The sequence below is a fragment of the Cygnus atratus genome, chromosome Z, assembly GCF_013377495.2.
Source record: "Cygnus atratus isolate AKBS03 ecotype Queensland, Australia chromosome Z, CAtr_DNAZoo_HiC_assembly, whole genome shotgun sequence".
Classification (NCBI taxonomy): domain Eukaryota; kingdom Metazoa; phylum Chordata; class Aves; order Anseriformes; family Anatidae; genus Cygnus; species Cygnus atratus.
Window position 1 is genome coordinate 19,288,872 of NC_066396.1, and position 71,819 is coordinate 19,360,690.

Below are 71,819 nucleotides of genomic sequence, written 5' to 3' on the forward strand. Positions count from 1 at the left end.
GACAGCTGAAATGCAAATACGGGGAGGCCTGGTGGATTGATGGTATCACACCCCCACGAACCCACCAGGGCACGTGCCATGTGCTACAATGGTGGAACCAACCACTGGGTGGCTGGAAACATATCCCATGCCCCATGCCACTGCACAGAATGTTATTCTGGGCTACGAAAATCAAGTCTTAACCCAGAAAGAATTGATTCAGAGAATGAGACTCACTTCCAAAACAACCTCATAGACACCTGGGCCAAAGAGCATGGCATTGAGCGGGTGAATCACATCCACTATCATGTACCAACTTCTGGGAAAATCGAACAATGCAATGGGCTGTTGAAGACTACACCAAGAGCAATAGGTGCTGGGACATTCAAACATTGGGATACACTTTTAGCAAACGCCATGTGGTTAGTCAACATGAGGGATTCTGCCAACTGATCTGTCCCTGCCCAATAAAAAAATTTATGTATGGTAGAGGGGGATAAATTCCCTGGAAGTGCACATAAAAACATGTTTGGGAAGACAGTCTGTGTTATTCCTCCCTCAGGCAAAGGCAAACCCATCTATGGGGTTGCTTTTGCTCATGGACTTGGGTGCATTTGGTGGGTAATGCAGAAGAATAATGAAGTCAGATGTGCACCTCAAGGGGTTTGATGCTGGGTGAGAACAGCCCATGATTTAAATTGTATGACACTAATTGCTGCACAATACTGTATGTTATCACTGTGTTTGCTATATATCACATCCACGGTATTGCAATATGAATCACGCAGATTAATGATGAATGAACTTTGATGGAACCAAGCAAAGTGCAGCAGTGATAGAACCAGACAAGTGCAGCAGTGATGGAACCAGAACTGGTTCAGCATGCAACAATCCAACATCACACACCACCTCTCCAGCCCTGAAGGACTGTTATGACAGATTAGGCCTGAAGGTGCGGACCAAAAGAACTCAATGGAAATTTTAGAGGGATGGCCCACAGACCAAGGAAATTATATCTCTGTGTGTGTGTATATTAAAAGACAGAAGAGGTGGTGTTGATTAATTGGGTTGTATGAGAGAGCGTGACACCCAAGCATGACATAGATGGTATGATTCTATGGTATGAAATAGCGGGTGGACATTGTCCTGGATTTGGCTGGGATAGAGTTAATTTTCCTCCTCGTAGCTGGTATGGGGCTGTGTTTTGGTTTCAGGATGAGAATAACTATGATAGCATCCTGATGTTTTAGTTGTTGCAGAGCAGTGCTCACACAGAGCCCAGGACATTTCATCTCCTCGTGCTGCCCTGCCAGCGAGGAGGCTGGGGGTGCACCGGGAGCTGGGAGAGGACACAGCGAGGACAGCTGGCCCAGGCTGGCCAAAGGGGTGTCCCACACCGTGTGGTGCTGTGCTGAACAATAAACTGGGGGATTTGACTGGGGGGGGAAAGGAGGAAGTTGGCAGGCCACTGCTCAGGGGCTGGTTAGACATCTGTCAGCGCGTGGTGAGCAGCTGCACTGTACATCGCTTGCTTTGTATATTCCTTTATCATAACTATTATCATTATTTCTCCTTCCTTTTCTGTCCTATTAAACTGTCTTTATCTCAAGGCACACATTTTACATTTTTTTCCCTCCTGATTCTCTCTCCCATCCCACTGGGGGGAGGTGGGGGGGGGGGGGGGAGGAGGAGGGAGAGATGAGGGAAGAGAGCAAATGGCTGTGTGGCGTTGAGCTGCCTGCTGGGTTAAACCACAACACATGGTTTTGAGGATAATATTTGCAATAAAGAATAGATATACAAAGGAATTTTTAAATCCCTTAGATGTGTCTGTCTCCCTGTGCTTTACTTTTCATAAGCTGAAGTAATACAATGTTTTACAGTACCAAATAGACTTGCATATAATGTAAGGAAGTTAGACTTTTTCCATCAGAATTGCTGACTTACTCCCATGCCAAATTTTCAAAGAAAATAGTTTCCCTTACCTCCTCCTCAAGCCAGTAAGTGTTCTACCATTTTTATGAAAAAGAAAGTTTAATTTCTCCCTAAAGAACATGGAGAAAAACGTTTAACTGGTTTGTTATTCATGGTAATAATAATATTTTAGTTTAATTTTAGTAATAGGCAAAGCAGCTTTTTTTTTTTTTTTTCTTTTTTTCTGGTAAGGTTCCCCACCAGGCAGCAGATTTACAGCAAGGATATATTTTACCCAGACTGACAGACAGATACAGCCCATGTACACACGGAGATGGTGTATGTAAGAGATGGTGTAATGTGTGCATAATTAATATTTTAATTTAGGGAATATTTTATGGTTTCTTTAGTGAATTGAAATGATTTCATTTGTATATAATCACAAAAGGGTAGTGGTCGTAGCAGGAACTTGTGCAGCCTGGCTCTCCTGGTCAATTCACTCTCTCATCTCTCTTCTACCAGAAGCAGCAGTTTTTCAGTGAGCTCTTTATTCACAATTATTCTCTGTTGGAAAAGTTTGTTCTATTTTTTTTATTTATTTATTATCATTCACTTTCAAGCGCCATGGGGTTTGTAGCTAGCCAATACCTTGTTCAGTTTGCCCTTCACATGTTACTTACAGAGCTCCTATATTGTATTTCTCCCTTTTTTTAGACTCTGAAGTCTTCTCCATCTTTTTCCATGCGTCTGTGACATGGCTCCTCACTTCCTGAGTGGTAAGTCCTTAGCAGGGGATGAGCAAAGGGGAAGAGCCCCATGCACGCTCGATGGTCCAGCTTTCCCCAGGAAAGGCAACTTGCTTAGACAAAACTGCTTTCTGATTTTTTGGTCAGCACAACATGTCTGTGTGCTGGGATGTAACTTCTCTTGCAATCTAACTGAAAACAACTGTTAGCCAACTGCATGTAGAAAAACACGACTGCTTCCTCTGTATGCCTTGCTGTTGGGCAAGGAAGAGTGTAGGAGTTTTTTAATGAAAGGGTAGGTGTGTGATTAAACTGTAAACAATTAAGCGCATGACAAAAATCATCTTCTGGTAAGAACAGTATTGCAACTTGCCAATTTATTTTCCATAGCATCAGCAGATGTGTCAATTTACAGGAAGGAAAAAAACATCGTGTTTTCCAGTGTCTCCCAGAATATTTTAAACATGGACATAATAGCCATCATAATTCGAACAATATTTGCAGAAAACTTGCTTTTGTTAGTAAAGTAATGCTACTAGCCATTCTGGCAAAGTTAGTATAGTGCAATATGATATTGTTGTTTTGGAAGGAATGAGAAGGAATGTTTCCTAAACAGGAAGCCCAGTACTTGTGTGTTGAGGGTGTTTTACCCATTTCCTCTAAGCCAAGTAATAAGAATTAGCAAGATTATAAAAAGTATCATCACTAACTTTTAAAAAGTTCACAAACATACATAAGCAGTTGTATTATACAGACGTGGAAATTAAAGCACAGAAAAGTTGAAAAACTCAGCCAAAGCCTAATGCAGGATCTCTGGCAGAAGTGAAAATCAAAACAAGACAACGCTGATTTCAAGCAATTGCATCATCTTTGTAGACTGAAGCTAGCATTTTGGTGATTTCACATTTTGACTAATTTTCCACTTATTTACAAATAGAAAGAGTATCTACTAGCAACATGCAAAAATGACACTGTATAAGAGTATGAGTATCGCTTATGTTGGGTGGGTGTCCAGTTAGAAGGAACTGTATCTCTTACCTATCAATTCTGAAGGAATAAAAGAGGGCCTCTCTGAAATTTGTTCAGTGGAATCTGGAAAAGAGCATTAGATATCTCCAGGAAGAGAAGTCTTAGAAAATATTTCAGTTGTGCTTGACTGTTCTCAGCCTTTTGCTCCATCAACTCCTTGTATTTTTTTTTTTAACATTTAAGGTGAGAGAACCATGCAAGAGATAGGAGAAACTTCTGCTGCCTGTTTTTGCCCATGAAAGGAAAAACAGAAAAAGAAGAGCAGCTGAGAAAAAGGTAGATTTCACTCTTTTTAATCTTTTGCATTTAGCATTAGAGTATTTGAGCATCCTGTGGCAATTTGGTCTGGTTTAAGCAAGGAAGCAATTTTCCACTAGTCAGAAAAATGTTTTTGGTCTCTCTTGAAAATACTTGTAGGTGAGTCTTAGGTGGGTCATATGTGATACATTTTATTTTCCTTCTTTCTAAGGCTGTTTGGTAGTAAAGTTAAGGAATTGCAAAAGCTGAACCTACTGTACCGGCCTTGACAGTCATTTGTTTTGGGGATCACATTAAAAAACACTGAAGATCTTTGAAGTGTGAGTTATCTCCCACAATGTTTGGTATATAAGAAAATATCTAGGTTTCAAGCAAATAGATCTAAAAACAGTACAGCTGTGTCTTTTTTTTGGGGGGGGGAGGGGAGTGTAGGAGATTTAATATTAGTTATGAAATTATAACCAATGAATATTAGTTATAGAATAATATAAACAAATAATAAAATAATAAAATAACTAATTAATTAGTTATAAAATTATAACTAATATTAAATTAATCTTTATTAAATTAATCTCAGTTCGTGTAGCTGAGAAGACAGTGACAGACTTTTGTACATGCGATTTCTTCATCAGATTTGTCTATGTATGGAAGTAATAGGTGTGTTGGGCCAGTCTCCTAAAGGAACCATTGGTAGTAAATACACATACTTTTAAAAAACGTGAAAATTTGTATGTTAATTGTGGGCAAAACTTGCAAAAAATCCTTCCAAACCTGTTTTGTTCACTTTACTCAGATGTGAAAATTTCCTAAATGAATTTAGTCAGGAAGGAAATAAAATGTTAAGTTGTTGTCAATATAGATTTTAGAAGAAAAAAAAATGGATAAAGCAAATAGATTTTGCAGTGAAATGAACCTGCATTAAAATATGAGATCTGATTTAGTTCAGATATGTGCAAGATCTTGTCACCATACTGGTCATCTGGTCTTTCAGAAATCAACACGCTGTAAGTTCCTAAGTTCAGGTGTGTTTTAGGAAAAACACAGGAATTTAATTTCATAGAGAGAAGGATAGGGAAAAGATAAATAGCTTATGAAAAATTAGTGATTTACTATTGTATGTGGTTTATAATTCCTTCTCTTTTCATCTAAATTGCCCCTTGCAAATAATAGTTACTATTTTGTGTTCTTTGTGAGATTTAGAACAGTGTGTATTAATTTGCTGTTGTTTCAGCTTCCTGGGAGAAACAGCACATAATTTGAGTATGTTTATGATTTGCTTCCTTATTATCTTAGAGAAGGTTTATAGCATGACTTTATCCTTAGAAAAAAATATCATGTAGTAACATTCTTTCAGAACGTATTTAAAGAACTAGTCGTACTCTTTTAACTTCAATTCATTAGCAGGATAACGTACAAGTAAGCATTGCTGCTTAATGTAGAAAACCAATAAAAACAGTTTCATGTTACCCTTGGTATAGTATTTCCTAGTGTTTTTGCAACAATCTTAGAGATGAATGCTTTTACTGGTAAAAGGGAAAAAGTTAACGGTTCAGCTGCTTTTGATTACAATGTGGGTGAAAAACTCAAATGGAGAAACTATTCTTCTAAAAGCTTGATTCTTAATAAAGATTTTACCTTCCAATTAGTAAAAAAAAAAGTATGACTTCTTATCCTGCCTTTTTACTAGTGTCATAAAAATATTGATTCTTCCAAGTAGAAACAGTCATTACCTTTAGAGATATGAAATGATTGACTGATTTCAATAATATAGAACAAAATTTTTACTTACATGTCATTGGCGATACCTCAGTATTACCTCAAAGTATGGATTCAGTCACCTACAGCTTTATTGAAGTCTGCACAGACTGAATGTTGTTCTTATCAAAATCAATCTATTTTTTATATTAAAATCATTGAGAAAAGAACAATTTGGCAAGCCCTTATGTTCTAATTTTCAGACACTTTTAGCATTTGCAAGGTGTACTGAAGTGCACTGGACACTGAGATACTCAGAAAAATGAAATAATTAACATATACATGTTATGATGCAAATAATAATGTTAATTTAATATAATCAAATTCCATTCTCTTATTTTTGTAAGTAGACCCCCTGAAATCCTGAAGCAATTAGAAAAGTCATCTTTCCTTTCCTGGAAGGGATAATAAATATAAATAAACAAGCATAAATTCTTTATACTAGTGTTCATTGTGTTACTGCAAATGATAATGTCTGGATGTTGCTATGTACGTTTGTATAATACTTACATTTTTTTGGGTTATGTTCCTTAAAATGTTTTATATTGCGATCATGCAGCTGAAAGATATTTAAAACTTGGAAACAAGGACTGTTTATTATCTGTGTCTGTCATGATAAATTCTTGCTGTGTTTGGAATCTAATTGTACAAATACTCCTCTATTGAGAAAAACACACGTTAGAACTTGTTTTTTACTATTAAATTTAGTAGGCCATTTTCTCTCTGTTTTTTACATCTTGGGCTTACTGTGTCAGAATCTTTCTGGACCAAATCTGTATTAATAAGGTTCTAAAGCTTCTACACAAATATTTTGATTTTGTCCTTCTGCTTGATTCTTTGGTTCAGATTGATTGTGTGTTTGGCACACTGGGTTTTTAGTACAAGGTTAAGTATTTTGTGCATCTTGGAGTGACAATTAAATGTGTAACAGAAAGAAGTTAAAATTCTTCTTTTTTCTTTAATATTTACAGTATTAACTTTTTGAGTATATAATATAATTTTATATGTATCTTGTATTCTACTCTAGAACAAATTAAAGTCAAAGATATTTCCAGTGCCTGCCAAAAAACATTTTAAACTTTAGGCTTAGTAATTCATTTCACCATCAAATTTTATGAGCAAAAGATTTAATTTTAAATTACTTATATATTTTTTTTCATGTTAAAATGAGCTCTAAGGTTTGTATTTAAGTAGGGATGGCTAGTATTTCATGGGAGTTAAAATGTTTCTATTTCTTATACCTCAGCATTTCCAGTAGATTTTTGTTTCATTGTATTTGTCGAATGCTCTCATATACTGATATAGACAATCCCTGAATATGGCTTCACCTATACTACATCTCTCTTCACTTATCTCGGAGTATGTAGTCTGATCTACACCAAACTGAACCTTAAATTACATATAGTATCCTGAACAATAAGTTTGGATTAAAGTTCTAAATGCTTTTTTTTTTTTTTTTTTCCCCTCTCTTCATCAAATTACAGGAAGTACCTCAGTCATTCCAAACCAGTAATTCTTAGCTTTGTTCTTAACTGTCAGTTGTCCAAATTCCACGAGTTACTCATTGCTTTTATCATGGCTCAGCGGAAGGCCTTTTAAAAACATGGGGGAGCATCTGTGGCAAAAATCTAGGCCTACTTTTCCAAGTTTGCCTAACAAAAGGGAAACATTCATATGAAAATACCACATATTCAGTTCTCCATGACAAAATTGTTCTGCTCAGCTTACCTAGTTTCATAAGCTGCTTCTGTTAAAATTAGGCCACTTTAATGCTTTAACTCTTAGTGTCTGATATTAAATGTTTATTGCTTGAGGCAAGCTGTTTGTTAGCATGGCGTACTATTATGTTTGTTACTGATGGCATTACATTTATTTTATCTCCCAGTATGTTCAAGTCTTATTAAGCAAATTCTTATGTTTTATATGAGTCCCTGAGACCTATGTCAGTTTTACCTCAGTAAATGCAATTAAAATTGAACAGTTTTAACTTTCGACTAAATATTTCTCATGTATAAGTGGTTAGACATTGGAAATCAAGACCTCACAGGTATTCTGAGCAACCAAGTAGGCAGTACAGTCAGAAATGCTACTAGAGTGATGAAATAGGATCTGGAATCCTGATTTATATTTTTATATGAAAATAGAAAAAAATGTTTGAAAAGCCAAAATATAAATGACTTTATTTGCATTATTTTATATATTTTCTTTGCTGTAAGTGACCATCAGTTTAGGTGGTAGCTTTTAAAATGTCATCTGTCACGGGTGGGAGTTGCTAAAATATCCAAAATGAGAATAGGGAACAGCATGATGGCGTGGCCCATTGTCTGCAAAAGAGGCAAAAACACTGCAAAGAGTAGCCAGCACATTATGAAATTATACATTTCGCTCCTGGCATAGCTGGTTTCAGGAATCTGGAAAACACGTGCGGATAATGGGGAGCCAAGAGCTTGCAGTGCGATGGCTTCTTCCAGACAAGGTCTGTAAGACTGGGAAGGATTTCTTCCTAAATTTGAGGACTTGGTCATCGCCCGCTCCTCTGTGCTTTCTGGTCCCTGGCCATGCAAGGCAGAACTAGGAGCAAACGCTGTGGTCGCACTGCCATTGATTCTTTAAATTTAAAGTGTTCCTAGGTGTTAAAGCATCATCGGCCCGAGGACTTTCCTAGGCTGTCACCCCCTTCTGTGACAGTATAATCCCAGGTCCAGGCACAATCTTCCTTCAGAAATAAGACGTTTTACGACAAAAAAATCACTAAAAACACCACTTGACAGATTTACCAGCCTGCCAGTCTCCCGTCTTTCCCCCTGCTCTTTGTGACCGATGTCTGTATTTACGCCAGGGTTTCCTTACCAGCGAACAAACAGAATACACCCGGCTTTTATCGCCACAGCTTAATTACTCCCGCAGACGCAGGACCCGCAGCGCCGGCAGCAGCACCGCGGCGCTGCAGCGAAGCCCGGTGCTGGAAGGGGGGGGCGTGGTTTATGTGAGGGGGCGTGGCTTTAACGGAGGGGGCGTGGTTTAGAGGAGGGGCGTGACAGGAGGGGGCGTGGCTGGAAGGAGGGGGCGAGGCGCGATGGAGGGGGCGTGGCATGACGGAGGGGCGTGTCTCTCCGCGTCGCGCGCCGGGGATTCCCCCCGCCGCCCCGCGCGCGGAACCTTCGGGATCGTTCCCGTGACGTCACGGCAGGGGGGGGCTCTCTCCCGGCGGCGGGGCGGGGCGGGGCGGGGCGGGGCCTTCGCTCCCCCCCCCTCACCGGCGGGACAACCCGCCCCTCCCCTCTCCTCTCCCCCCCCTCCCCTCCTGAGCGCCGCGGGCTCTCGCGAGATTTGCCCGCGCGGCGCTGTCGCGGCTCGGAGCGGCGCCATTTTGGGAGCGAGGCGAGCGGTGTGTGTGTGTGTGTGTGCGTGTGCGCGTGAGTGTGTGTGTGAGTGAGTGAGTGAGGGTGCGCGCGTGTGTGTGAGTGTGCGCGTGCACGTGTGTGTGTGTGTGCGCCTGTGGTGGCGGCCGGGCCCCCGCGGCCCAGGGGCGGAGGGCAGGGGGGATCCGGAGGAGGAGGAGGATGAGGAGGAGGAGGCGGCGCGGCGGGGCCGGGGCGGCGCCGCTGTGAGGGGGGCGCCCCGCGGGGGGCAGGCCCCGGCCGCGCGGGGGGCAGCGGGAGCCGCCCCCGGGCCCCGCCGCCGCCGCCTCACGGCCTCCGAAGGCGCCGCGGGGGGAGTCGCGGAGTGGGTTTGTTTCGGCTCCTTCACCCCCAGTAAAAGCCAGCGGTGCCGGTTTCTGTCCGGGTGTTTTTCGCTCCTGGCAGAGCGGAGGGAACGCGTGCTGCCCGTGGAAGGGCAGGAGAGCGCTGGCACCGCGGCGCTGCCCCCGCTGAACGAGCCCGCTGCTTGCCCGGGGATGCGAGCGCAGGTCTCGCCAGCCCTCAGTGTCAGGGTTCCCTTGGCTGGCTGCGTGCGTGCTCGTTTCCTAACGCTCAGCTTCAACGCTCTGTCTAACGCCGGTTCGCGTCTCAGAAGCGCTGATGGCTCTGGTTCTTTTTCCCCTAGGCAATCTGGATCACAGAGGGAGCCCGGGTTATTTGGAGCCTTTTGCTGGTAGCGAGGAAGAACGGTGGAAGTCGACCTGCCGCAGTTGCTTCCTTTGAGAGCGGAGAAATACCGGACGCTGCTCGGGGATTATTTGTCTAAGTGCTTTCTCCTGCAAAGGTTTCTGAAGCAATCAGTAGGCATCTGGGAAAGTGAATTGGAAATTTGAAGTCGTGAGCTTTCTAGAAGTGCACAGCACCTCACCCTCGGATGCTTTTGTCCGCATGGCATGGATACGCAGCTGAATTTGTCAAGTTTGGAATGCTTCGGCTGTCAAATAAAGTGCTTTTAGGTTTTTAGTTACCTTTTTTCTTCCAAGCAACGTTCTGTCTGAGTCACAGGCGTAACTGGTTTCGTGGACTGGCTCCAGGTTAAATGTAGCCTGAGTCACTGTGTAGACATTACTGAAAAGTTTCATGGCATATATTTTTACCCTTATTTTATTTTTTAGGTTTTCTGACATAGTCTTTTGTCATTTTACATTGAGACATATTTTCTAAATGAAGAGTCTAACAGAAATTTGTTTATCATTTTTTCTTTTATATTTTATTTAATATTTTTGTTGGAAAATGTTGTTGCCAATAAGCAATATGGCGGTATCCAGATAGCTGTTGTTTACAAATGCCTCTGCTACCTGAAGCTAGGAAATGTTCCTCAGCTCAGATGTGAAATTCGGATTTTCAGCTTTACAGTTGGTGGCATAAACAGTGTATTTATTTCACCTGGAGCTGATGATTTCTATAGTGATATGTACATGGAATAGACAAGAGAAGAATCTTTCAGAGAAAAAACGAGCCTTTTAAGTCAGAGACTTGGAAAATTTTGGAAATAGCCTTGCAGAATCTGTAAGCAAGAAGGATGGGTAGCTGATTCGCGTGAGGTCAAATCTATGTCAAACAGCTACGAATGTAGTATCAACAAGAACTTGGGATATTATCTCAAGGAAGACAAACTGGAAAAATACAAATCACGCAGTGCTAACACCTTGTGCGGTCCTCTTGGATTAGGTAAGTATTGTAGTGTTCATAAGTCAATTTACACCAGAACATTTTGTCAGTAGAATGTTTAAATCAGTAGCATCTATTGCCTGGAGGATGTAGTTGTTTTTTTTTAACGTTGAAATGAGCTTGCAGAACCTAACTTTTTTGTTAGATTAAAAACAACAATTTGTTGTTTTTAATAATAAATGGAATATCTGCAAGGATTTGAAGAATGCATGCAATTCTACAAAGAGCAATTTCTAAGCAGGAGTGTGGTTTTTCTGGGAGACTTAAAAAAAAAAAAAAAACCCTTCCTCCTTCCCCTCCCCCCCAAAAAACAAACAAACAAACAAACAAACCAACATATTTGTAGACTGAATCCATACGTAACTTACCCCTTGTGTTAATGTTGTAAACTCAACAATGAGCTGTTATGCTTCTTGAACAAGACTGCTGGATGGCTTGTCTTTCCATTTTTGTTAGGCACGTTTGCAGCATGAGGGTACTGAGAGTGTAGCTTTGCTCTTTTTTTTTTCTTTCCACTGTTCTTTGTCATGTATGGAAGTCAGTTATTTATTACCAAAAGTTAATTTACTGTCTGTGCAAACTGGTTTTAATGCATCAATATTTTAAAGTTGTGTTCAGAGTAATTACCTGTTCTATAGTGGGAATGAGACTGGTTTGAAACTATACTGTAATAATAAATGTGCTAGGGAAGGGTTCAAAACCAAAATATATTGGCTAGCTAACCAATTTTACATGTCATTTTTGGATGTACTGCTGCCCTCTTCCCTTGTAGTAGGTAAATGTTTCTCCATATAGATAAAGTTTAAATCTGGAAATTAATATATGTTTACAATATTTTCTTTGCAGGTGTGCTTTCAGCTGAATTGCTACTGCCTCAAAGGAAATTAAGATGGACAGAACAACTTAATTCAAAAGTCAGTGGTAATTTTACTAAATACAATCCTCTCCCGTCCCTTGGGTTACTCATAAAGCTTTAAATAATTAAAGCATTATTGGGTAGACTATAAACAGAGTGTCTGGTAAGGGGGATACATTTACCATAGCCACCACCTTTTCAAAATTTTTTCAAAGCTTTTGCAATACCGAAATGTTAGTAACACGGAGCTGATAAGGAAAATTGGCCTATATAACAGCATTACCAAGATATTTGGGAAGAAGCCTGGTAAAAAGTAATTTTAAGCATGGGAAACTGTATCTCAGAATTGCTACAGTGGATTTTTCCCCTGTAACTTTCTATTGAAAGTTACAAGTTAAAGACTGTCATCTAAATGGATATTTTTACATGACTTCTCAGGATCATTGAAATAGTTCTACTCTGTGAGTTGTCAGTTATCTGAATGTTGATCTAGCTTCAGTATTTTGCTGTCTGTGAATGGCCTTGCTGTTTTGTTATTTTAACTTCTATTTCAGTTTTGCTGTTACAAAAACATGGGAACTGTAGATGATGAATAGGAGTCTTTCTGTAATCTCCTATGGCTGTGGCTTGGGGCTTTTCTGCTTAGTGTGGCTGAGGATTGAGTGAATGAACTGAACCACATCTAAAGGAACCAGAGCAACACAGAAGAGTTATCTTCATTCTTTTAGTTGGAGTAGTCTGTGTTTTGCTTGAAAACCATTTGGTGAATGGAAAGAATTCGTGCATAAGTGGCCATTTCATTAGATTTTGTCTATTACGTGCCCACAAATGTAATAATACAAGTACTTTTTCATAAATAATAGAAAAAGTGATGCCTATGTTATTTTTCAAGCTGTTTACTTTCAGTGATATGAGAAACTTACCTCTTGATGGGGAGCTCTCACTGAAATTGAGGAGCTGCATCCCACCACCTACTCTTGGAATCACATTTTTATCTCTACTCCCTCTTCTGGATGTTTTAAAAAGTTTTCCTTTCAGCTTTATTAAATTATCTCTTTCTTTACATCTTTCTGGCTGCTGGTAGGATTTTTTTTTTTTCCTTTTCAAAATGTTTGCACTTGGTAAGTGCAGTTGTCTGTCTGATTTGCATGCATATGTATTTGATGTAGATTTGTATGTGTGCTTTATGGCTATGCCCTTGTATCCTGAGCAGAATTGATAGCTGGGTGAGGCGCACTGAGAATAAAATGCCTAGCGTGTTGGTTCACATGTATACCTTCTTTGGGCTTTTATTTGTATAGTGCTGACAGTCTGGTAAGTGGTTTGCAGACAAGTATGAAGATAAGGTCCTTGCCCCAGAGAGCTTATACGTTAAGCCTAGATGTAAACATAGCTTTTGTACTGGAATAACTGTCAGCAGCATGGCTCTTCCATGGTTACATTTCTTCTGGTGGAATCCTAAAATGGGTAGTTTGTGTTGAGAAATTGTTGTGAATGGAGTAGGTTGCTCTATGTGGGGGGAAAAAAAAAACAACAAAAAAAAACTCTAGTGGAAGCTTTTAAGTGTAAGCAGAGTTGAAACTTGCAGCAACACTGAAGTGGAATTAAATATGTAAAATAGTATAGGGAAATTGTGCAGATAGTTAGCTTTCTTAGTACTTCACAAGGTAATGTACTTTAGGTTCCTTTTTTCCTCCCTTCTAGTGAGTTTCTTCTGTTTAAAATGCATGGATGACGCGGTTTGACAGTGATACTTCATCGAGGACTTCTGGGGAAGTTGCTCAAATTTCTTTTAGTACTAGGAGTAAAATTTATCCTACAAGGAGAACTATATGCAGAACTGATTAAAGACGAACTTGAATGAGACTTGGCACACTTTCTGTTTTGGTTTTGTAACTGTGTTTTCGAGCAGTAGCATTACATACACACTGACTGAAGACAATGCTGTATGTCGTGCTACCAACTCTTCCCTGATCATTTCTTTTTTTTTTTTTTTTTTCTTGAGGTAAGCATACTCTGTGAAAGAGCTGAAATATATAGATTTTTTTTTTCTGCTTTATATGCTAGGGTTATTTCAAAACTGCCATCTTTTATAACTGCTTTTTCTTCAGATTGGTCATGAAGACTCCAAAGTGCGAAAACGTTCCCAGTGATTTTGTTATAATGTATTCTGAACTGAAGGGCAGTGTTACTGCACTGACACTTCAGCTTTTGGACTCTGAACCTTGCAGAGGGCAAGAAGGTCAACGTCTATCTAGAGTTCCACTAAATGGTACTGCAAGTGTAGGATTTTGAGCAGAAAGAACTGTGTAGTTTACCTTCAAATAAGCAGGTATTCTATGCTACAAAATAATTATTATTTTTTTTGTTTTTAGATTTAGGTTTTGGTACAGTCTGAGAAGGAAAAGCCTTTTTTTTTTTTTTTCATTAAAAGTAGGGATCGAAACATTCTAACCTTTATTATGAACTTTGTCTCTTTCTAAAATATCTCCTAAAAGAAGTTTTGAATCCTGGGACACTAATACTTTATTCACGGGAGTGGCCTAAGCCCTGTTACTCGTAAATCTATGTATCTATGTAGAGAAAGAAGACAATACAGAGCAGTAGTTGGGATTTTTAGAACTTCTATTAGTTGTTGTCTACTAACATTCTAGGTCCTTGTGCTAAACAAGAGCAGTAAGCACTCTTCACTTGAGTCATTCTCACATAAGGAACTTGGGCCCTAAGTTGACACGAAGATGTGTTTTTCTTGTTTTGTTTGTTTTTGCTAAGTCACTGTAATGTTAAGTCTTAGGGGACTGTATTTTTTCTAGAGAATGTGTTAGCTTAGATGATGAAAAAAATTGACTGATACGGTTTGACACCATACAATTTTAATACCTTGGTGTGTCTTCAGACTTAAACACCTCCAGAAGTCTTACAGAGGATTTCATCCTATTCCCAGCACAGGAAACCTTGCTTACTCTGTTTTCTCTGTGTCTGTACATCTGTGTGGAGAGAAAATAAGGGAAAATAAATAATCTTTTGTTCAAATAGTTGTGCTTTTGCAGCAATTTGTGATCAGTAGAAATATTTCAATTTTCAAAAACTGTAGAGCTTTATTATATTTTGAATATTCTTTTATTAATGTACAGATTTTGGATAGCAAAATAAGTTGAAATTAGCTTGTTTCTCATTGTTCATACTAAATAAATGACAGTGTAAGAAACTTCTCTGATAAGCTGCCTCTGAAAGGGGAATAAAAATTGAGATGTATAGGGTTTAAGCAAAAGTACTGTTTAAAGCTTCCACATGTCTTCAAATTAACACTATTTTGACAGGGGATAACAGGGAAGGATATGTTATCGCCGGAAACTTTCTGTTTAAAAGAAAATGTGGTTTTGTAGCAGAAGGAAGAAGTTTTGACTTACTTTGTCTGCTTAATTAAGAAAAATCCTGAATAATTCAGTTTACGAAGAATAGAGGCTGTGTAAGTCAGGTGGTTAGGACTGTGTAGTTATGTGGTTAGGATATGTAGTATCCTTGCCTGATTGAGAGAACAATTGTGTAGTTGTTCTATGGCTAATGTATCAGGCACATGAAATGTTTGAAGCTGGCCCGAGATGGGAGAACTGTAGGGTCAATTTATTCTGTAGTTTGGTTATTTCAGAGTTGCTCTGCCTTGTCTTCTGCTTCTCCAGAAAGCTCTTTGACCTTGGCTTTCTCTTTTTGTTGTCATGAAATGCAGTAAGTTGATGCTTGACATCTCTGATAGTAGGAACGTTGTTTTAATTCTATCATAGAAAATAGTGTGCTTCCCTCTTCCTTCTTTCTGTCGATGATCAGTCTCTTCTAAGATGTCATGCAGACTTTCTTATTGGTCCCCTATGAAACTCATATACACTTGGTTTTGCCTTCTTGACTTAGTAAGAAGGATTTGATATACTTGCTGTAGGTTATTACCAAGGAAGCAAAGCAGCGGCAGTAGCGACAAACTTGAGGCAGTGAATAATATATAACTATTTTTTTACATTGTCATAATAATACTATAGTACACTTTAATGCTGGTGGCTTACAACCTTCTTTTACCCCATTTATAAATATATTAAAATTACTGTGACAAGATGAGGGTGGATTATCAAAGAAGTTTATAGCAGAGGGGTGGAGTTAATGTTCCCACACATGGTTTGTGGTGTGCTGTACTTAAGGTAATAATAATCTGTGAGGCAGTAGGTAAAAGATCGCAGGGTATGTGCTACTTAGATACGTGTACATGTTAATTCTAAATTTTTCTGAGAACTATATATGTATATATACATACACATACTTTTAACATTTATTCTGTTTGTGGATTTCTCTATGCAAATCAGCAGACTGAAATTCTAAACTGGTCTTCAGGGAGCATCAAGAAACTTGAACTTGTTTCTTCCTTTATAATCTGACTTTGAGAATTCATAGCTGAATTTTTTGTTGTTGTTGTTACTGACTTTATTATTCTGCTCATAAGCTTCAAGCATTTTTACCTATTTGAGTTTATAATTTCATTTTGTTATAATCTTCTAGCAATCTCTGCAATATGCTGTGTCACAGAAACTGTTTTATGTAAAGTAATTTAGGCTATCCTTGGAGCATGAGAAGTAGAGAAGCTGAGAATGCCTAACTTTTCTCCTTGTATCTAGTTCCTGGTGAGATGGTTTCATCTGTCAGTTTTTTTCCTAATTTTTATCATTAATGTAAAAATTTGTTTTCCTATAAAATTTTAGATGACTCTATTTAAGTAGGCTGTATTTAATACGATAAATCCTTGATGGTTAACAGCATACAATCTTTCAGTAAATCAAATTTTTAGGTTCTGGGGTTTGAGCTATTTTGCTATCGTTCTGAACAGCTTTTTTTCTTACTGTGGTGATGCCACTGGTTTTATCTGTCTTTTCCTGCTAGGACATGATGAAAAAGCAAAGCTGTTTTTATTCATTCTGGTAGTTGAGACAACTAGTGTTGCTGTGGGCTCAAATGTTTCGTATACTGACTGGAGAGACCTCCCTCAAGCTGGACCTCTTCAGCACCAGTGGGACTGTCTTTCCTCTGCCTGCTAAGTACTGGTTAGACAAGTTAAACAACATGCTCTTATGGGGCATGGGTGGGGACAGTCTCTGATCTCACGTCATTGTCATCTTTAAGTTCTGCAGTGCTTTTTTCTCCGCCCTCAGTGGAGGAGGATTGGGTTAGGAGACACTTTAACAAGATTCACTGAAGTGCTTGGGGCCTGACCAGGTGCACCCACAAGTGCTGAGGGAGCAAGGCCCTTCAGTGATCATCTTTGAAAAGTCATGGTGATCATGAGAGGTTCTAGAAGAGATTGAATGTTAATTTCCCTCATCAGAAAGAGGATCCAGGGAGCCAGTACTATTTAACATCATTAATGACATGGGTGATGAGGCAGAGTTTATCCTCAGCAAATTTGCAGATGATATAAAACTGGGAGGAGTGGCTGTTACACTAGCTGTTTGGACAAGCTGGAGAATTGGAGAGAGAGAGGATCCTTGTGAAGTTCAGCAAAGGGAAAATGCAAAGTGCTGCATGTGGGGAGGAGTAACCATGCATGCTGGTACATGCTGGAGATTTGATAAGCAGTTTTGTAGAGAAGGATGTGGGGACACTGGTGGGCAGCAAGCTGACCATTAGCCATCAGTGGGTCCTCGCAACAGCAAAGGCCAACAGCGTGCAGGGCTGTTTTAGGAGGAGCGCTGGCAGCAAGTCAAGGGAGGTGATCATTTCCCTCGACACTGTGCTCGCTGGTGAGGCCACACATGGAGCACTGTGTCCAGTTTTCAGCTCCCTGGTACAAGAAAGACATGCACTTACTGGAGGGAATCTAGCAAAGTGCCACAAGGATGATGAAGGAACTGCAGCGTCTTTCGTATGGGGAGATGCTGACAGAGCTGGGACAGTTCAGCCTGGAGGAGAGACGCTCAGGGGGATCTTATCCATGTGCGTAACAACTGATGGGAGTGAATGAAGAAAGGGGAGCCAGGTTCATCTCAGCTGTGCCATGACAGGAAGAGAGGCAAAAAGGACAAGTAAAACACGTGAAATTCAGTCTGAACAGAAGAAAAAACTTTGAGGATGGTCAGACACTGGAACAGGTTGTACAGAGAGGTGGTGTAGACCCAGTCTATGGATATATTGAAAACCTAACTGGACGTGGTTCTGTTTTTGATGACGTGTGTAAACTGAAGTTGCAGGATAAAACATTTTGATATTCTAAGGAAGTACAACTCGATCATTCTTTCAGAACTCTGAATGATGTTTTATCTTTTCCAGAAGATACTTCCCAGATTCACAACTAGTAAGCCATCAAACGCTCGTTCTTCCATGCAAAAATTTGTGAGGATGCCAACAAGGAGGAGGACTTATCTTTGTTAATGCTATTGAAAAGACTGGAGGCTGCTGAGACAGGCATTAAAACAGCATACCGTCAAAACGTTGTTACATGATAGCAATGTTTCATTACAGGACGATGTTTGAAATTCGTAACTGTGTCTGATAAACCAAAGAGTTGCTTTTCATTGCTAGAACACCTCTAGTGCGTAAGGTTTGCGGACCTTGGAAAACAAAAGGTAGCGTTACATGTTTTAAAGCTTTCTTCCAGTGAGTCACAAAACTGTTACAGTTTAATGCATTTAAAATGAGATACTATGTAGTTTGTCTTGTTCTCTTATGAGCTACTTAAACCATTGAGAAAAATGAAAATAGCTTCAAAACCTAGTAGCAGTGAAGTGAGTAGATACTATGTTATTTTCTGCTGTCTTTTCAGGATTTTGTAGTTTAAAAATCATGCTTATTTTTTCTGTTTTGGCCTGTTCAACAGAAGATAGAAGCATGGTATCTTTGTAAATTGAAGCAATCGAAGAATGCTTCGATTACAGCTGCTTCCCCTGCTATTTGTGCCTGCAGTGTCCCAGAGGATCATTTCTCCCTGACTCCTCACCCCTCACTGTTTGCAGCCTCCCACGTCCACATACGCAGCCAGTACTGATTGCCTGAGAGGAGTTTTCATGGGAGTCGCTTTTCCAATGCCTGAGCTGTATTACACACTTCAGAGATGCCATTTGGCTGTTTGGGATGTGTTGTAAGTAGACAAACAGGGAGGAAATATTTCTGTTGCTACAAAGAGCTGATGAATGGAAGTGAAGCTTGAAGAAATTCTGGATAAAAGATCACCTTCAGAGTGGGAGTGATCACTTTAATTTTTATCTAACTATAACCATTAATTTTCTCCAGACTTCAGTTTCCTTTGTTTTCCTGATATTTTTAAGGCCAAACTGGAGGTGATTGTAAAGAAAATAACTCTCTCTCAACTGTATTAACAGGTGCAGTGCTATATGTTTTTGTATGGGTTTCTAATACATGGAGGAAGTCAGACTAGATTGTAAATTGTGGAATCAAATACTAGAGTATTTGTTCTGGAGACTTGTATTTTTACTTTAAAGTTTTGTTACTTTTAATTGTTTTTAGCCTTTACTAGGTCTGATTGCATGCCTTACCCTTTTGTTCCATGGCTTTTGTTAGCAAAACTGCTTCCTGGTTTATCTCTGCAGCTAAGTCATCTGTAAATTCACCTGATTATGCCTGTAGTGACTCTACAGTTACTTTGTAATGAGTCAGCTATGTGTCTGCACTGTATTCCCATTTTTGACCTGCAGTGCAGAGATGGGAGCTGGACTAACAGATGCTTGCCAGGGCTGAGCACCATGCTTAGCCTATAGCATTCTTATGCTTCACAGTTAGAAGCAACTGCCACATATTGCCAGTCTGCCTGCCCATTTAGTGAAATCCTTCAGGAGTGAAGGAGGGCAAAATCTCTAACCAACGTAGTTCTCGTGGCAGGAGTCTCTAATTTAGGACAAATGGTTTGAGAATGAGTGAGCATCCTATGTTTTTTTTTCCACTTCCTGGTAAGCCCAGGGGGGCGGGGGGGAGATATGTATTTTTTTTTTTAAACTGCAAGAAACTATGCAAATTTTATTAGAAATGAGAGTCGATATTAAACCTGAGATATATTCCATAGCACTGTTTTGGGTAGTTTGTTCATCCGGATCTCCTTGGTCTGTGTATTTTCATCTAATCACAGAATATCCTGAGTTGGAAAGGGCCCACAAGGATCACGAGTCCAGCTCATGGCCCGCACAGGACCACCCAAAAATCAGACCAGATGTCTGAGAGCATTGTTCAAACACTTCTTGAACTCCAGCAGCTCAGGAGTGTGACCGCTGCCCTGGGGAGCCTGTCCCACTGCCCAACCACCCTCTGGGTGCAGAACCTTTCCCTAACACCCAGCCTGACCCTCCCCTGTCCCAGCTCCTTGCCGTTCCCTTGGGTCCTGTAACTGTCCCCAGGGAGACCTTTTGTGTCCCTGTTTTATGTGCTGACTGCCTGGAGGTTTTTAGCTAACAAGCATTGCAGACAAAAGTTAAAAGTTAGATGTTTTGGCTATTGCATAGTTTTTGCCATTAACCATAAATTAAAGGTTGTATATAATGTGAAAATTGTAATATAGAATGAAACTTGAAGAACTTTGTATATTAATCTGAAAGTTCACGAATACAGGCTGTCTTTTCCTTTTGTACCATGATGAATTATGTTTTATTGCAGGAAAAAAAAGCAGATTCTTTTCATACATTGGTCCCACTGTGGTTTTCACATTTAGAAAGTTTGTTTTCTAGACACTGTTGATTCAAAGTAGAATTTTCAGAGGCGAAAGACGAAAAATCTTTCTGGGGGATCTATAGTCTCATGTGGTTACCACCTGAGGAGGAAAAATCTGGCTTAATTATTACAGTGTTATATTTGTGTACACACATTGTGTAATTAAACAGTTTAACATACACCAGTTTCTGACTTCTAAGCATAATGGGAACTGGCAGGTTCAAATATTTGTCTGAAGTCTTAAAGATGTTCCAGAATCTTGTTCTTCTGACCTTCAGAACTCTTTTTCCACCCTAAATCTATCATGAACTGGTATCTTCTTGTATTCTCATGGTGTTTGGGATTAAAACGCCTTTTTTTTTTTTTTTCTCAGTGGAATTTACTCTTCAGATGTTTATGACCAGGGTTATGAGCAGATTTAGGTCCTCATTTTGTGAGGCAAAGCAAGTCAAGAAGTCTTCTTAGAGACTTGTCCATGAATACTGAAGTCATTTGTACTCAGTAAAGTTTTGAATTTCTGTGATGGTATTCCAAATGTGGTCTTACTTGCATTTTGTTCTGTGATGACTTAAAAAAGAAAAAAATGATAGTGCAGAGAAGGCTGACTGTACTGTTTAAGACTTGATTCTTCCATGTAATGCAGTAAGCAGAAACTAATCTAATGATATCTCTTTTAGTTCCATCTTTTGATTTTTTTTTTTTTTTCTAGTACAGAATTTTGGGAATTGACTTGATGATTTTCTTAGACTTTTCACAGAAGTCTTGACTTCTGGTTCGTGCAGCTGCTTTAAGCTTTCCTTTTCTCAATCTGCAACTTCTTTTTCTAAAATAGAGGCAATATACGAAGCTTTCCCGGATACTCTTGAGATAAGACAAATCAGTTTGTATGAAAAATGAGTTTTTCCAGCTCCTGTAAAAATGTGGTAAAATAGGTTGTCACAAAGGACCCTATCAACTCAACTGTAAAAAAACAAACCAAACCAAAAACAAACAGCAACAACAACAAACCCACTACAACTTTTTTTGAGTATTTGTTGATGGTACTTGATGCAGTCTTCTCATTTCATCTGCTAACGTGGCTCAAAGTGGGTGACTGTGTTAGCTTTACGACAAATCTCTTCACTGTATTCACTGTACCTTCTTTGGAACTAGCTGCTCATTATTGCTTTGAATTCACTGCCTTATCTTTGGTGATCAGACTTCAGAAAAAAAAACCACAATAGAATTAAATTTGATGTAATTAAATACTGGAATAATTGTTGCATGTTACCTAAAACAGACTTTTCCCAGATGGATCCACAAGAGGCAAAATAGAAGAACTTTTTTTTTCTGCAATCTGTTCTGCTGTCCACATACACAGCAAAACAAATCTTGCAAAGACTTGCATCTAAATTTATGGGCTGACAAAGGAAGGCTTTTTTTCTGAAGTCACTATGCACTACTTGAATCAGACATCAAAAGTGTTGCTGACACAAGTCTGAATGTTGTGAGCAGTCTGATTAAAGAAACTTAAATGCATTTGAATAGTAAGAGTATGAGGACAGCAGTACGTCAGTGTCTTTTTCTAGCCTTTTTAGAACTGCGCAGCTCTGTATCAATGATAGACAACACAAGCAAAGTTAGCATTTATGATACTTCTATTAATGGCAGGTATGTTTTGAGTTTGTGCTATGACAGAACGATGAATTCATCATTGTGATAAATTTTGGGCCTAATCATCTGTTACCAAGAGAGCTTCTGAAGGCAGTGGAATCGCTGCGTTTAGATCCATGGAGCTTACCTCAATACACTTACTTCTGATAGCTGTCTTAATGTTGAGTACAAAGCTGTTTTATCAGTGTTAATGAACAGGGGTTGATCTGTTGTGTCATGTGTACGTGATAAGAGAAGGCTTGCTAGCAGACAAATGAGTTCTTCATGGTCTGTTGGTGTAATTAAAGCAGGTTCTTGTTAATGCTTGTATGAGTGCCTACTGTTTATTTTCATTCTTTTCAGTTTCTTAATGTGAATTTTCAGTTGAAACTGGGACAGTCATGTATTTCTGAAAGGCAGAAGTATTATTCTAAAATGAGTTGATTATATGTGCTACCTATTTGCCTTAGAGGCTGTTCAGCCTCTGCAGAGGCAGATCTTGTTGGATGTTAAGCTGGATGGATATATCAAGTGACTTTCTAAATAGATGTCTTCAGTATTTTTATTAATATTTGCAATAATGAAATAAAGCATATGGCTATTAAATTTGAAGGTAGTACAAACTGAATAGAGGCTCCAATTGGCTCTGAACACTGGATAGCTTAAGAAGTAATGGGCTTGAATAGAAGGGGAAAAAAAACACCTTAGGACAAATCTTACAGAAACTCTGACCTTTCAAAAATAATCCAAGAGCAGCTCAATACTGGGACGTGTTGCAGAAGAAAGTAGTAGTCTTGGTTGTTGGTGCAACTTGGTTTGAAAGTGGTCAAAAATCAAACTCAGGTTCAGCAATCAAACGGAGCATAAATGGTTTAAGAGTACCAGTCCTGCCTGCCAACAGAGTAGTCTTCTGTTCTCCCTTTGTGATCTGTTTTCAGTTTAACAAAAGTGTATTCCTGAGAATGAAGAGTATTGTAGAACTGTTGTGTATTTGCCAGATCATCAAAACAGAGCTCATGCTTGTAATGATTTTTTTTTTGGTATTAAAATACATTCTAGGACAAGTTTGGCAACATTAGAAAGGTAGCAACTGTTAGAATTTGATGAAGTGTGGTTAAACATGGGGATTGACAACTTGAAGCTGGGTAGGCTGTGCACCCTACAATGTGGCTTAAAAGAAAATATATTAATATCTATCCTTTCCTGATCTGCTGTTTGTTTGCCAATTTAGTTATGGATAGGGTATTTGTGCCTACTGGAAAATTGTGACTAAACTTGTTTCTCTATCATTTTGCTGTACTCTGGGAGAAAGGGATTGGCTCATCTGACTTAGTGGCACTAACAAAAACCTATTTAGAGCTTTAACTGAGAACATTGGTAAGATTTGAATCTGCTTCCAGAACAATTTTTGTGGGAAGAAACAGCTTTGCCCACAGTTTTCCAATACTACCCTTGTGGTTTAAAAATATTTTCTAGTCTTGGGGTAGTTGGTGAACACCAAGTCTCAACTCAGCCTGTGTGATTGATGAGCAAAAGATAAAAGCTGGGAATGCTAGTGAATTAAAGCACAAACTCTCTTCATGGCAGTTGGGTAAATAGTAATGTTTATCTTATCCTCGACTAGTTTTCTAAAAACAGTAAAAATAATTTATTAAGAAATCACATTGTTAGTGCCTTTGTCCCATTCCTAATGTCTGGTTCACCAATAACTTGGTAGTACTTCATGGATCCTTTCATATGTTCTTATGTGGTTTGTACTGAATCTGTCTGGTTTTTAGACTGTAAGTGCTTTGGTCTGAAGATTATTTCATTGTTGTGTTGATCTTGCAGTACTGACACCTCTTTGCTCCTTTCTAAAGATTTCATGATTCTCCATCCTGGAGTGGGGAACTGTATCTGAGAGAAGGAGGGGAATCTTTTTTTTTTTTTTTTTTTTCCTTCTTAGTCAGTTCACATTTAACTTGCTGTTACTTAATTTAGCATCTCTTGCTGGCTGATATGGTAAAACTTATAGCCTTTTCTGTTTCTCTATCAATACTGAACATGATTAATCAGCAAAAGTTCCTAACAGGAACTTGCTTCCTGTTTTATTAAAAAAAAAAAAAAAAAAAAAAAAAGAGAGAAGCTATTTTTGTTATGGTTCTGTGACTCTAGAACTTCCTTTGTTATATTCCAGGCTGTCATAATTGGATTCTTTAGATTTTTTTTTTTCTGAAATTTCTGTTGAGGTTAATTTAGAAAAGCATGTTAGATGATGTCAGCACACTAACTTACAACAAGTTATTTGGGTGACACGTACTTCTAAACTTGTCTTTATGGAATTCCAGCTGATTAGGTGCATCTTACCTCATAATTTAACTCTGGTATCATAGGTACCTACAAAACCTTTTGTGTGAACTCCTAGCATAAAAAAGAAGCAGCAACTCAATTAAGTGGTGCAGATTAACACTTAGAAATCTGCTAAGCTTCTTTTTAGTTGTTGGAACGTTCTCTTCTTTCACTGAAAGTTTGTGATAGCCCAATTCAGGCCAGAATGCGACAATAATTATTAGTTATGAAGTTCAGATTCCACAGCTCTTACTAAAACTTACTCAAATTACAGCATTTTTAGATTAAAGAAACCCACATCTATGCACGCTGACTAACAAATCTTCACTCTCTTGTTCAGAGACATGGAATACTTGTTTTTGCTTCCCTATGACATGCACTTGGATGTTTATTTTTTTGGCCAGCTGAATTTCTAATAATGCATATTATCATGCTTAAAATATATTTGAATCACTGACAGTTTTGCAGTATCTAGCTGCAGAGCATGATTCACATAACCTTATAGTCCATGCAGTGTTTCATCCATTTCTTTCCTTTTAGTGCTATAGTTCAACTTTAAGTAATATAGCTTGTATTATCTTGCATTCTCTTGCTTCCTGAGAGATGTTTGCCTCCCTGTGAGGAGAACAAGGGGGCAGAAAAAGTACTCTTGGGCTTTTCCCTAAGCCATTACCTTCTCTTGCCCATTTTCAAACTAGAAAATTTTACTGGATTTTGGCAGTATTCTGGATACTTAGGCTCTGTTTACATTCAATCTGGAGAAAATTAAGGATTCTTGCTGGCTCTAACTATCTAGTCTTTTCATGAGGAACCCTAATATGGCCTCTGAGGTTAACTTTGAGGGGCTAATTTGAAAAATCAGCTTCTAGGAAGCTAATGCAATGGTTCCTGCAGTCAATTCTGGACAGTAACAGAAAATATTTCAATGCAATAATTTTGACGTTTCTGATCAGACCTTACACAAGATGCTTCATCCCATCTGTAAAAGGAAACGGCGGAATGAATGTTACAGTTTTATTTTCATGATCCTTGGGAAATACTTGATTAGTGTGACACTTCTGTAATAAAAGAACAAATGTGATGCCGTAATGAGATAAGGCTAGTTAGATTTCAAACCATATCTGTTTGAGAAGACAGTACCAGAAAACAGAAGGGAAGTAATGATGAAAGCACCACAAGTGTAATACTTTTGTAAGTTAAACATCTGAAAAGTACTCATTTCTCATTTTTCCAATTGCAGGGACTTGCCATGAGGTGCTGAAGCCTTGTTTCATTGATTCGGAGAGACTGGACCTAAATGGCGCAGCATGACTTTGCTCCAGCCTGGCTTAATTTTCCTACTCCGCCATCGTCAACAAAGGTACGTTCTTTGCTGTTCTTCTGATCAGTCAGTTTCATTATTAGAGAAGTCTAAATGTCATAACCTCAATCACAGTAAAAATACACATATGTTTTTGAATGTGGGAAGGGTGATAATAAGATACCTACCAAGTCTTGGTCATGATGTAAATAGTTGAACCTTGATTCTCAAGCTCCTATCTTCAGCAGGGGTTTCTGCTTTAACAACTGAGTTGAAGGAAGGAAGCACCTGGACACGCTGTCAGAGCTGTTGTTGGATTAAAACTTCCTTCATAGGTAGTTTAAAATAAGAAACTGAGACTGAGGTGTGTGCTTGAGGGTGTTCTTGCTTCTGATTTTGTTTTGTGTCTTATACGTTTTAGAGAATGCTTTTTCTTACTGCATCATCCAAGTGATTAAAAAAAAGTGCTTTTGAAATAGACTTTCTGAAATGTCTCCTTGGTTGGTGGTGGTAATGTGTGGTGCTTTCAAATAGTTGTGCATCCTCACTGTGGTTGTTCAACCGAGACTGCGATTACTCAGTTTATGAAACGGAATAGTTTGCTTAAGAACAAGAAATAGCACAGAATCATAGAATCATTAGGGTTGGAAAAGACCTTCAAGATCATCTGGTCCAACCATCCCCCTACTGCCAATGTCACCCACTAAACCATGGCCCTAAGCACCGCGTCCAAACTTCCCGTAAACACGCCCAGGGACAGTTATTCTACCGCCTCCCTGGGCAACCCGTTCCAATGCCTGACTGCTCTTGCTGAGAAGAAATGTCTCCTAATTTCCAACCTAAAACTTTCCCCTGGTGCAACTTGAGGCCATTCCCTCTTGTCCTGTCACTAGTTATCTGCAAGAAGAGGCAGAACCCCAGCTCCCCACGCCTTCCTTTCAGGGAGTTGTAGAGAGCAATAAGGTCTCCCCTGAGCCTCCTCTTCTCCAGACTAAACAACCCCGGTTCCCTCAGCCGCTCCTCACAGGACTTGTGTTCCAGGCCCTTCACCAGCTTCGTAGCCCTGCTCTGGAAACACTCCAGTGCTTCGATGCCCTTCTTGTAGTGAGGGGCCCAAAGCTGAACACAGCACTCAAGGTGCGGCCTCACCAGAGCAGAGTACAGGGGGACGATCACCTTCGTGGTCCTGCTGGCTACACTATTCCTGATACAAGCCAGGATGCCGTTGTCCTTCTTGGCCACCTGGGCACACTGCCGGCTCATGTTCAGGCGAGCACCAATCAGCACCCCCAGATCCTTTTCCTCTGCACAGCTTTCGAGCCACTCTGCCCCAAGCCTGTAGCGCTGCACGGGGTTGTTGTGATCAAAGTGCAGGACCCAGCACTTAGCCATGTTGAACCTCATCCCACTGGCCTCTGCCCATAGACCCAACCTGTCCAGGTCCCTCTGCAGGGCCTCCGTACCCTCCGGCAGGTCGACACTTCCCCTCAACTTGGTGTCATCTGCAGACTTAATGAGGGTGCACTCAATTCCCTCATCCGTATCATCAATAAAGATATTAAAGAGGATGAGCCCCAGCACTGACCCCTGGGGAATACTACTGGTGACAGTTGAACCCATTGTGATTTCTAGGGTTTCTTGAATATGGCTATCTTATAAATGTTTCTTTTTCTGTCATATCCTCTTATTCTTTCTTAATGTATGTGAATGTAGAAGTAGAGGCAGCACTGGATATATCAAATTCATATCATCTGTTTAATTTCCCAATTTATCTGTTTACCTTCTTTGTTCTAATATTTTTGAATGCAATGTCCTTATCTACAACTATGAGAGTGACGTTGCTTTCATGTACTTAAACTTCTTGCTGTCTTTCATGTCCATGGAAAATATTTAGCCTTTATAAAATTTGGAAGGAGGCTTGTACGATTATTCAATGCACAGTCAGCATGAGTAGTCTACATTGTTTTACTTTTGTATCTACACACAGATGCACGCATGCATTTTTTTTATTGAGGTCATTCAACGTCCTGATTCATCTTATGACCTTTTTATCTTTCTTTTATGCTGAACTAGCTAGCTTCTTTGTTTAGGATAGTCTATCAGCAACTGTCAGTTGCTGTTAAGAGACAGCCTTATCTGATTCCAGACAGTTCCTGAGATCTGTTTGATTTTATTATGCTTGATTTCTGAAATACTCAATTTTTTGTGACCTGCTCTTTCCAATTTAATGTTTTCAACAGGAATAGTAATTGGAGTTTAGTTTAATATAGTGTCACAATTACAAAACAGTTTTGCTCCACATATTCCAAGAATCTGCTGGAAGAGATTTACCTGCATACTTAAAATGTCAATACAGCAGGATAAAAGTAAGTTCCAGCAGTATTCAAATGTATTTGAGGTGTGGGTTGTTTTTTGTCACCTCCTTCCTGAATAGTAGGAAGTTTCATTGCAAGCATCTGTTGTGGATTCTGTTCTCTTCCATGAGTTTTTGCCTGAAGGAGTTTAGATAAGCTTTCTTTTATCTCTTTCCAAAAACTTTTTAGCTATTACAGTCCTTGTGCCTCATTGTCTGTATTGCAGCTTATTTGCTTCCATTACCTCTTCCTTCAGTTATGAGCGCTTTGTGATACACGGCCCATTTGGATATTAAACACTTGAACAGTCTTTTTGGCCCTACTGACATATGATAGTTCTTAACTTACATCATAAGGCTTGTTCTGTCATTCCTCTACAAGAAAGATCACAAATATTGTGGCCCCCTGCCTAGCCTTCCCTCCTCCCACAGCAGTTTCTAGAATAAGTGTTTGTTTCTGCTTCACGTTACCTGAATGAGGCAGTTGAAGAGAAGAACAGATAAAAGGGATGGAGATGAAGAGGAAGGATAGGATGAAGAAGGGAAGGAGTCTCATGCAGAATGAAGCTGGGATAAGGCTGTGTTATGAACAGCATTTAGAACTGAAAAGGAGAAACTGAACTTGTTTCACTGAGAAGGCACTTTGAGGAACTGTATCTTCAGGATTTTGATTTCCTGTCCATGCTGGATAGCTGAGGCTTTCCCTGACACAGGTAAAGGATAGCATTAGAAAAACGTGATGGAACAGGAATGAGCTTGCTTAATGTGACTGACTAGATGATATCTTGATTGAAATCCACCTCATCTGTTGCTGCTGATTTCCATTTAAGAATAAGCTTTTATATCATCTCCCTGTCATTTACATAGCAAAGTCCACTTAGCTGGGTAGCCACTGCTGAGCAGCCTTATTTCAGGTCTGGAATTAATATATTTGCATCAGTGCAGTACTGTAATTGGGCAAATGTGAAGCCATCATGGGTTATGGACAAACGGTTTCTGAAAGGATTTCTGTAAAATGTATATGGAGCAATTGCAGACAGACTGGTAAAGTCAATAGTTTTTGCAAGGTTACTGTCACTTCATGTTAAGCAATAAGGGTTCTTATACTTCAGAAATCTGTTTTGGTTTGTTTCTTGGCTGGCTGAATAATGTTAGATAACTTCTCAACTTCTAGAAATTGCCAGTAGATTTCCTGTTGATTACAAAGCTTACTGTCATCTTTGCCGTGAGAGGCTTGATAGACTGATACCTCCATCATGTGGGGAAAAGACAAACTGCATGATCTTTGGAAACGACTTAGTAACTTTAGATATATCAAGCACAACTTACATTTTGTGAAAGTGTGATTGTTCTTCAAAGTTACTCAAAAAATGAATCTCCAAAGGCAATATTAGAAGGTTGTCATATGTGTATGAACACACAAAGCTGTCTTCTAAAATTACACCTATAATCAGCAAATCTGAAGCTTTCTTAAATATTTGGTGGCTTAATCAAAGCTTGTTTGTAAGGAATTGATATTGAGGTTCCTTATAATAATATCTCAAATATTTAAATCTCAAATCTTTTGGCAGTTTCTTATAGCTTTCTGTTTTTTTCCGTCCTCTCCAAGTTCTCAAGGAAATATATCTCTTCCCAGGTCTCAAATTGAGAGGGAAATCCCTTTTCGTTTGACTTCTGTACAATTTGATAGTATGTGCTTTTTATTTTAAACATCTCTTGCTTACTCAAATTACACAAAAGCAGTGGATTTTGAACAGCACCTTGAGCACTGCTGAAGGCATTATCATGATTGTTATTAAGATTGTCATAAGAACCTAGGGATTGTTTTTTGTGTGCTTGTCTATTGATAGGGTTGGTAGTGGAAGACTGATTGTCTTCAACGTATTTTCCAAAGTAGTTAAGTCTCTTACTGTGACTTACCTTTTCTTTTTGTACTCACTCTGATTAGAATCAAATATTAATATAGCTTGTTAAGATGTTAATGGATAATAACCATTGAAATTAAACTTGTGGCTTTCATTTTCAGGCATGCATCATTTGTGCTTACATTAGAATGATGTTTTCAAGGTTTGAAAAATTAATAATTAAAGTTGCATACCATCTCTAGATGGTGCATTAACTTGGGAAAATTTGTGGGTTAATAGCAACAAACACAACAAATAAATACATGTGAAGTATCTATCTGAATACATATCAAAGCCAAAAAGCATTCTGACTGATAAACTGGCCGGAATCAAACCCCAAATTGAAGAGCTGTAGTTGCTATTAATCTAAATTTTGCAGTGTCAGTGTTAATGGTACTTGGTTCTGGGCTGTGCAGATTTCAAACCTTGCAATAGATTATCCTCTGAGCCTCACCTTTGAGATGGTCAGGTCTCTAAAACTAAGTTTCACGTGGCATTTAGCATATGACAAATTTAGGGTATTTTTGGTTAAAGATAAAATCTATGGAGTTTGGGAAATTGCTTATCATGGTGAGAACCTCTTGCCTTTTTTATAGCCTTGCAGATTATGCTTAGCCTTGTTTTTTATTTTGCCTCTCCTCCTCATGTCCTTTTATCTCTTCAGCTCCAGCCTTCCATACAATCTCTTCTAAGGTGATACTCAATCTAGCCTTAGTTCCTTAGGCTCCAGGTTAAAAGTTGTGGTGTTTGCCTTCCAGCCTTCTAAACTATGATTTATTGTCCTTTCTTACCATTTTTATATTTTTCCTGTGCTGCAACACATACCACATGTCTTCATCTTGCTGCCAAAACAAATAAAAACTTGGCTTTTTTTGCCCTGTTTCACAAGCATGGTCCTCAGCATTGTTTCAGTGTCCTTGGAGTGGAATATAGAGCTTCCAGTTCTACTGGCATGAAGGTGGTAGACATATGACCTGAACATATGCATACTTGACAATTGCTGTATTGTCTGCCATACTATGTGCGTTACAGCCCTGATAAATCAGTTTTGTTATTAATCAGGTATCTCAGGTCTACTACTTGTGTTCCTTTACAGTCATCACTGAACTTTGAGAAACATTCTGAAAATTTTTCATGGGCAGAGAATCGTTATGAAGCAAATCGCAGAAGACACAACTCTTCAGATGGATTTGATCCTAACATTGGACGGCCTAATGGAGGTATAACTTAGCTTTCATGAACTGTTTTAAATACATCTATATCATCGCTCTGTAGCCCTCTGACTAGGAAAAGAATCTTATCATAATAGCTGTCATTTGCTAAATGTTGTATTCTGTTGTAAAATATATGTAATGGAAAGTCAGATCTTCTGGGAGAGGGTGTGGTGAGTAAGGGCTGGTAAGAGTAGTGTGATTCCAGGTGTATTTCTCTCTTAAGAAGGGTAAGAATATTGAGTTAATTCTCTAGCCAATGACATACAAGCAATCAGGAAAGGGGGCTGATTTTCACAGTTTTGTGGGATTCTTCCCTGCTGCTTATGTGAATGAAAACTTATGTTCACTGTACTATTACATACCAGAGAATAGAGCTGCTTGCTTAACTCCTCTAATAATTTTGCAAAACTAGAATGTTCCTTCAATACTGCTTGTAATTTACATTTATTTAATATTTAAAAATATAAGGGCATTTTGGGAGAAAAGAGAAGAATGGGTGGCGTTCACAAGGCAGAAGTGGTACAGAAAATATAAACCATCGTGGGGGATACCATGGCGGAGGTTCCCGTGCTCGTACCGGCACTTTCCACTGTGGAAAAAGCCAAGGACTGCATGAAAACAATGTACCTGTTAATGAAACTGGGAAAAAGGAAGACAAAGAAGTACCTAAACAGTTTGAGGCTGAGGATTTTGTAAGTTAATTGTAATTATAATAAACAGGGTTTCATTGTTTCCGCAAGTGCCATTTTGTCCATTACAAGCTACTTCATGAGATTTCACCAATTACAGATCATCATATAAGGGATCACCCTTCCTGTAGGTAAGGGGGTGTTAGTCATTTCTCCACTAACCTGTTTCTCTTTTAATCTCCAGTTTTTATCATTGTATTTTTATTACTGTCACTTAAATGATTCGGTGCAACTACAGTTAGGCTTATAGTATTTTACCACAGTTTGCTGTGGCATGTATATGTATTAAATTCTACACAGTTCTCTTACTGGAAATCTGAAGTACTAACAAAGTGGTTTTTCTGCTACCAGCCATTGGAGGTCCCAGGTTTCATTCAACCTAGAATTTTAGGATGTAAGAGGAAGGGTGAGCTTACTGTTCAAAGAACCATACATTACTGTGTGTTTTTTTCCCTTTCTGTGGACAGTTCATATAATGGTATTGACTGGTGCTTGAGATCTTTTGTTGGAGAAGAGAAACAAGTGAGCATTGATATACTTGGGTTGCAGGGGGAGGTTTCTAGTCTGTCTTCATTTAAAAATCTTGGACAGCAGAGGTTATACTTCTGATATTGTTATGATTCTTTATTTCATTAGTTCTATAATTCAAGACTTCTAAAATTTCTTTTTAATGATAAAATTTCCTTTCAGCCATCTTTGAATCCTGAATATGAGAGGGAACCAAACCAGAATAAATCATTAGCTGCAGGTGTGTGGGGTGAGTATTTCTGATGTTTTTAAGTACAAAAAATACAGCACAGATCTTAAGTTGTTTTATTAGGAACATAGACATCTCTTTTAGTATATAAGGTTACAGATAGAGATTGAGGAAAATTGTGGAAATTTCAGTGTCATTACAACGTATCTTTTTGTAAGAGAGGTAATGCTTCTGTTTGGATGTCAATCTGTTGGTCTTTAGATGTAGCCACAACTAGGGTTCTTGTTCCCCAACAAGTATGCATCTTTTTGGAAAGATGTCAAGAATTTATCTCCCAAGAGGAAATGTACTGCAGGTGGGTCACCTAAACTAGTGATGTGATTGCTAGCTGAAGACTTGGTGAAAGAATGCTTCTGACTGATTACAGGTGTTAAAGAGCTTGGAGAGAAACCATGCCATGGAGATAAAATGGTCATTGCCATGGTCTGGAATAGTAGTCATCTCTTCTCTCGTGTTTATAAAGACCTCAGTGTGGAACATTTGGCTATAAATTGAGTGGTTAAAGTGCAAGTAATAATCCTTTAGTAACCTTGAAGGGAAATATGAAAGGCATACTGTCTTTTGAAGATGCAGCCAAGATGGTAAATCACATTTTGGGGTGCACTGAATACAATACAGACAGCCGGTCAAAAGAGGTGATTCTCCTGTTAGTTCAATGTTCAGTGTTGGTGTGGCCTCACCTTAAATATGGTGTGCAGCTCTGGGCTCCACAATGCAAAGAGGATGTTAAGGCCCTTGAAAACATCCTGAGGGGGGCAACGGAGCTGGGAACAGGGCTGGAAGGCAGGTCTTGTGATGATAGGCTGAGGACACCTGGGTTGTCCAGTTTGGGGAAGAAAAGGTTCAGAAGTGAACTCATTGCTTTCTACAGTTTACTGAGGAGAGGAAGTGGAGAGGGACGTGCCGGTCTGTGCTATGTGGGAACTGGTGACAGGATGTGCAGGAATGGCACAAAGCTGCAGCAGAGGAGGTTCAGACTGGACATTAGGAAAAATTTCTTTACCGTGAGGGTGATCAAACACTGGAACAGGCTTCAAAGGGAGGTGGTTTGTGCCCCATGCCTGTCTGTGTTCAAGAGATATTAGGACAATGCCCTCAGTAGTGTTCTATCTTTTGGTTAGCCCCAAGTGCCTGTGCCTGAGCAGCTGGACTGGAGGTCCCTTCAAACTGACTAGTCTAGTATCAACTAATAGTATTTGGTTTTAGATTTCCAAACAATTACTGTATAACTAGTTTCTTTGAAGAACATCTTTTCTGAAAGTAAAATTCCTGCATTGCCAAGTAGGATTATTTTACAAATGATGGTTGTAGAAAATAGAAAAGAACTTCAGTTTAGCCAGATTTGTACAGTGTGGTATTTGTGGAAATATCACCAGACTAAGCTCCTGCTTTATGCCTGTTTGTTCTAGACCACGTGGCTATACAGTACCTTACGAAATAGAAACTTAAGACTTTATACACATGCATGCTTTTTCTTTTTTTCTCCAGAATATCCTTTGAACCCTAAATCTAGATCTCCAAGAATGCTGGTCATTAAAAAGGGCAATACAAAAGAACTGCAGATATCTGGATTTCCTGTAGTAGGAAGTCTTCATTCACAGCCAGTAAAAAATGGAACTGGCACAAGTGTTTATAAAGGATTAATCCCTAAACCTGCCACTCCACCCACAAAGGTGAGTTTTGGATACTAATGGCATGAATGACATGCTGGGAAAATGAAACGTACTCTTATTCAAAATGTGCTGATTTCACCCTTGGGAATTCTGTTTGTAGAGTATGCTTTCAGGTGTTGAACACTTCAATTGCCACATACTTCAGAAGTGGAAACACTTTTTCACTTAAAAAAAAAAAAAAAAGAAAAAAAAACACAACTGTAATTGAATCTCAATTTATTGCATTACCATTTTTGAGAAAAGTGAGAAATGTCCAAGTGAAAAGGATGTTTTGAACTTACAAAATAGCAATGCTTTTTGTGTTTATTTTTTAACAGAAAAAGAGGTACCAAGTGGAGAGCTATAGCTGGCATAAAAATACCTTCAGAATTTATCCCAACTATTGATACAGATAATGTTGCAATCCACTAGAACTGTTCTGGTCCCTTTCCATATGCAGCTTCCTATGTTCATCTTTTCGGGGGGATTTTTTCTGTGCTACTGAGAGCATCTGACGGAGCTGTTCTTAACTCTAGAATTTACTGCATTAAAAACATCACATGCAGCTGCTAAAGAGTCTCATTTGATGTATTAAGAACCAAAATAAGAGAGTGATAATTGTTTTTGAATTTAACTCATTATATAGAAAGTGTAAACAGTATTTGTGAGAGGATGAGTTGCTCATAAACAGACTCTGTCCTACAAGAAAACAGGTGTTTGCTCTAAATTATGGTTGTAGTTATGATTTCATTTTGCTTAGTTGTTTTTCTGAAGATTGATGGAAATAATTTTGTTAATGATTATTTACATTTTTATTTAGCCTTCACAGTGGAAAAGCCAAGCAAAAGAAAATAAAGTTGGAAATCCATTTCCTCATGAATCTGCATATGGTATTGGCAATTTCGTTCCTTTCAAATCAACTGCCAAGGCATTTCCTGTATCACAAAATTCAGTGAAAGAGGTAAAGCAATGTTTGTATTCTTAATCTAATAGTTCGGTTTTTTTAATTTGCTTGATTAGATAAGTGAATATTATTTTATGCAGAATTATATGACGTAAGTGTATATTTTGGAAGCTTATATGAGAGGGGGGAAACAGAAGCTACCTCACCGGACTTTAAGTCCTGCACAATTTGCTTTGTAGGTTTGATTTGTAGTAAAAATGGTGCACTAGGGTGCATAAACTTGATAAATTTAAACTTTTAAAACTGCTAATATACCTCAGAAGGTTTGTTGTTTGTTAGCAGTACTCTATAAATCTGTATCTCTTTGTTTAGATGCAGGAATCATATGTATTTAAATACAAATATTTTCCCTCTGCTTTTGACTGGGGGTATACGCACAACCCCAAACTATAAGTTCCTGAGAAACTGTCTTTTTTTCAAACTTCTCTAAATGAATGAACTTCTAATAGTCTTATTTTTTTCTAACCCCCTGTGTTAGTGTAATCGGTCAAATTCTTCATCCCCTGTTGACAAAGTTGGTCAGCCTCGTTTAACAAAATTGACAAGAATGAGAACTGATAAGAAGAGTGAATTTTTGAAAGCATTGAAACGAGATCGAGTGGAAGAAGAACATGAAGATGAGAATCATGCTGGGCAAGAGAAGGTAATTTTCTTCATACCTGTTGTAGATCCCACAGTAACACATTACAGACTGAACGTAACATACATTACATTTGTCTGTAGCCAGCTGTTAAGACATGGTCTTGGATGTTTGAATGTAAGAAAGGAATTACCTTTTGATGAATTTTTAAAAATTGCTCCAAATACTACTGTTTCTCCAGTGCATGTAGTTTTTTCTTTCTGCAGGGTGTGTTGCTACATATCAATAATTCGTGCATACCTTGTCTTTAGCAACAATAAAAAGAATAAAGAATCTTTGTACATTAACCTAATCTTTCTGGAGGGCAGCATTTTGCACCTCAGCTGTTAGTTATGTTGCAAAGCAATTAATGGAAAAACTTGGTTCTGTTTCTCAAATTGTTTTTGGAATCAAACAGGAATTTAAATTGGAATCTTAGATGCCAAGAACATCTCTATTCTTGGCCTTACTGTAGGAACAATACTTTGATTTATGTTTATATAAAGAACCTGTTTCTGCTTCTGAACTGAGAACTTGGAGGCCTACACTGTATATATTATTAATGTGTCAAGTTTCTTTCATTCACGATCTGTATATGTAGTGCCTGGCTGGCACCTGAGAACATTAATGTTTGTGCTACCTGCCACCAGTGAGCCATAAGCATAATTACCTCATGTAGTTCAAGTGAACGTAAGTAATGTATTACTCAGGATGAGGTGATTACACATCTGAGTGGTAAAAGTATTAAAAAAAAAAAAAGTCTCGAAGTGTTACGCAGATTCAGAGATACGAAAAAAGAGACAGTGCAACTGTGCATTGCTTGTAAAAGTAAGACTGACTTTTCTGACCTTGTTTCTATTTCAGGCAAAATAAAACTTGCTGTAATGGGATTGTACAATTTAACTATGTATCAGTTAGGAAAGGTCTTCATCTTTTTCTTAGGCATTCTGTTGCTAAGCACCCTGAGATGGGTGTTGAGTGCAATGTTGTTTAAGGAATGTTAAGGTTAAAAGGTCTTGGGAAACATTGTCATGAGCTTAGAATTCTCAAAATATTGTGAACACGGTGGGACTTTCTGTTCACAAAATTGTCTTGAGTTCTTTGTCTTCATGGTACTTACGTCAAATGCATATGATTGTACCACTGTACACAGCTCATTTTCTGAATCAGTGTATTTTGGGAGGAAAAAAAGGTGTTTAGAAGTGGAAGCCATAATATCTTTGGACAGGTGTATGTAATGTGTAGCTTGGAGTATTTATTAGTGATTGCATGCACCTTGTTTCACTAACAGGTGTGAAAAGATGTTAAAGCTTAACAAGGCATGTAACTGTAATAGTTGTCTACTTTCAACATTCATTTAAATGATCATCAGTAGGCAATGTACTGTGCAACTGAGTTATTAGGTAGATAACTGCACCACAGTGTTCTGTAACATGATAGAATTAGAAGGCCTGCAGTGACAGATTTCACCTCTGAAATAATGAGGCAAATTGTGATCATAGCTGAGACAGGCTTTGAGGAAACTATTTTGCCCTAGTATGGTAAAATCCTTTGATATTTTTATGAATTTTCTCTGATAGTCTGAGATACATTCTCCAGGTTAATGATTTGACAGCTGAATATAGATTTACTGGGATACTTTTTTTAAAGAAATTTTTGGTGAACATTCTAAAATTTCTGGAAGCCGATAACTCTGAATGGGAGGGGAAAGATGGTGATGAACTCAGAAATATGATTTCTTACAAGTGCAGAACTGGCTGATTGAGTGATTGCCTTCTGCTATGGATAATGCTATTGTGTGCCAAGTCTGGGGCTTTTGTTTAAAAAAATGTTCTAGCTAGATAATGATCATACTTTCCTTTATTTTTATAGTTGCTAAGACTTCTGAGTCTGTTTGGTTAATTACTGAGTAAGAATTGCAACCTGCTGAAAAAGTAGAATAAAAAGAAACATCTCAGGTTTATAGGATAAAAGAGCTTTTAATATTTGAGTGAATCTGCAAAATCTGCTTTCTAAATAAACTCTCTCTCTCTAGTTCTTATATCATGGCTAGTAAGTCACAATTGCTGAAACAACAGCCTGTGAAATTCTGTGGTGTGTGCCTGTGTGTAGGGTAAGCTGTTGTCTGAATTTAAGGAGTTTTTCTGAACTTGTGGCAGGTGAATTTGCTGGTTGAGATATGGTGGCTGTGACCTGCCCCTTAAACCAAATAAGCATAAGAGTTCTCATGTTTTCAAACTTTGCCTGACACAGGATATTTATTTAATAAGGAACCTTGTTTGTAAGTTCAACAGATAATTTACTATTTGTAAAAATATGAAAGACAGCTTATATAAGCTTGAATTTTTGAGATTTTTAAAATTTTTCTACAACGTTTGGGCAGAGCAAGGGAGTTGCTTTCTACTTTACTCAATCAGTGGTATAACTTCAGATTTCTGTAACATCTATGTATTGTAAACCCTTGAAAAAAGGAGCAGAATTACCCTCTGTAGTATAGGATATCTCCATTTAAAATTAAATTAAACAATCAGTGAATTGCAGCATTTTACTTGTAAGTGGAATTTCCATGTAAACTCTGTAACATATAATTATTTTGACAGGATGATGACTCCTTTAACTTGTGTAACAGCAACAGTCCTCATCATGAGAGAGATATAAACCGAAACTTTGAAAATGAAATTCCTCAAGAGAATGGCAATGCTTCAATTCCATCTCAACAGATCATTCGATCTTCAACTTTACCTCAGGCAGATGTTCTTTCAAGCTCGCTTGAGGCAGAGCATAGGTATGTACTTCTTATATAAAATGTTTATTCATGGTAAGTGAGCATGTCTCATATTCTTACCAGCTCAGAATTCAGCATCTGAAAACTGAGAACACAAAATACTTAATAGTACCATAAAAGGTTTAACTTATAGACATGTACTAATGTAGAACGGAATAGACTTTGTTTCTGTTTGACTTGTGTACCGGCATCTTTAACTTGCTTTACTAAATATTTGATATATTTCCTTATAAACAAATAAAGCAAACTGATCCGCATACCTAGGAGGAACAATGCATGTAATTGCTATGAGTATTAACAAGACGTTAAATGCTGCATCTTATGTACAACTCTGAGTTTTTTCTTGTTGTTAGAGAAATGGATTATTTTTATAACTGACTATTTGACATAGCGATATTGCAAGACAATTCAATGGAAAGGGAGAAAGTAACTTCAAAAAGGTTCGAAACATAATTCTGTTATCTCATAAGAAGTAACTGCAGTAGCAGCTGGTAGAGATGAGAATGGTGCTGCTGAGAAATCATAACTCCTTCTGGAGGTGAGCTTGTCATGAGTTCTGTTAAATTCTTACCATTTCTAGTAACGAAAGAAACCCAGCATCTTTTTCCAGTGATAGACTGTATGTATACATTGGACTAGACAACTTCTTTTGTAGTACTTGTAGAGGAGACTTTCTTGGTCTCTTCTTTGGTATGAGTGTTGGAAGTGAAATGCAGTCTGGTCTGTTCTTCCATTTCCCTTGCTCCCTACGCACACCCCATTGACTATGGAGACAGAAATGTTGGACTGCTAGTGGCTGCTGACTCTGGTTTTTGACTATAAGGTAGGAGTCAAATCTAAGTGTCACTTGTCAACTCAAATGACTTTGAGTGGCCTTCATAGGGTTTCTGGGCAAGCTTCCCTCTGTGGTATCCTGGAGACATTGTGTGTCTCTACCATGGCTTTGTCCTCTAGTGTATATACAGTGCTTTTGGTAGGAGTTTTAGTAGAAAAATGGACTTGAAGTGACCAGCTTAACTCACAGGATGCTTGTGGATGCCTAATAACTGAACTGGCACATGTTGTGCAGAATACTTCTTGGCTTTCCTTCCACTAGGGAAGTTTCCACTGTGCAGCGATTATGTACTCATCCTGTTGGTGTTAAGTTTCCTAATTTGAAATGTAATTTTTTTTAGTACAGTTCACCCTCATAACTGTCCTAGGAACTAACGTGGCTGTAAAGAGACAGTGGTCCTGCTAACTTCAGATGATGTTGCAATACAACCTTATTCTATTGGGACCTAGAATTTTTTGAAGGGAGGGTTCCACTGAAGGGCATTTCTTGCGGACATCTGGCTAAATGAAGTATCAGGCAGGCTTCATCACCTAGAGTTCATCTAACTACTTCTGTGCTAACTAACTTATTTTAATATATTCAGTGTTCTTCATCTCTGTGTCAGTTTCCTGCACCAGTTCTAGCATATACTTTTAGAAGCCTCTTTATTTTTTCGTGAAATAGCTTTTACTTCCTTAAGATTTGAGGTCGACAAGCAAATGGTTTGCCAGGGGAAGATGCTAATCCTTTTGGCAAAAACTTTGCAGCAAGAACACATACCATCTTCATTAAATATCACAGTGTCTTCATCAGATAACCATGTTACCACAGTGTCTTCACATCTAAAACCACCGGCATCATATGCAGATACTGCTGACCCACTTCTGGCACCAGCCAAAACACTTTGATTATTGCATTTTTTGATATCTCAAGCTAAATCACCAGAGGAATGTGTCTGTTTCTTTCCCTGCCCATATCCCAAAACTCACTCTTAGTTGTGGTCTGTCTGTGCTGTAATATCAACATCTGCTGTCAGGTGAGACATGGTAGCCTATCTGTCTCTGACACTAGCATTGTGTTAGAAATGTAGAAACAATAGGAGGCCATTGCATTCTGAATCATGCCTCTGTTACTGAAGAGGAATGCAGCTTCTCCCAGGTGCACTGTCTCTGTGACTTGATGCAGAAGATACTGTGGGTTTGAGGTGAAGAACCATCTCTTCTTTTGGCTCCCATGGAGGGACAGCGGTAGCATTGTCATGGTTGCTCTGTTATACAGGAAAAAAAACGCCCATTTCCTCAGTGTCCATCTTTGCCTCTCCACACCATTTTTGAGGAGGCACGCTACGGTTCCACCAAAGCACTTATGCAAAAGAAATGTATTCTTACTTTTCCATCTTATGTAGATTTCTTGCCTTAAAAAGGAAGTCGACTTGCATTCTGCTTTCTTGCAGCTTGAACCTTAGGAATATGACAGATACCATTGTGTAGCCAAGGTTTCTTCATTGTACTCATTTACCTTGGATGACTTCTTAGATAAATAACCCGACAATGCAGTTTAATGGGCTGGAAAGACTGTGGTGTGACAACACCAGATAAGCTTTCAAGAGAAACTCCATGCATCAAAAGCCAAACTTGCATATGGTCCAAATTATTTTCTCTTCTGCTTGCTTTATTGCTGCAGTTCTGGACAGCAGCCATCCAATTGAGACAGACTAGGAGAAAGCGAGGGTTTTTCTAGGCTGCTTTCCATAAGGCTTTACTCCAGATACTGGGTAGCTTATCCTAAAAGCCTCCATATCTGGGAATGCTGTCAGTTGATTAATAAAGATGCTGGAGTGAGATAATAGGAAGTTTGGCATTTGTGTTGGTATGTTCACTGGACTGGCAGAGGTGGCAGGGTCTATTTTGTATGTGAAACTTGATGGCAGGAAATGTAGTACTTGATATGCACATGTGATGGAGTGAATGTATGCTTATGTGTTCCGTAGATTTAAGTATTACTGTTTAGTTTTGGCAGCTTTTAAAATCAAATGTGTCAGAACAGGGTCAGCTGTGAAGGACCTTAAGACTTCTGAACTTCTGTGCTTTATTTATCTTTTCTTAAACTCTTACATAAAAGTAGGTTAAAAGGCTGTTTAAAAAAGATTCGTGCGCTAATATATTTATTACACTTCTTTACATATCTGTATAGGCAGAGCTTGAAATGTCTTGAGTGTGCAGAAATTCTTTAATGTTGTCCTCTTTATTTTAAAGGTTGTTAAAGGAGATGGGCTGGCAGGAAGACACTGAAAATGATGAAACGTGTGCTCCACTAACAGAGGATGAGATGAGGGAATTCCAAGTCATTAGTGAACAGGTAATGCTAAGTTAATACTCTGTGATGAACTTACAGATGGATGCCCTAGATACCTACCGTTGAGCAGGATCTCCAGTAATTCTGATGGTTAGGGTCAGTGCCATTTTAGTACCATTTTCCTTTCCTCTATCTTCTTTCCTCCCTTGCCCTTTCAGAAGAACAGTGGCTTTAAAAAGATACAGGGAGCAGTGCTTATTTTAGAGACGGCCTATGCTCAAAATATCAAGGAAAGGCGAGGGGAGGGCTTCTGAGTAGTTTCATTATTGCTAGTTGCAGAATTATACACTCTTTCCAGTTCCTCAGCTCAGCCAGAGGAAAGGGAATTTTCTTGCAAGATTTTATTGTGGCTTCCTTGTCTGTCTTTGCTGTAAATTGAGGGACACAAAATTCACTAGTAATGTAGTCTGAATGGGCAATCTAGACTTGATTTTTTTTTTTTATAGCAGACTGGAAAAAGGGACTGCATCACAGAAGAGACTGTGTGTGTGTGGGGGGGATCACTGGGGCAAAATATCTGAGGAGGTAGATGGGAAGAGGGTAAACTCTTGTACAGTGCAGAAGCTTAGCTTGGTCTGATTGCAGGCTCTTGGATGCAGGTCCAAAACTGAAGGCTCTCAGGTGAATTTTCCTTTGTGCGTGTATATAACAGGTAGTGTTGTGGATCTAATGTAGTCCATAGACGAAGATGTAGAGAACACTGAAATGCAGCAGATTATTGTGTTTAGCTTTTTCTCTCTAAATGCATCATGTTTTCTTGTTTCAGTTACAAAAAAATGGCCTCCGGAAAAATGGCATTTTGAAAAATGGCCTCATCTGTGATTTTAAATTTAGCCCCTGGAAAAACAGCACTTTCAAACCTGCTCTGGAGAATGAGGATTCTGAAACGAGCAGCACTGATACGTCAGATGATGACGATGTGTGAAGATTTCTGTACCATCTGTAGAAGCTTGTTTTGATCTCATGAGAATATGGGGATGTATTATCAAAAAAAAAAATCTAAGTTATGTAGTAACATACCCTGTTAGAAGAAGAATGATGGGACTTCTTTCTGAAGAAAGCAAGGAATGTTGTGTTGGGTGTGTTGAACATTACTATATTTCTTTGTTAACGAATGTTGTAGAATGAGGACTTGGGTTGCCCCAGCGTTGACTTTCTTCATCACTGCAGCATTTCTAACTAGCAATGTGACAATGTAACAAATCAGACTTTCTCATTTAATAATAAAAACAAAAAGAATTGTGTAATGTCTTGCAAAGCTTCTGTCTTAAAATGTCCACATATATAAGGGGGAAAAAGGGCAGCTTGACACTCTGTTTTGCTTGCCAGGTCATTTCTTTCTTACAATGGAAATCCTAGAGTCCACTTTGTATGCAAAAAGGGCAATGTAGCATGTTGGCTAAAATGAGCAAAGTGCACTAAAACTCTTTTCCTTAATTGAGCTGTTGTGCTGTTCTACTTCTTCCACACGTAATTGCTCTTTAGCCATTGTAGTGTAGTCATTGTTATTAATGGAAAAGAACCTTGATGTTACAGTTCCAAATTTTTACAACTAACCTTTAAATTGAGAGCTTTATAGAGTATTGCAAGGCCCAGTATTCTCACAATGAACCCACTCTTTTGGAAAAATATGCACTTTGAATTTACCATTCACATGCGGAAAAATAATTACACTGACTGGATTTGTCCACTACATGGAAAATAAACTGATTTACAGAGTATTGTCTCAGTGCATAGCATCAAGGGTATTGTTTTAAAAACTAGTAAATTTTGCTTGCATACATGTTAAATGTACTCCAGCAGCAGTCACTGCATTTCAGAATGAAGTAAAAATACTTCTATTACCAGATCTTGCTTTCACAGCAATGGAGAAGTGTGTCTATGCAATAAGCACCTGTTTTGCTTGCTTTCTGTCAAACTTCTTACACATTTTAAAGCTAATACTGTATTATATACAGTTTTATTTGGATCATTTTAGTGCTTTAAATGTGTTCTGCAAGGTTGTACAAACTACGTAGCATTAATCCATAAGCACAACTGCACTCCATGGTGTCACATAAATTTATAACAGCCTATATGTAGACATTCCTCTTTCAAGGTATTTTTGAATTGCACTATTTTATAGTAAGTAACTCACAATTTTAAGCTCTAAAGCATAAATAGTTGTGAAGATGAGGTTTTGTCCATGTTTGATTTTTTTTTTTTTTTTTTTTTTGTTAAGGAAAAGACTTATAACGTGGCATCTAACAATTTTGGGCCAAAGACATACTTTTTTTTTTTTGGTTTAGCTTAAATAAGGGATTCTATTGAAGAAGATTTTTTTTTTTTCTTGGAACAGATGTAAATGTTGTTCTAGGTAATTTTGGCACGATGTTTTGAAATATGGTGGTTTCCTGTCAATATTTCAGAGGATAAATGTTTTTTTGAAGAGAAAAGTGCTGTATCAATAACGAAGTCATTCCTACTTGTATGCCTTAAACACCTTCTTTCTCTTTCCATTCTGCTTTTTTTAACTAAGGTTGACACCTTTGTACCATTTTTTTTTTCATTTTTGGTTGTTGCATCTGTTCAACAGTATCTTCTACCTATCCTAGCTACTTAGTTGCATATAAATACACTAATTTTACTACTAAGTAAGCCTTGATATCTCAGTGGTACATAAACTTGTTTTTGTCTTCAGTTTAATGATGTGTCATCTCTACAATTAACCCTTTGGGGACGAAGTTGTTTTGACCTTGCATGCTGGCTCAGAAGCTGGCATCAAAGGTCTGCATAACCCTTATCTTAACTAGTTATCAGTCTGCTCTGTTACTTCAGTTTGTCATTCTCTGTTGTAAGAGGTGGTAGTGGGGAAGTTTTATGCTTCTGCTGGGGAATTGGATTGCCTTATGATATGTTTGCTTACAGCAATGCTGAGTAACACACAGGTCCTCTTTTTTTTTCCCCCTTAATAAAAACACTTTGTTTTGAGTGACACTTCCCAACTAAAGAAAGTTTATTTTCATGTATTAGTTTCATAACATGCATGAAGGCACTTGTTTACACTGCATCCCTCCGTTTTGTGCATGAGGATGTAAAGCAGAATGAAATTCAATTCTGTAATATGTATCAATGTAAATTCCCTCTTTGCCTTTGTTCCTTTCCCAGGGCAATTTTAGTAGTTAGCCCTTCTCTTCTGTTGTACCTGAACCATGTTCCATTCACAGGATACATGCTTGTTTCTTCTGCCTGAGCAGCTCAACACCAGCAAGGATGTCTGCCCTAACAGCTTAAAAAGTTGTTGGGACTAAGTTTGTCCATTCATTTAGCATGTTCTCTCAAGCTTTGGGTATTAAAGACTGTCTGCTGGAGATAATTTGATAGTATTGGGCCTGGAGAGCTTGACCTCAATGAATGTAATCAATGAGTACTGCATGCAGTCATGGCACTGCTGTAGGATTTGCAGTAATTGCTTCTGTTTCTCTTTCTAATCCTGTCTTTATTGATCATTTCCTCTTGACACCGCCTTTCCATCCCTCTTTAAAAGGAGAGAAGACTGAATCACTTCTGCTGACCTGTTGGCAATGGATGTGTGCAGTGTCTACTGCTCTGAAGGGTACCTTTTATAGTAGGGTGCTGGGGCTTTTACCTCATCTGGAATGACTGGAGGCCTTCTTCACCTATTTGTGCAAGGCCTTTCTCTCTCTCAGGTGGTAAAAGAAGCTACCACTCCTGAACATTCCTGAAGAGAGTGCTGATTACAATGAAGTAGTCCATTGGTGCGTATTGGACCCAATCAAGAATCTAGGTAGACTTTTGCTGCTTGTATTCCCAGTCTTTGGAAAATGTTACCAAGTATGAATGAAATGAAGTTTTGTGCTCCTACGCAATTACCTCTGGGGAAAAAAAAGCTTCTTATTTATGACAGAGACTTCAACTTTAGTGATTCCTATGCCTTCTGTTCTTCAGGAAGTACTTTTAAACTGCTGGCTTCTAGAAACTGGAAGGAGTGAGTCAAGGCTGTCTGTTTTTCCTGGCCTGTTTGCTGCTAGGCAGTGAGGCAGTTTACTCAGCAGCATGGAACGTCAGATCTCATGAAGGATTATGGCTGTCGTGCACCAAGAACTGTTGGCTCGTTGGGATGATAACTGTGCTGACTAACTGGTCAGTTTCCTCGTGCTCTTATGCAGCCTCAGCAGTGAGTTGTACTGCAGCTTGAGTGAAGTTTTTGTTCCCTGGATCTTATTGTTCAGCCTTCCCTAGAAGTAGCTGGCAACTCATTTGCTAGGGAGCCACTGGCAGCAATTTGTGAGACGGTCTGTCTGTGAGAAACATTGGTGGGTATCAACAGCTTTCTTCTATCAGGAGGTTTGTGCTTCTTAAACATTTGAAAGTGACTTCGGGGGTTTGTCTCTGTGTGTTGCCATCTAGGCAACACCTTCAAAGACTGGAAAAAAACACCAAACACCTGACATCATACCTTCAAACAGTTTGCCAGTATTGTTCTGCTACTGTATTGTTCTGCTACTAAATTCAGTGCTTACCAATGTCTGCTTCCATTGCTTGATGGAGATTTGAGATCTCACAGGGCCTGTAGTGTTGTGTTTCTAAAACCACTCCAAAGACACTTGAAAGCATGCTTGCTTGTTTCTGTATGCTTCTCCCTTGGTCATCCTCTTTGTATATAGCTACTTACTGCCCTGGCAATGGCATGGTTGTTACAGAGTAATAACGTTCCCTTCCACATCCTGCAGGGCATTCACTCTCTTTCAGGGCATTCACTCTCTTATCCTACACAGGTAAGGATACAGCTTTGAAGTATAGGGGAATATTTGTCAGTAACTAGCGTGACTGCTGATGTCTGGAGAAGCATCTCCATGTCAGGCTGATGGAACCTGGGTCCACAGAAGAGTTGGAGTTCACCCTAGGAGGTGTAGGGAGGTACATGGTTTGACTGGTGCTAGGTGGGGACTACAGAGCTTCAGCCCGGGAAGCGAAGGCTGAACTCCGTCCACTCTGCCAGGAAGCAGTCAAACTTGAGAACTGATGGAACAAGTTCCAATTGTTTAAAAGATGGACTTGTGTCACCCTGGTTGCCTGAGCTATTGCATTTTACTAGATTACTGGACTGTTTGTGTGCTGTCCTGAGTTACATTCTAAGTATACAGAGACCCCTTTGCTTCAGTACCAAAAGGCAGCTCCTGATCACCTGCTCTGAAGCCAGCCGGTATCCTCGTTTATTGCTTTGGTGTGCTTCAGCTGGGGTCAAGGGAGGTGTGTGCTTTTTCTCAGGCCTATTACTCAGCATAGTCAATAACAAGGAATGATGTGCAGCTTTGATCCTGCTTATCTTGGTGTGGCAGCTTTGGTACAGTGGCTTCCTTTTGATTCTTGTGTCTTCTGCGTGACATCTCGGTATTTGGGAGCTCTGTGCTACCCTTATCTTTGCGCCTTCCATCTCATGTCGCTCCCTGTTGCAAGGCTGCTGAAAACGGAGCCATCTTTCACAAGCTGTGGAGCGTCCTGTCTGAGCTTGTGTCTGCATTCTCACTGTCTCCGGCTTAATTTACACCTTCACCAAATGCTATGCTAGTGGAGTGATTTTTAGAGTCAAACACATGACAGAGAAGCCCTTCAACTGCCATTTGTGTGAAGGGTTCTGCATTGCTTCTCTAGCTGTGGCTCTACAGTAGTATATTTTTGGGAAGTGTTGTCTGCATGAATGTTCACCTCCCACCTTCTTTCTCCTGTTCTTCAGTGTCTGCAGCTAGCCATTCGTTTAGGATCCTGTGTTTGGGGAGACAGCTGAAGATGTGTGGGTTGTAGTCTTGGCCTATGTACAGATGGAAAATGACCTAGCATTGAGTGCTCTGGCCTAAATGGGCACAGATGTGCATGTACGCATGCAGTTTGAATGTAATAGAAAGGGACACTGTAGAACTGTTCACAATAATTTCTTTCACTATAGTTTTTACATGTTGGTGTTATTGGTGGCTAGTATAATTTCCTTTCCCACCCAGGATATACAGAACTTATATTATGTCCACACTGAAGAGCATCAGTTACCAGATTTGCTTATTATCCTGTAACATTATTTTAGGTAACAAGAGATAATGTTTGAATGGATAGCGTTTGAAATGAGCTGGACTGCAAAGAATTGACACGTACTGTAGGCAGCCACTGAATCAAGCTGCTGTTTATGCTAATCTTCATTACCAAAATATCTGGGAAGTACTTCTGTCTGCATTGGAAACTATTTCAAAAAGAAGCTTGAGTGTGAATGTGAAGCATGCGTGTTTACTGAGTCCTCATGAGTGTTTATCTCTGCTTTGATTTTTTTTGTTGTTGTTCTCCTCTCCTCCTTCCCCCCCAGAAAAGTGGATGTGCACAAATAATCTGTGTACAGAAGAAAAACCTTTGCTTAGATGAGGTTAACGAATTAGTTATTCCAAAACTGCAATTTGGAAATATGCTTGTGTTCCTGTTAAGCTGTAAATGAGTATAATTTCCAGTCTTCTGTTCAATGAAACTGCTGAAAAATGAACCCATTGTGGCAGGCAGAACTGGTGATACTGGCTGTGTTTATGGTTACCTGGTGCTCCCACTGCAGGGAGCTGTTTTCGCTCACTTAGCTGTGAAATACTCAGCTTTGTGCGAACAGTTTTCCTGTGACTAGGTCACCAGGGACGCAGCTGTAGGGTGGCAGAGCCCAGCAGGCAGGCTGAGGGTAGCTGGAGCTGGAAAGAGCTCGATGGCAAAAAAGGGAAAAGAAATGTTTGCGGCAAAAATAAATGGGAACAACTGGGAGCAGGCACAAGCTGATAATGTAGGGGAATAAGAGGTCTGCAGTAAGTTTCCATCCAGATTTTGTAGCTGCAAGCAAGAATCTTATTTTCTGGGAAGTGTTCCTCTCTGCTTTTAATAGCTAATCTTGTGTTCGAAGATCAGAGCCAACCTTTGCTCTGTGTGATAATCTCAAGTTGTGCTGTGAGAAAATCAAAATCTCAGTTGGCCCAAATAGGGGCTTGGTGTAGTTCTAATTTCTTTCTCTCTCTTTCTTTTTTTTTTTTTTTTTAACATGTTTTTGTTCTATGTTAAGAGAACATCTGGTTGCTGTCCATCAGGACACATCAGATTTAAAATTACCTATGTACATTTTAACACATTTTTTTTTTTTTTATTCTAACAAGACAGATGAACCTGTAGGAGAGTGAAGATGGTAGTTCTTGGATTAAAGGCACTTTGTACTTTAATTCTCCTGAAGATGTGGATTGATCCTGTCCTTGCCTTTGCAAGAGAATTAATGTGTACAGCTGCTCTGCTCAAATCAGATCAATTTAACTGTTGACTGTGAGACATTTTTGGAGTAACTCTGTATTGTCAGCTATAATCCAGAACTGTGAAAACTACCTTGAACACATTGTTCTACAAATGCTGTATTTAAAAAAAAAAAAAAAAAAAAAAAGGCAAGAAAGGTGTTGATTTAAATCTTCTGCATAGTTTCTGAATAGTTTCTGAATATTTTAGAATTAATCTTGATAACAATGGATAATGCTGTGGCCTAACCTCAAGGGCATGAAAGTAAATTAATGTTGGTGAAGGGTACCAGAGACACGCTTCCAAGGAGGGGAGTAGTTTTGTGTTTTGTGCATGGCTTGGGTGATGTGTTAAGTAGGGAAAAACAAAAAGCTGAGTAAGGCAGGTATCCTATCAGGTGAGTGGTATGTGCTCATGCTATTAAGTCCAACCAGTAACATGCTTGCAAGAGCTTGGAGGCTGCACAGTCTTGCGTTCAAGTCTGGCCTTCAATCAGGTTCTGTATTTCCTACTGCACAAGTGCTTGACCTTAATTTTCCCTGAATACCTTTCTGCTTCACAGGGCTGGTCCTGAAGATAAATTAGTTTTCTATTGTGTAAAGAGGAAAACTGAGACTGAAAAACAGATTAAAAAATAGAGCTGGATTTCTGAATATGCACAGCTTGGCTTAATACACTTGGGCAAAACTGGGCAGCAGCAGTTTAGGTTAAATCTGCATTTTTCTCTGGATTTTTTTCATCTGCTTGGCTGCTATTAAATATCCTAAAGGTACATGGTCTCACACTTGGATTTTCAGCAGACTTTGTGGTGCAGAAGCAAAGAAGCAATGAGTCAGTAGCTGATGAGGAGTGGTGGCGGAGCTGGAGGCTTTTGTGACACAGCCACTTGGCGCAAGCAGTGAAGACCCCCACTGTGCCTCCTGCCAGCTGGTGAGGACAGGAACTGGTCCATGTCTGACGGGGCTTGAACAACACTGAAGCACTCAAAGAGCCAACCCAGAAGCAGCTAGGGGAAATGGTGACATAGTTTTTGATTTGCTGAGCAGTGAGCTGGTGGTCAGTGGTCAGGAGTCCTTGCCTTGCTGGGCACGCAGGGAGTGCTGCATGGGGAGCAGGAGTGGACCAAAGAAGGGTACTTGAGTAAGCACTGTCAAGGTTGGCAGTGCCCAGCAGCAGCAATGTGCTGACTGCTGTCAACATCAGGTATCAATTTAAGTGGAGCTGATGGTTTTGTGCTCATGGTGATCTTTTTTTCTGTGCAAGAATGCCTGACCACTCAGGGACAGACTACTCACTTCATCTTTGGCTTACTTTGGCAGTGTCCTAGGGTCAGTCTGTCCTTGGCCAAACGAGGGCTGTGCTGGTGACCTTCCCCTACCAGGTGCTCGGTCTGCACCTCTGCGTGGTGTCATTTCTGAACCTTAGCTCTGCAGAGCGATGGAAGTCTGTGCTTTCGAGGATCTTTAGAGAAAAAAGGGCCTGGGTTGGTCAGAGAGAGCAGAGGTGAGCTGCTGCTGCTTGTTCCTGGGGCATCTGGTCCCCAAGAGGAAGGTGTTGCTCAGTGTTTTGTAGCCCAGACCTCATAGCAAATGACACCAAGGATGTGAAATACCAGAGTGATGGGAAGACAAGTGAATGGCTCCACATGGTGTAGAAGTAGTACTGCTTAGCAAAGAGAACAAACTTACCTATCAGTGGTCTGGTTTCTATTTTCTTACTTTTAAATAGTATCTTCTGTCCATTTCACTCCTCACTCTCTATTCCTAATTGTTAACTTACCTTGGGTCTCTGACACTGCACTGGTTTTTCTCCTGGTTTTGATCCTCCTTGCTCCTTCCATTTATCCCCTGGTTATGTTAAATTGTTAAATGTGCTTTAAAGCCCCTTGCAATGTCAACACTCCCATCCAATGAGTCATTTTTTAATTTGGCTTCGAGAGGATGGCATCTGCCTTTGGCCAGTGATGTCAGACCGTGTCATTCATGCACTCAGCTTTGAAAAGGGCATCCTTATACTTTCCTCTGTGCTGTTTCTCTGGAGGTCAACAAAATTACATCATCATCTGTCCTCGAGATGGTATTTTATAACCTCTCCTCAAACCTTCCTGAAGGAAGTTAAGCAAAATGAAGAGCCTTGACAAGTCGGGCTGCTCTGATCTCTGCCTGTCTCAGACTCCACTGCACGTTGATGCCCTCTGCTTTCCCATCCGTACGTCCCCTGTAAAAGCAGTTCTTCCCTGTGCCTGTGTATTTATTGCCTCTTCTTATGTCCCTGGACGTACAGCTTCTAACTAGCACGGTAGCACTGCTCAGACTGATGAGAACAACATTGCAATGGCTTAAATTTCATTCGGAAACCTTCAGTAACACCAGGACGTCCTGTGCCGAACAATCCCCTGCCACTGCACGCCCTGGCGTCCCGCCAGCTCGCGTCTGGGTGCCCTGTCCTACGGGTGTCCCCTGAGCACCGGGCAGGCTTCGTGCCTGTGGCCTCCCGGAACCAGAAGAGGGTGCTGGAGACCTTCGGCTGGCTCCGACCTTTGCAGCGGGTCTGCTCACGGGTTTTGTGCAGTTATTATTTCGGTTAATGTCGTTTTCTAAACGAGTGTAACTAGACTTTTTTTTTTTTTTTTTTTAATACTTTACTGTGTAGAGGCAACTGTGCTGTTCATAGAGCTGCTGTGTTTTGGTAAAACCATGGAGTTTGGCTGTTAGCAGAACACTGGATGCATAGGTGTATCGTAAATCAAGGAGGGAAACAGTTCTGTTATATCGATAGCTACACAAACTCTCTGCATACATGAGTTAAAAAAAAAAAAAAGGCCATGAGAAAAATCATTTGTGTTCTCCATTCTGCCACGATTTTCCCCTGCAGTACATCCCCTGTTTAAAAATTGCCAGTAACATTCATATGCCGTGGCGGCAGTGTTCCAAACTTAGCAATCGAGTTTGGGGAAGGCTGGTGTTTTTTGATCCAAACTTGGCCACTTTTTAGAGAGGCTTTGTTGTCTCTACCAGAGTTCACAATAGAATAGGCATTTCTTCATTAAAAAAAAAATAAATCAAAATTAAAACCAGGTTTATTCTAACTGCTCTGCACAAAAAGCTGACACTAGAGGACAGCAAAGAAGAAGATGAAACATGCTACTATTTGTATATTTACACTTAGAAATCTTGTCATCGGAGTTGAGCTGAGATGGCTTTCTACAGCCAACAACTGCAATTTGCAGCTCACTAAAGGAGTTTTCTTTACCAGTGGATTTTTATAGGGTGTTTTTTTGTCTCTCTCACACTGCGTTTCTGATGCTAAGGCGTGCTTGTTGAAGTGAGCCATCAACAGTTATAACAAGCTTTTGTGGCTTTTGGCCAAAACTTTCAGATCTGTGTGGCTAGCATGGAACACCTTTATTTAGACATAAAACTGCCTCTGTTTTCAAAGATGGAGAGCAACTCTGTTCCTGTTAATCACAAGGAGTAACAGATACTCAGCGTTGTTGAGAACAAGACTTCACAACTTCATTTTAGACTTTTAAGTCAAAGTGGTTTAACTATCTAGGCATAAGGGAGTTAGGGAGTAAGAGGTATTAAAATGCCAACCTGTGACTGGGATGTGAGCTGAGGCAGGAGGGCATGACTTCTCACGAATTACTTCTGTTGTCACATGAGTTAGGTAAGAGATGCTGCAGGTGTTTCTGTCCTGAGTTAAATGCCGTCACATTTCCAGCTCACACGTTTGTCGGCAGCTGTGAGCCACTCCTACTGCTGTCGGGAGTGGGGATGTGTGAAGCTGGAAAGCTTGCGTAAGCACAACCATAAATAAAAATTGAAGGCTACAAGTGTAATGGAAGTTGTACACTTCCACGGTACAAAGGTACTTTATAGTAAGACCCGGGGATTCGTGGAGCCTGCAACTGAAAGAGGGGAGGCTGGGTTTTGTCCTGGGATGGGTCCAAGTGAAATAAATCTTTCTGCTGCTGTCTGCAGCTCCTTGGGAAGAGGGGATAAATAAATCTCCAGGTATTATTCTTGTTACCACTGTGGTGAAGGAGTTACTCCGCTATCTGCCCACTTCTAACTTGAGTTATAGATGATACTCAAGAGTTTTTGCTAGATGTTTGAAGCAAAACCTTCATTTTGCTCATATAAAATACACCACTTAAATCAGAGCATTGACTTTCACTTCTTTAAACAATAAACAAACAAATAAAAAACCCACAACAACCCACCTGTGAATAGTCACTTAAAACAAGCCCTCTGCCTTCATCTTCCATCACTTATTCAATGGCTTCTTTCCCCTGTAGGAAGAGCCTGGGCATTTCTGTTCCCACTTTGCTTCAGCAATGATATCATGCACTGTTTTGAACCTAAGGATTTATTCTGATTATGCCAGAGGCAGAGCAGTTTGCATCTTTTGCGCGTTGGCTGTTACAGTGATGCTGCACAAGGGGGACCACACTGGATGGATGATGCATGCACCCCACTGTTGTAACCAGGCAGAATCTCTGCGCAGCAGTGCCCGAAGGAAGTCCTAGAGTACCGCTCCCACAAAATTATTTTCAGACACTTTAAGATAAGCCCAAGTAACTTCTCCCTTCCTCCAAAAGAACATTTTGTAGACTCATTCACTTTACAGATAAAAGTAGAATACAAAGAGCAGACCAAAATGTGAGGGGTCAGGCTGCCAAGGGGTTTGAGTGAAGGCGTTTCTGCTGGGTGTGCTTCCAATTCTCTGTTTTCCAGAGAAACTGGATAATAGAGCAAGGTGTAACATAGGAGAATTGAACAATCATGTTAGAACTGTCACTGTGAGATGTGGTGTAGGATGCAGTATGTTCTGCAGATGAGAATTTTGAAGTAGGAAACGTACCTTTCTTCTGCTGAAGGCTTGAGGTTTTTTTCTTGTTAAACCTTTTGTAACCTTCTGTTGGAGATAGAAATCTATTAAAAAAATACCTAAAACATACACTGTGGTTTTGCTGGTTTTTAACCCCACAGAAAACTCTTCACAGCCAATGCACAACTGTGTGCATCTATGTGTGTAAACAAACATATTTTTAAGCTCTATGAAGACTCCGAGGCCTGGTCCTGTTTCAGTTCTTAAGTCACTTGAACCATCTCATTTTCCTTGGTGTGCTTCATTTGCTTCTGCATTCCCTGTTAAAGGGTATATTGCTCAGATTTTTATAACCATCATTGCAGTCACCAAGACACAGGCATCTGAAGGCTTCAGCCTCTGTTGGAGGCACCTGACTTGAAGAAACATGAGCAGTCCCCAACTGCGGCACGTGCTACCTCGTGTAAGCAGAACATCTCCTCCTCCCTCCACGCTGGGGCTACCTCAGATGGGCCATAACAACTAGTCAGAGCTGAGCATGCTTGTTAGAGATTAAAACTGTGTCTTGGTGAAGCAAAAGGTAAACTCCATGTTGAAGGCTAAGTGCTCACAGGTTACTTTTAAGTGCAGTATGTGTGGACTGAAAAAGTCTGAGTGAGGACCTGGAAGAGCAGATTAGGGGTAGTTGTGCAGCTTGTTTAATAGTCCACAAATGACACCTACAGATCTTTCTACAAACGTCTTTGCAAAGTGAGGAGGAGGGTCTGTCCCTCTGCCATGTTCTGCCCCAGCTTGGGAAGCATCATAGGCCACGAGGCTGTTGCTGGCAGTCACTGCTGCCAAGTGCGTGCACTGAGTGCATGACAAGCAGTTCCACTTTTCAGGATTTTTCCCAAGAAAGCCAATTCCTTTTTCCTGAAGCATGTGATTTGTATTTGTGTTTGAGCAGTGAGCTGGCTTACTACGCAGGGAAATCAGAGACAGACTTTCCAAAGGTTATTTACCATATGTGTAAAAGCCACAATGTGTAATTTAGAAATGGAGAGCTCCTCTTGCAGTGTTTGTACATACAGATTAATATATTCTGGGGTTAAAACGAATGCTTAGTTCAATGAACTTATTCTGTTTGTTTGTTGACTTTATAGATGCTACAATGGACACGGGTTTACGTTCATGAAACAGAAGTAGCAATCAGCAGCTCTTGTCTTTCGTGCATTAGATCTTTACTAAATGGAATGCAAAAACACTCTGCTAATACTTAGGTTTGTGTTGATATTATTGTATTCTTTCCTACCCATCACATAAAAAAAAAGGGGGGGGGGGAGAGAGGGGATGGGGAGACAAGACAATTTTTTAGCCTGTTTTGCTGTAACTCATTACCTGCAGGTGTCAAAGCCTCATTTTGTTCCCTGTTTATTGAGCAATGAAAATAAGTCACTTTGCTTCTTATTGATTTTGAGCATTTTTGTGTTTGTATCGACCTAAGCAATTTTCACTTGTCTTCCTGTGTCTTTCAGGTATTCCTACAGGCAGGTTACATAGCTGCACGGTTCCCATGCACGAGAGTAATACTTGATCTTTGGCCATGCACAGGCAGCTTGATTAAAACATTTTTCTTTCCTACTTCTCAAGAACCCTGTATGAACGGAAATATTTTCTCACTAAAACCATATTTACATACAAAGACAAGGTTTTCTTGGACCTGACACCAGCTGGCAGTGTTCATCTGAGTATGACAATTTACTTTTTATGAGTTTTAAATCTCTTACTGTATTCTGGTTTTACATCCCTCCCCAGCGGCACTGGATAGATAGAGTTGGTCACATTTTAATTTTTCTGAATTTTATAGTATAGCAGAACTGAAGTTATCCCATTGTCTTCAGCAGGAACTGACAAGGCCCAGATCTTCAGATTTCACAGACTCCCAGGACGGATGAAGTTGGCAGGGACCACTGGAGGCCATCTGGCCCAAGCCCCCTGCTATAGCAGGGCCATCCAGATGCCCAGGACCACATCCATACAGCTTTTGAATGTAGGGGGATCTCCAAAGGTGGGCAATGGGTTAGAATTTGTCACAATGACTTTTGCCTGCTGAATTAATGCGTTCCTGGGCTCCCACATTCCCAGGGGTGCCATCTTCTGGTCCATGCTCCCCAGGTTCTTTCTGTGGTGGTACCAGGCACCTGAAGCTGGAGATGAGCTTGGGGCAGTGTGCCACTGTGGTGTGGGTGCAGCCAATTTAAGTGGCTGTGATAGAGCCATGCATAGCCCTATGGGCTCTGCATCACCGTGCTGCACTGTTGTACATCGACTGTGACACTGAAATGCATCCCATCTGCAATGAGAAGAATGGAGCCAAATCTTTCCAAAATGCTTAAACTCCTGTTGACTTCACTGCAGCAGATTAGTTGAAGTGCCCCAATTATTGCTGCATGCAAAAGCCTAAAAAGCCACCCTGGCAGTTATGGGGCGTCTGGTTTTGGCTGTTGCTCTGCCACAATTGGAGCCAGAGAAGGGTTTGGCCCCAAATAGTGGCTTGTATCTGCTGAGCCCCTGGTCCTTGCAAGGTGCTGGACAAACACCCACAGCAGGGAGCTGCGTGTTCACTGCTGCCAGCCCCCCGCCCCCCACCCCCCCCCCCCCCACCCCCCCCCCCACCCCCGTGCTTACCACCGGGCTGCGGAACAAAGCAGGGGAAGCAAACAAAGGCAGAGGAACAGGCCTTTCTTTGTCTCTGAAAAGTTTGTAGGAAAAATGTTTAAAAGGCCTGAATGCCTGGCATTTGTCCCCCTCAGAGGTGGTCCTTTTCCAGATGAAGCTGCTCCCTGGGGTTTAGATATCCGATAGTGCTCTGTTGTTAGCTGTATGATAACTCATCCTGTGGGGGGTGGGGATTGGGAAAAGATTTTTGGAAGGAAATTCATATCCCCTGTCCCGAAGGGTGATACCAGCTGTGGAGGTGACAACCTTAAGATAACGGATAAAAAGACAAATGTCTTAGATTACTTCAGGTTCTTGAAAATTTGACTGTAGACACAGGGATGGTTTTGCTAAGATAAACAAGGATATCCAAAAATAAACCAACCCTCTTTCCCCCAAACCCAACCCCCAAATAAAACAAAATTACCACAGTTTGGGAAAAAGTTTGTGAATAGCTGGAACTGGCAGACAGTGAAATGCTTAAGTTGTGGGTCTAATATTTGCATTGGAGTGGTGGTAGCACCTAAAGATGTGGTGATATTAAATATCCTTTAAGAGCAGAGAAGGTAGAGCTAGTGCCCTCAAAGAGCTTGCAGACATTAGTTCAGGTCTTGTCTCACAGGGTTTAGGAACGTGAAAGATTTTGTGTGCAAGATGTGCTGTTTGTTCCAAAGCACGAGCGTGTGACCTGAAATATTGGGCACTGCAAACAACTGGAGGAAGTGTGAAAGTAACCTGGAGGACAAAGACACTGACTCTGGTCTTCTGCTGTGCCAAGGTATGGAGAAAATACGCCTTCCTGTCATCCCCACACCACTACTTCAATTTCTTCCACTTTTCATAGATTGCTCTATTGAAACTAATCAGCTCCAGGTTGTCTGTATGGCCTTCAAAATGGGTTTGTGGGCAAACAATGGAAACTGCAGCCTGAGCCACCACTGATGGAGCTGGTGGCAGAGGTGGAGACAGAGGATTTTCTGCTGGTGCCCGGGCTTCTCTGCAGGCAGGGCTCCATCCTGGCTGCAGGTTTGTGACTGCATTCGTGATACTGAGCAATGTTGCCAGGTAAACCAGCCTCTGTATGGCAATGTATTGATTATTCCTATCGGCCCAGTTCCAATGGCCTCCGTCTTAGGCAGAGCTGTAGTTTTAGCTGGCTTCCTCCTGTTTTTAACCATCACTCTGGCCAAATACCCTGTGATGACTCTATTGTATTCTCCTGGCCTGCAAAGCTTATAAACTTCTTCTTCAGAGGGCAAGTGAAATTGTGATTAATTCTTTATACTAATTAAAAGTGATCTCATAGAATTGAGCTATTTTCACATTTTACTCAGCAGCCCTTAATATAATGTTAATGGTTGTACAATGCTACTTTTAATAATGCTATAAAATGGATCTATTTCATGTGGTAGGTAGTTCGGTGGAGTGGATAATAGGCAGCAATGTATTTCCCGATCCAGGCTGGCCTTCCTCTCCTGTCATGCACTCTTTGAAGGTAAGAATTTCCTGAATCACTCAGTTTTTGGGGAATATCTTTACAATTTGTGTAGAACTGCATACGATTGTTAGTATTAATTTTGCCAGTGGGAAAAGGAGAGATCTGGGTTTTTAAGGGTTAAGATTGTGGTCTAGAAGAGATGGAAAACAAGTGGGTTGCAGTTCGTCTCATGGAAATGTCTGATGCCATGAGATCTGTGTGGGGGAAGTGGTGCCCTGTGTAACTCTCTGCCAGCTCCCTTCCATCACAGTCAATAAGATGTGCATGCAAATTAATGAGCCCTTTAAAAAACAAAAAAGTCCTTAATCAGGAGCTGGTGCTGTAATAACTACAGTTCCTTGAGGGCTTGTGAAGTAGTTACTGATTTAAGGACATCTTTGGCTTGGAAGTACGTATATGAGGGAGTATTTGGAAAGCAGTAAGTAGCTCTAACCTTTTCAGAGGGCATGTTTATTTGATTGTAATATAAATCATGCAGCACTGTAAAATCAGCACTTCCAACAGATGGGAAAAGCTATTCCTCGTGTGTATCCTGGTATACGTGAGCTATGTTTAGTGTTTGAAGAGGATACACCTTGGGAAGGTTTGCTATATTTAGGTGTTGGCGTCAGCTCCTAAACTGATAGCTTATCTAGGAGCACGTGCACCAATTTCATAAAGCTTGCTCCTGTGGAGACAGGGAACAAGCTCCTCCTGCACGTGTGGTGTCACTCAGGGCTTCGCTTGCAGAGAAACCACACCATAAGAAGCTGTTATTAATGCAAGTAAAAGGCAAAACTCAGTGTTTGGTTTGGAAGATGGGATTTCAGGAAAGCACTAATCATGAAGAATTTGTACCTCATCAGAAAGAGATTAGCTCCTCTAGTGCTGGATGTTGTGGTTGGTATCTTAATGCCGAAGTTAAATGGCTGATCCTGCAGGACTTCCGCCTTATGGTAGAAGGGAAAATGGTTTAGATTACTTTTCTCATCTGCAATTATTTACCCAAACAATGGCAGAGCCTCCCCCAGGCCCATTTAACAGAGGTCATTAAATCTTGTGATGATTTATTTTTCCTTCACCTTGCAAGTCTGGCAATGCTGTGTCTTCTGAGGACATGTGAAAGATGATGTATTCCTGGCATTCATCAGAGTTTTGCAGAAAGAGAACATTTGTTGCGCTCAAAGACAATCACAGGTTTCAAAAGAAAGTTTTCCATACCTTAAATTAAAGTTCCATCTACGTCAAACTCTTGATTTCCAGGAAAGACGAAGACTACTCTGCAGGATTATATCAACACTGGATTTTTTTTAACCTAAACAGTATCTGGCTAAATGCAGAAGCCCTAGCAGAAACTGCTGACCTTTTGCATGATTACAGCCTCTGCCCTGCTGAAGAGCCATAAATGAATCATCCTGCAGTGAAATGTAAACAGGATGCTGCCATTCCATTGCAGCTTTGTTTACCAACATGTGCTCATCTGAGCTGCAACGATAGTAAATTAGGTGACAACAGCAGTTTGTAGCAACACAGGGATCCAGGGCTAGAGCTGTGGGAGGGGGTGTTGCCCTCCTTCCCCACCCCTTTTCACCAAGCACACACTGAAGCTGGAGGAGTTTTCATCCTCTTTCTGCCAGGTCTGAATAGTCTTATTTTGAGAGTGGTTAGGATGAAAGTTGGCAGTAATGTCTGAAGTGCACAGAGTGTGTGATGTGGGACTCTTCCTCCTGTTCAGGTTTCACCTGGAACCACAGAGCTCAACCAAGTCTCACAACAAAATGAGAGTGGTTGTCTCTCTCTTCTCCTGCCAGGTTTCTTACCCACATGAAAGAATGACAGCAAGATGACAAAGTAAGTCCTAAAGGTTCAAAGAATATGAAATCGGGGAGCCAATATACCTATGTTGGTCTGGTTTACAGCCATGCAAGTGGGTTGTGTCTCCCCTACGTTCCCCTATGCTTTCTGTTTTTTCTTGCTTGGGTGTGGGTGAAACCATGGAAATCCAACTTTGTCCTCTGTCTTCTACAATCATGATAGCAATGGGAGAGCAACCTGAAAACCTGATGGTGGACTGAAGCAAAGTGTATTGTAGCTCAGCCAAATGGTTCAAGAAGATCTTAGGCAAACTAACATAAATAGATCAAATACACAAACTTTGCCTCTGTAGCTACAGAATTTAGGAATCTGAAGCAATGTCCTGAGGAACTATCACTGTGCTTCAAGTCTTCTTGTACCCATGCTTCTGTGCCTGGCTAATTGGGAGAGGCATGGCTCTTCTGTGGATCTAGTCTGAACATGAAATTATTCTTACAGGGAGATCTAGTGAAGCTTGGATTCATAACAACAACTTCATTTTTCTGTACTTGGTGAACTTTATTGTGCTTGTGATTAGGATTAATGGACTTTAAAAGGAGACACTGTCTTATGGTCTTGGCATCCTGCCATTATTTCAAGGTCTGAGGTTCTTAAGATTGTTTGTTTGATATGAAAACCAGCATCAATATGTAGCAAAACTGTAGTACAGGGTGAAGGGAAATAGGAGAGTGGGTAGAGAAGTCCATGGATGGAGATGTTTTGGGGAATGAGGAGTAAAAAGTGCAATGATACACTGATGTTTGCAAAAACTGGATTCTCAGTTTCAGCTGTAGTAACTCCTGGGAGTCTCTGTGCCTTTTGCTCCCAGTTCACTCTCTCCTCTGGTGTGAAGGAGGGGTTGGGATATCTGAGGCAGCATCAGCAAAGCTGCTCTTGGCTGTCCAGAAAAAGTTTCTGGGCAGCACTCTGCACAGTTTCATCCCTTCTCCTTTGCTGCCCAAGGAGCAACGCTACCCAGAGCTAAAACAGGATGAAAGCAGGACAATCCTGGGGATAGTGCTTTTGGATGGTCGAGTTTGTTTCTTGACTTTCCTCCTCGGAAATAAAAATATCTACAGTGGAAAAGGACTCTAATTTACAACACAAGCATAGAGTTAAACAGAATGGAAGGAACTGGATACAGGAGTCTGAAACGATTCTGGTTTGGACCACAACATTAGGTCAGCTCATGTGAGCCAGTTACACGTGCTGATGAGTCCTTCTCCCTCATGCCTGATTGCGTGTGTATTTGTTTAGTTATGGACTTCAGTTTAGTTGTTTCAGCAGACACACTGAAAGCTATCTGGACTCTAAAGCTGTCCTGGGATGGATGTAAACAGCCAGAAATCCTGGCCGTAGAGTGGTCACTTGCTCAGGAGACAGAAAACGTGGGAGCAGGGGCAGGCACGTGGGCATTTTCTTCCTGGGATGGTGGTGGTGAACTTTTGCTGAGCCTTGTTTACTATCTCCAGTATGCCAAGGAAGAATCTGAAGACTGAATCACTCAAATTAGGGCTTTTTTTTCCACATTACTGTTTTCAAATTTTGCATGTTCGTGTGAATGTATATATGCTGTAAAACCCTGTTAGCAAGTGATGCACTTGTCATTCATGAGTGAGAGAATAATGTCCCCAAAAGGCTCATGAAATGACTTATAATTTTCAATTAGGAAGCACAACTGGACCATAAAAAGCTAAGGTCAATTCTCATATAGCAATAAAAGAATAATTTTCAAGTTTTGGATTTGAAAAGTTTGATGTTACATCATTCTGAAAACATGGTCAGTGAGTCCAAATTTCTGCAGCTGTTAGAACCGGGGAAGGAGAGTTTCACTTTATGCAACTACAAATATCAATTCAATTGCAGTTGCAAAGTGATCTTGTTTCTGTTGCATCAGTTTGAGTATTTATAATGTAATGTTTCCCCAAACAGGTCCTGAGGTGCACATCTGGTGCTAGTTTGTGCCATTGGGATACCTGTTGCTTTACCTCAGGCTTTTTGTTACCAGAAAAAAGCAAAAGTCATAAGGATTTGCAACCTGATGCCAGCAAGCATGCACAACACAAGCACCTTCAAGAATTTACTGTTCATTTTTTTTTTTTTTTTTAATTTCATGATTATTTCTTAGAAGTAATATTTTGCTGAGAGGCAGCAAGTGAATTACCTATTGGTGTATGTTTCTACTTTTTGGTAGTAGCTGCGGAGTTACCTGTGTCAAATTTTGCTCAGAAAAGTCTTAGATTTACTCTGATTCTTCTGACCGGTAACTTCTGGTGCTTTGTGATCAAGCATCATCCTGGACCAACCAGAATGACTGAAAGAAGAAAACTCCTTCTCTTTCATCCATTCACTGCCCATCTTTATCTCCTAACCTGAGTATAAGATACAAATTGCAGTGAAGTTTCACAGTAATGGCAGAGCCAATCTGCCAGGTCATTGCTACTGAGGAAGGGTTTTACTTCTGGCTGGCTGCCTGCTGGTTCTGTGGTCTTCCATCCTGCAGTCATACTTGAGTTGGCTCAGATGTTCCTGACCCCTGAGCAGGGCTGCCTCAGCTCTTTAAAAAGGGGAAAAAAAAAGAGTTTTTTTTTTTTTTTTTAAATATGTGTATATATATATATATTCCGAAAACAGTGGCAACATTTTCTGGTGACTATGAGCTGTTTGCTTGCCTAGTCTTGTAAAATGTCACCCTCATTTTCAGGCAGAACCAATCCGTTTGGATGCAATCCCTGTTGCACTTTTTTTTTTTCCTTCTTTTTAAGAAGAGAAATTATTTGTGTAGATCTGCAGCTGAGATTCTTCTATACGCATTCACGTTAGCATGACCTGTAGGTGCAGCATCTCATAAATCACCAGCGTGACCTGAGACCAGCTGAACCAAAAGGAAGCACACTGAGTGCATACAAATTGCGTGCTGTTTGAAAACTGCGTGGCTGATGGAAAAGAAATGGCCTTAGTGTGTATCTTATCCTGACAAAGCTCGTGGCCTGTTTGTTTTCTAATGTTTTGAGCTAATGGGTTCAAACCCAGACTTTTTAATATTACACAACGAAGTAGTGCAGAAAAATTAAACAAAACAAAGACAATTTAACTTTCAATATTCTCTGCCTGTCCTCTAAAACAGTCAGAGCTCCTTGCAACTCATGGAAACAGGATGATTGAAAAAAGCATGTGGTGGACAGGTGGGAGACAGCAAAGAGGAATTTCTTAACTGCAACAGTTGTTTGAGAAGAGCAAGGAAATGTACATGAGAGCGTGCCTTCGGCCAGGGAAATGGATTGGGACAACTTCCATGCTTGCTAAATTTTGTTCAGCCTTTCATTTTATTTCTTTTCCTCCTCAGCTGCCTAGTTCATTCTGTTGTTCTGGGGTGACAGTGTTTGGTTCAACCCTTTCAGCCGCTGATTAAGCCTCCCAGCACCCGGGACTGAACCCAGAACTGTGCTTGGTGGGATGGTGGAAGCTGCTCAGGAGCTGGTGCTGGCAACAGGCTCTTCTCTGAACCGTGATATCCTGGAGATCGGTCTTCTGTAAATGAGAAAATTGTCCTGCAAGTCCTCAGGGTTTGCAGTGAAAATGAAATATTGCAAATGGTGCTTCCTAAAAGCACCCACCATGGCACTGGAAGGTTTATCCCAGTGGGAGCAGCCCAACCTCCTGAGTGCCACAGGGCTGGTCTTGGATTGGCATGCCCTTGCATTTTGCTGGGAGGCACCACTGATCACTTCAAGGCCATGTCTTCCTCAGATTCCCCAAAACTAAACCAAACTGTTCCCAGGGCTATCACTTATTTGGGCATTTTGAAATCAGCATACAGCACAGAAATAATTCCTGTTAACAAGTCACCAGCCCTTCTCTCCTCTGATCTCAGCGTGTTTAGATGTAAAAGTCATCCTTCTCTCCTTTCATCCACTCTCTGAATGTTTCTAGATATCACTACTATATAGTATTTAAATAGTTACTTACATGGGTAGGGACATATTTACAGAACAATACAATAAATTATGTCTTTTTCACAGTATGAAGCTCTACATGTCTGTCCTGTCCTCTGTCCTTTAGGAGACACAGTAGTGCTGTATGGAAGTGCTATGGATTGTTTTTCACACTGGTATCGGTTCCCAGATCTCTTGGTTTGAAGGAAAGCAGTGTGTCATGTGTTAGGCATTTTAATTATTTACAGAGTACAAAGTGCCTATCAAAAAATCTGCATTATTTTATGTTAGTGGGCACTAAAAATTGTTTTGATGCATGTACAGAAGAAGCTGCACTTCTACACTTTTTTTTTTTTTTTTTGGTAATGTTATACTCGTGCAGTCTTAGTTACATTTTCTTAATGTACAGTATCTGAGCCCTTATATTCACAACAATAACCTCCACTGCTACTGCACAACTGTACCTTGAAAACTGTTTTCAAGCCTAATTCTAGGTGAACAGACTCTTTCTGACTCTCAGAATTTTGGTGGATATACTGGGGTTTCATTATTTCTTGGCACACTTTTATTTTGCTATTCTTGACCCAGTTCATGAAGCAAAGTAGGTCTTCTCCGCTTGAGAGCTGTGAACAGTTTGGTTCAAGTACACTTCTAGTACCCTGCTAATGGAGGGGGAGGAGGTGTGGGAATGAGCAGCTTCTGTGGGTGCTCAGCATTGTCTGCATATTTATCAGCATACAGCTACACAGCTCTTTAATTAAATCAGATAACAGCCCAGAATAGTTATTTTTCCTGTCTGTCATCCCCAAGGCCACCTTTTAATGAATATAACAGTGAGTTTTGAAGCTGCTGGTGCAGTCTTGCCTCACAGCTAATGCTGGATCAGAGTGCTGAAAGGTGTGTGCTGCTGTATTCCCAGAGGAGGACAAATGAGTGTGGTTTAGCCTTTGCCAGGTTGCAGAGATTCCTCCTGATACCCGTCTGTTGCCAGCATTGCCTTTTGCTTCCATGAGCCGCTTGTAATAGCGAGGCTGCGTGTCTGCTGGTGTCTGACAGCTCTTTTCCAGCTTTCTGCCTCTCCACCCCAGCCTCTGTGCCTGCAGAACGCCCGTGATGCCCTCTCGGTCTCAGCTCTTTTGGTGCTCAGCAGAAGGGACCCTCCGAGTCCCTTCAGGCACTGCTGTAGCTCCAGTGACATCAGCTGGGAAATCATGAACCTCCAATGCGAGCAGCAGCTCTTATTCACCTTGGCCTACCACATGCTACTTCCGACATGCTTCTATTGATAACTTACACTAAAAATGACCCAACTATTGTGACAGGTCACTAGGTGACTTGGTAGCAAATGAACAGTTTTCTTCATGTTCTTCCCCTTCCTTTTTGCTTGTCATTGAAAGAAATACTACACCAGCATGGGAAGACAGTAATACTCTTTTGCCTGTGCCATGCACCAGAAGAGGTTGATCCGTTTTTCCTTTGATCTCTATTCCCTTGTTCAAAGCCAATGAATTCAGCATACACCAATGCTGGTGGAGAGCAAATGGCCTCTCTGTCCAGTCCTACCTGATGCTTGTCCCCTTGCCAATATGATTTCCAGCTGCTGGAATTTTGCTGGTAGGATTTGAAACAGGGAGCCTTTGACCTACCAGAGCCATTACATCAAGTCAATATCACTGTTAACCTCTCCCTACAATTCTTATTTGTTTTATGGCCTTGCTTTAAGTGACAGGGAAATCTCTGTATTGCTGGGGCAAAGCACAATTTAATTATATCTGTAAAATCCAATAATAAATAGAATTGTTGATATTACCTGCCACAGCTTCTCAAATAACTGACCTCACTTTTGCAATGGCACAATTACTCCCTTTTCTGCCTCTTAAGATGCAGCATTTGCCTAAAATGTGGGGAGGGACAGGAGAGACTAAAGGAATGGGAAGAGGCAGCAAAGGGTAAAACACAGGAAAATGACCTCTAAGTAGTGAAGCCAGGTTCATGCTGTAGGAAACCTGTCTCCTTTGGCTGCAAAAAATACATTATTTATTAGGGCTGCTTAGTGCTTTTTATTAGAAGACCGTTTAGTTTTTTATTACATTGCCAGGCTTCAATTGCATGGGCTTGAAATTAGGAGTACCAGGAGTCTGTCTCGAGCTGACTTGTGTATTTATTTATTTTTAAAGGGGATTGTTTTACCCACAGCTTCCTGGGGGTTTCAGGCATGAGCTATTGGGTTAGAAGAGTTGTGAGTGGCTGGGGACAGCAAACCCAGAGAGTGCCAATCAGCCTTGGATGGGGAATAAAATTACCTCTTGGGATGAGAAGAGAAGTGGAGTAGTGGCTACTAAATGGTGCAAAAGGGAAAAACACTGCTGTGACAAGGTCATGTTGAGTGTGGTGGAGAAGAAAGTGTCACACCTGGGCTAGGTTGGGCAGAAGGTCTGGGTTACCAGCACCCTCTCTGCTGGGGAGCTTGGGAAGGGGCAGCATGGAAATACATCCATCCACGCACAGCTGCACTCAGGTGTTGCAGTGAAGTGTGCCCCAGGAAAGCTCAGTGGGAGAGTAATAGTAGTGTTGAGTGCAGTTTGAATAGTGGGCAATACATAAAGCATGAGAACATGTCCCCAGCCAGGAACAATCAGAAATAGTTCGAGCAAAAACATTTGTAGGAAAAGGGCTGGTTTAATAGCATCACCCAATCAGGTAGTTCTGGACAAAACTTCAAAGTTGTCCCGAATTGTCAGCTCTTGGCTCCTTTCCTTTAGGGAAACTGCATAATATTTAGAGTTTATTGCGTAACATTTTTTCACTCTAAAGGTTTTTACTGTGTGAAAGAATTCATGAAATGAAAAAGGCAAAATCAGAACAAAACATTCTGAAAATATCAAAGATGATTATTAACACAATGGCAATTTTCAGAATGTCAGCCTTTTACCTGAAATCAAGCTGAGAAGCAGTTCCAAAACATCAGACTTGTTTTGGTTAGAAAAAACATTCAATTCCCACCTACATTGCAAATGCAGCTCTAATCCTAGTGTTCTTCACCACGCACATACTGGCTTTTCAGCCTTAATAATACTCTCTTGCTACTGTTTGTACACGAGTGTGAGCCCAAAGTGTTCATGTGGAGGTCTGGGGACTAATTATTTCTGTGCTGAAATTGCTGAGACCTCTGTGTTTTGCTGTTTTCTTCCGTGCCTTGCCATGCCTTGGCTGCCATGAGCATCCCACAGTGAAGGTCTGTGTATCTCCTCTATCTGTAGAAGAGATAAAGAGGATGGAAATGTGGAGTAGAGATGGAAAACGCTGCATGGGAACCTCTTGTCTTGGGCAGGTGGTAGATAAAAGGACTTGACACAGCTGCTTGGCTGCAGAGCAACGACTGGAAAGGTCAGAGGGACACGGGAGACCCCTTGCAGCCTGAGCTAGACGGCAGGAGGCAGTAGTCAGGGTTATCTGAGGACTTTGATGTTGCCATATTTGCTCTACTGCAGTAATTGGTAGCTAGACCAGTTTCAACTGAGTAGAGGCCAGTAACTGTGTGCAGCCCGATGTTCATCTTGTGTTGGGTATTTTTGTGAAAAAACTTCCCTGGCTGCCAATCTATTGCCCTTCATTAATAAGGTCTAAAGCAATAAAGAGGTCTGTGGCTTATTTTGTAAGCCTGTGTTTATATTTGCTCTCCTGAAAGGGCCTAGTTTTGACATATTTAATTAGTGGTAAGAACCCAGAATAAAGACTTGCAGGTCGTAAGGATACGTCAGATCTTTAGATGCATCTAGTAAATATTTACTTTCAGAAACTTGCTATGGTTTATTCTGGCTCAGATAATACTTTGGTTTATATACTTTCATCTGCTGGGCTACAGGCCCAATCCCAGGAAAACCTGAGCAGACTTAGTTATGTAAAACAATTGATTTCTGCTTGACTATGATGCACTCTACCCGCTTGGTTTCACATAAGTCTTGTGGTAGTGCCATGCAGCTACTTGTCTATAATACGCATAAAAATTACTGCACCTTGCTGATAAGTAGTCATTCCTATAATTGTGCACAGCGGGTACTTAACCTCCTAAAGTAACACTAAATCTAAAATTAAAGTATCTGAAAGGACGAAAAGTAATAAAACTTCAGAAACACTTCTCAGGCAGGATATGATAAATTTGTTTCTTGTGTTATTCTAATGCCTCCTGGCAAGTCATTTTTAGTTAAGAAAGGGATTTTGTTTGCTTTGTGGTTTTTCTATTAAACAGAACACATCTAGACTGAAGCTGCTGAGATGCAATAAACCACAACCATAAACAATCACATTTATGGAGTCACTTTTCAAACCAGGACCACATCTTTGAGAAAATCTGTTGAAATTCATATTTACCCAATCCATCTGGCAGTGCTGGCGTGTCTTGTGGTGGCTTTCATTGGAGATTGTTGTGAAACGTTAAATTCACTCTTTCTCCTTCTTTCCACACATTCCTTCCAAACTCCATCTCTCCCATCCTGACCTAACAACAAAGAGATGAATCTAGTCTCCACCACAAGCACTCTGGAACAAAAAGAAAGGACATATTTTTCTTTGTGAGAAGAGAAGGTTGGTGATGAGTCTTGGCTCTGATTTTTGCAAGCACATACAAATGCAGTTGGTTTCCTGGGGTTTTTGTATCTATGAAGTTAAAAGAGTTGCTCATGTGAGTAAAATTAAACACATACTTTGGTTTACAGAATTGAGGCTATGCTGTCAGATGTTTGGATGTTTATTTGCTTTCAAAAATTAATTAAAAATGATGGAAAACTGCTTTTAATGTGCCATTAGGCAAGAAGTCATTAGAATTCGTAATCTATAAAAGGCATTTAGGTCACAGATAATTTCCAGAGTGAAATTAATTCTGTAGCATCTTAATGACTGTGTCCCCAGTGCATGTTCTGGCAATTCCAATAATTCTATCAGGGCTTTTTTGTTTGTTTGTCTTTCTGCTGCTGTGTCTGAAAAAAACTTCCAGAGTGAACAGTGGTACTGCCAACATGGACAGAGCACTACGGTGACATGTTCTGTAGGTCTTTGAGGTAACAGGTGGCAAACGTATTTAATTTTTGATAACAGAAGTACAGGCATAAGAACAAATAACTCCTACCCAGTAGCCTTCCATTTAACAGATACTCTGTCATTGTGTTATGTTAAAGATGTATTTAGTTATTTATTTATTTTCCTGGAGAGACAGTGGGAGATATGGTAAGACAAAATGCTCTTGTTCCACTGGATGACTGCAGAGGAAGGAAAGTGCAGAGTGCGTCTAGACTGCATGTAATAAGAACTGAATGTGCTGGGCTGTAAATCAGAGAAGATACCATCAGTGCATGTGGCTCAGATGAGAGCTACAGTACTTACAGATCAGGCAGGCTGCGTTGCTGCCTTATCAGACTGTAACACAGCGGCATGAATAGATGCACAGACACTGCTGTAGTCAGTGAGTAATATCACTTACATACAAGCCTTGCTTTCACACACACACACAAAACAGAACAAAAAACAAAAACAAAAAACACCACCACTGCCGCCAACAAAACTATACAGCTGCTCTGTTATCTTTATACTACCAAGGATTTCCGTGTCAGTGAAAAATGCTCTTTCTTTTTTCCTTTCCTTTCCTTTCCTTTCCTTTCCTTTCCTTTCCTTTCCTTTCCTTTCCTTTCCTTTCCTTTCCTTTCCTTTCCTTTCCTTTCCTTTCCTTTCCTTTCCTTTCCTTTCCTTTCCTTTCCTTTCCTTTCCTTTCCTTTCCTTTCCTTTCCTTTCCTTTCCTTTCCTTTCCTTTCCTTTCCTTTCCTTTCCTTTCCTTTCCTTTCCTTTCCTTTCCTCTCCTTTCCTCTCCTTTTTTCTTTTCTTTTTTCTTTTCTTTTCTTTTCTTTTCTTTTCTTTTCTTTTCTTTTCTTTTCTTTTCTTTTCTTTTCTTTTCTTTTCTTTTCTTTTCGTTCTCTTCTCTTCTCTTTTTTTCTTTTCTTTTTTCTTTTCTTTTCTTTTCTTTTCTTTTCTTTTCTTTTCTTTTCTTTTCTTTTCTTTTCTTTTCTTTTCTTTTCTTTTCTCTTTTCTTTTCTCTTTTCTTTTTTTTCTTTTTCCTTTCCTTTCCTTTCCTTTCCTTTCCTTTCCTTTCCTTTCCTTTCCTTTCCTTTCCTTTCCTTTCCTTTCCTTTCCTTTCCTTTCCTTTCCTTTCCTTTCCTTTCCTTTCCTTTCCTTTCCTTCCCTTCCTTCCCTTCCCTTCCCTTCCTTCCCTTCCCTTCCCTTCCCTTCCCTTCCCTTCCCTTCCCTTCCCTTCCCTTCCCTTCCCTTCCCTTCCCTTCCCTTCCCTTCCCTTCCCTTCCCTTCCCTTCCCTTCCCTTCCCTTCCCTTCCCTTCCCTTCCCTTCCCTTCCCTTCCCTTCCCTTCCCTTCCCTTCCCTTCCCTTCCCTTCCCTTCCCTTCCCTTCCCTTCCCTTCCCTTCCCTTCCCTTCCCTTCCCTCCCCTCCCCTCCCCCCTCCCTCCCCTCCCCTCCCCTTCCCCTTCCCCTTCCCCTTCCCCTTCCCCTTCCCCTTCCCCTTCCCCTTCCCCTTCCCCTTCCCCTTCCCCTTCCCCTTCCCCTTCCCCCTTCCCCTTCCCCTTCCCCTTCCCCTTCCCCTTCCCCTTCCCCTTCCCCTTCCCCTTCCCCTTCCCCTTCCCCTTCCCCTTCCCCCCTTTTTTTTTTTTTTTTATAATTAAACTCTAACTGGTAAACTTAGTCTCAATGGGAAGTGACTAAAGGTTTTCTGCACTGACCAGTGCTCATGTTAATGTAGGTGCCTTAGGAGTACCAAGTGTTGAGGTATGGACTCCATGTCCACTTACAATAAGCTGGAGAGGGTGTGCAGGGGGAGCCTCTGTATGTGTATGTTTTGCCTTAGGAAAAAGTCATGATACGTAGCTAAAAGTGAAGTGAGTCTCAATTAGAAGGAGCAACATGTTCACAGCTTGTATATGTCTGCATCTGTATTTTTGGATGACGCCCCAGGACTCGCGGGAACGGTTAGCTTTTGTGTACGCATGAGGTATGTGTGTGTTTTAGCAGAGGGCTTTTTTGCTTTTTTGAGAGCAAACAAATGAATAAACCACGCTACAAAGGTGTGTTTATATTTTTGGTTTTGTCTGTTAGGGACTGCAGTGATTTTCTTTCTGCGCTTCCATATGTTACAACACTCCAAAAAGCCAGAAATCCTTGTGATCATGGGATAGGATTATGTCTGAAAGAACTGATGCCATGCAGGCAGAGACATCTTTCTTGGTGCTCTCATTACTAGGAGTCTACCTACCTCAGCTGAATCCTCTGGGCTTCAGCCAGCTCATGGTCACTGTGAGGATGGTACGGCAACTGACATTAGTTGTGCTTTGTGAACAAAAACATAAGCAAGTCATCAGGAAATTAGAAAAGAATGACATTTCAATACAGGCCTTGAGAGAGACATTTTCACTCCAGATGTAGTCTGATAGGTGCCAGATAACCTGAAGGAGTACTGGCATGCCCAGAAATTTGTCATCTCTTCTTCCCAGCTACGTTGTTTGATTTAATGAGGCATTATCTCTCCCTGCAGACCCTGGCTGGCTAAATTACTCTACCTGTGATTGCTACTGCAGTGCCCTTCCTGGACAATAAGCCCCCAGCCGCTGCCTTTTCTGAGTGGCCTGCCAGATGGTGTGCCTCTGTCCCCATGGGGTCTCCATGCTGCTTCTACCAAAGGTTTATTTGCAGGACAACATGCAGAATGGAAAACACCATATTATTTCTGAAAGAAATCATGAGCATTTTGTGAACTACAGTGGCTACCCAAGACAACTGTCTGATTGTGTATGGGTTGGTGGTATTAATTTTCTTGCCATCAGACCCAAGGTAACAAAACAGTGTAGGGGACCTTGCACGGGGACACAGATAGTCAGCCCTCTCTGGTGCCATGTCTGCTCCCCCACTTGCAGGCTGCCTAGGCTGGTCTCCTGGTAGGGCTGCTCAGCACTTCCCAGTTACACCTGACCGATAGATAAAGTCCTAAA

General features: G+C 40.3%; 1 protein-coding gene across 14 annotated transcripts; it reads left to right on the forward strand.

Annotated features, from left to right (window-relative positions):
* The first annotated feature begins 3,571 nt into the window (after positions 1 to 3,571).
* On the forward strand, positions 3,572 to 43,403 carry GPBP1 (GC-rich promoter binding protein 1). Of its 14 annotated transcripts, none has more exons than XM_050716518.1 (15): positions 8,968 to 9,069; positions 9,729 to 10,774; positions 11,621 to 11,688; positions 17,934 to 18,229; positions 18,481 to 18,741; positions 25,519 to 25,638; positions 30,932 to 31,055; positions 31,518 to 31,741; positions 32,429 to 32,495; positions 33,984 to 34,168; positions 34,968 to 35,108; positions 35,590 to 35,754; positions 38,331 to 38,515; positions 41,585 to 41,687; positions 42,451 to 43,403. In XM_050716518.1, the coding sequence occupies exons 6-15, from the start codon at positions 25,576 to 25,578 to the stop codon at positions 42,607 to 42,609; spliced, it is 1,416 nt and encodes a 471-aa protein (XP_050572475.1). In that variant the 5' UTR covers positions 8,968 to 9,069; positions 9,729 to 10,774; positions 11,621 to 11,688; positions 17,934 to 18,229; positions 18,481 to 18,741; positions 25,519 to 25,575; the 3' UTR covers positions 42,610 to 43,403. The 14 variants fall into 14 exon arrangements, with proteins under 14 accessions (XP_050572476.1, XP_050572475.1, XP_035409516.1 ...); XM_035553623.2 differs by having other exon boundaries at positions 18,567 to 18,741; XM_035553630.2 differs by having other exon boundaries at positions 18,617 to 18,741.
* The last annotated feature ends 28,416 nt before the right edge of the window (positions 43,404 to 71,819 follow it).

What these genes read in the sequence shown, in the direction of transcription:
- GPBP1 (XM_050716519.1), top strand. Translation starts at nt 25,576, where the DNA reads ATGGCGCAGCATGACTTTGCTCCAGCCTGGCTTAATTTTCCTACTCCG. An exon ending in AGTTTGAGGCTGAGGATTTT is followed by an intron (nt 31,742 to 32,428) that starts GTAAGTTAATTG and finishes ATTTCCTTTCAG; the next exon opens with CCATCTTTGAATCCTGAATA. An exon ending in ATCATGCTGGGCAAGAGAAG is followed by an intron (nt 35,755 to 38,330) that starts GTAATTTTCTTC and finishes TTATTTTGACAG; the next exon opens with GATGATGACTCCTTTAACTT.